General features: G+C 47.9%; 17 protein-coding genes across 17 annotated transcripts; 7 read left to right on the plus strand and 10 right to left on the minus strand.

Annotated features, from left to right (window-relative positions):
- Positions 1-3,195: 3,195 nt before the first annotated feature.
- POJ06DRAFT_292728 (OPT oligopeptide transporter protein-domain-containing protein) lies at positions 3,196-5,855 on the plus strand (the record flags this gene model as incomplete). The annotated part of the gene is made up of 1 exon (XM_056190405.1): positions 3,196-5,855. One exon carries the CDS (start codon positions 3,196-3,198, stop codon positions 5,800-5,802), a length of 2,607 nt encoding a protein of 868 aa, XP_056041553.1. The 3' UTR covers positions 5,803-5,855.
- Positions 5,856-5,898: 43 nt separating this feature from the next.
- On the plus strand, positions 5,899-6,490 carry POJ06DRAFT_258552 (uncharacterized protein). The gene has a single exon (XM_056188276.1). The coding sequence runs from the start codon at positions 6,006-6,008 to the stop codon at positions 6,363-6,365; it is 360 nt and encodes a 119-aa protein (XP_056041554.1). The 5' UTR covers positions 5,899-6,005; the 3' UTR covers positions 6,366-6,490.
- Positions 6,491-8,918: 2,428 nt separating this feature from the next.
- On the minus strand, positions 8,919-10,687 carry POJ06DRAFT_292730 (major facilitator superfamily domain-containing protein; the record flags this gene model as incomplete). Its single annotated transcript, XM_056190406.1, has 5 exons — positions 8,919-9,160; positions 9,217-10,216; positions 10,275-10,332; positions 10,394-10,468; positions 10,525-10,687. 5 exons carry the CDS (start codon positions 10,685-10,687, stop codon positions 8,951-8,953), a joined length of 1,506 nt encoding a protein of 501 aa, XP_056041555.1. The 3' UTR covers positions 8,919-8,950.
- Positions 10,688-12,513: 1,826 nt separating this feature from the next.
- POJ06DRAFT_258554 (general substrate transporter) lies at positions 12,514-13,276 on the plus strand. The gene has a single exon (XM_056188277.1). The coding sequence runs from the start codon at positions 12,637-12,639 to the stop codon at positions 13,267-13,269; it is 633 nt and encodes a 210-aa protein (XP_056041556.1). The 5' UTR covers positions 12,514-12,636; the 3' UTR covers positions 13,270-13,276.
- Positions 13,277-15,776: 2,500 nt separating this feature from the next.
- On the minus strand, positions 15,777-17,353 carry POJ06DRAFT_258557 (uncharacterized protein). Its single transcript, XM_056188278.1, has 5 exons — positions 17,156-17,353; positions 16,847-17,123; positions 16,534-16,814; positions 16,450-16,513; positions 15,777-16,410 (listed from the first exon to the last, which is right to left on the minus strand). Exons 1-5 carry the CDS (start codon positions 17,260-17,262, stop codon positions 16,024-16,026), a joined length of 1,116 nt encoding a protein of 371 aa, XP_056041557.1. The 5' UTR covers positions 17,263-17,353; the 3' UTR covers positions 15,777-16,023.
- Positions 17,354-18,380: 1,027 nt separating this feature from the next.
- Positions 18,381-20,009, minus strand: POJ06DRAFT_282836 (uncharacterized protein; the record flags this gene model as incomplete). The annotated part of the gene is made up of 7 exons (XM_056190064.1): positions 18,381-18,424; positions 18,562-18,715; positions 18,780-19,131; positions 19,205-19,224; positions 19,246-19,356; positions 19,449-19,754; positions 19,893-20,009. The coding sequence occupies 7 exons, from the start codon at positions 20,007-20,009 to the stop codon at positions 18,381-18,383; spliced, it is 1,104 nt and encodes a 367-aa protein (XP_056041558.1).
- A 1,967-nt stretch (positions 20,010-21,976) lies between these two features.
- Positions 21,977-23,657, minus strand: POJ06DRAFT_277382 (major facilitator superfamily domain-containing protein; the record flags this gene model as incomplete). Its single annotated transcript, XM_056189714.1, has 3 exons — positions 21,977-22,808; positions 22,875-23,331; positions 23,392-23,657. The coding sequence occupies 3 exons, from the start codon at positions 23,655-23,657 to the stop codon at positions 21,984-21,986; spliced, it is 1,548 nt and encodes a 515-aa protein (XP_056041559.1). The 3' UTR covers positions 21,977-21,983.
- A 1,767-nt stretch (positions 23,658-25,424) lies between these two features.
- On the minus strand, positions 25,425-26,005 carry POJ06DRAFT_302841 (uncharacterized protein; the record flags this gene model as incomplete). Its single annotated transcript, XM_056190784.1, has 3 exons — positions 25,425-25,633; positions 25,827-25,864; positions 25,893-26,005. The coding sequence occupies 3 exons, from the start codon at positions 26,003-26,005 to the stop codon at positions 25,425-25,427; spliced, it is 360 nt and encodes a 119-aa protein (XP_056041560.1).
- A 1,617-nt stretch (positions 26,006-27,622) lies between these two features.
- POJ06DRAFT_145516 (RTA-like protein) lies at positions 27,623-28,891 on the minus strand. The gene is made up of 3 exons (XM_056184586.1): positions 28,530-28,891; positions 28,209-28,457; positions 27,623-28,153 (listed from the first exon to the last, which is right to left on the minus strand). Exons 1-3 carry the CDS (start codon positions 28,678-28,680, stop codon positions 27,711-27,713), a joined length of 843 nt encoding a protein of 280 aa, XP_056041561.1. The 5' UTR covers positions 28,681-28,891; the 3' UTR covers positions 27,623-27,710.
- A 6-nt stretch (positions 28,892-28,897) lies between these two features.
- On the minus strand, positions 28,898-31,268 carry POJ06DRAFT_296691 (uncharacterized protein; the record flags this gene model as incomplete). The annotated part of the gene is made up of 6 exons (XM_056190563.1): positions 31,016-31,268; positions 30,878-30,949; positions 30,094-30,819; positions 29,749-30,041; positions 29,152-29,688; positions 28,898-29,115 (listed from the first exon to the last, which is right to left on the minus strand). The coding sequence occupies exons 1-6, from the start codon at positions 31,132-31,134 to the stop codon at positions 28,898-28,900; spliced, it is 1,965 nt and encodes a 654-aa protein (XP_056041562.1). The 5' UTR covers positions 31,135-31,268.
- A 1,510-nt stretch (positions 31,269-32,778) lies between these two features.
- POJ06DRAFT_239852 (fungal-specific transcription factor domain-containing protein) lies at positions 32,779-34,368 on the plus strand (the record flags this gene model as incomplete). Its single annotated transcript, XM_056186058.1, has 1 exon — positions 32,779-34,368. The coding sequence occupies one exon, from the start codon at positions 32,779-32,781 to the stop codon at positions 34,366-34,368; it is 1,590 nt and encodes a 529-aa protein (XP_056041563.1).
- Positions 34,369-34,516: 148 nt separating this feature from the next.
- Positions 34,517-35,273, minus strand: POJ06DRAFT_200426 (uncharacterized protein; the record flags this gene model as incomplete). The annotated part of the gene is made up of 2 exons (XM_056185189.1): positions 34,517-34,679; positions 34,738-35,273. The coding sequence occupies 2 exons, from the start codon at positions 35,271-35,273 to the stop codon at positions 34,517-34,519; spliced, it is 699 nt and encodes a 232-aa protein (XP_056041564.1).
- Positions 35,274-35,919: 646 nt separating this feature from the next.
- POJ06DRAFT_292759 (Extradiol ring-cleavage dioxygenase, class III enzyme, subunit B) lies at positions 35,920-37,066 on the plus strand (the record flags this gene model as incomplete). The annotated part of the gene is made up of 3 exons (XM_056190407.1): positions 35,920-36,469; positions 36,537-36,738; positions 36,796-37,066. The coding sequence occupies 3 exons, from the start codon at positions 35,920-35,922 to the stop codon at positions 37,064-37,066; spliced, it is 1,023 nt and encodes a 340-aa protein (XP_056041565.1).
- Positions 37,067-40,011: 2,945 nt separating this feature from the next.
- Positions 40,012-41,350, plus strand: POJ06DRAFT_258568 (thioredoxin-like protein). The gene is given in 2 exon segments (XM_056188279.1): positions 40,012-41,037; positions 41,053-41,350. 1 exon segment carries the CDS (start codon positions 40,280-40,282, stop codon positions 40,928-40,930), a length of 651 nt encoding a protein of 216 aa, XP_056041566.1. The 5' UTR covers positions 40,012-40,279; the 3' UTR covers positions 40,931-41,037; positions 41,053-41,350.
- A 1,293-nt stretch (positions 41,351-42,643) lies between these two features.
- Positions 42,644-43,761, plus strand: POJ06DRAFT_258572 (uncharacterized protein). Its single transcript, XM_056188280.1, has 2 exons — positions 42,644-43,318; positions 43,372-43,761. Exons 1-2 carry the CDS (start codon positions 42,806-42,808, stop codon positions 43,495-43,497), a joined length of 639 nt encoding a protein of 212 aa, XP_056041567.1. The 5' UTR covers positions 42,644-42,805; the 3' UTR covers positions 43,498-43,761.
- Positions 43,762-44,092: 331 nt separating this feature from the next.
- POJ06DRAFT_226081 (general substrate transporter) lies at positions 44,093-45,886 on the minus strand. The gene is made up of 2 exons (XM_056185718.1): positions 45,356-45,886; positions 44,093-45,303 (listed from the first exon to the last, which is right to left on the minus strand). The coding sequence occupies exons 1-2, from the start codon at positions 45,874-45,876 to the stop codon at positions 44,151-44,153; spliced, it is 1,674 nt and encodes a 557-aa protein (XP_056041568.1). The 5' UTR covers positions 45,877-45,886; the 3' UTR covers positions 44,093-44,150.
- Positions 45,887-49,738: 3,852 nt separating this feature from the next.
- POJ06DRAFT_258576 (uncharacterized protein) lies at positions 49,739-50,735 on the minus strand. The gene has a single exon (XM_056188281.1). It carries the CDS (start codon positions 50,261-50,263, stop codon positions 49,790-49,792), a length of 474 nt encoding a protein of 157 aa, XP_056041569.1. The 5' UTR covers positions 50,264-50,735; the 3' UTR covers positions 49,739-49,789.
- Between the last annotated feature and the right edge of the window lie 1,481 nt (positions 50,736-52,216).

Here is a 52,216-nt window from a genome sequence, read left to right on the forward strand (position 1 = left end):
TATGGAGAGGATGGAAGTGTAAAGCAACAGAGTGCCGAGCAGATGATTGAAGTTCGACAGGCATTAAGCGCGTATAGTCTTAAGGATCAGTTTAATTGCGACGAGACAGCTCTTTATTGGAAACGAGTGCCTGATAAAAGTCTTTCAACACCAAGCCTTCCTGGGAGGAAAAAGAAGAAAGCAAGAATTACGGCTCATTTCTGCTGCAATGCAGATGGATCGGAGCGAATGCCAACTTGGTATATTGGAACTGCTAAAACTCCTCGTGCTTTTCAGGCTGCGGGCATCAATATTCATAATTTAAACATGATCTGGCGGCATAATCGCAATGCGTGGATGACAACAGTTATTATGGAGGAATGGCTTCGCTGGTTCGATTCGAGAATGGTCGGACGAAAGGTGGTGCTTCTCATGGATAATTTCTCTGCTCATGAGGCCGCGGTTCACAACATCAACACGAGCGCATATCCTTTACGCAACACCTTGATTATCTGGCTTCCGCCAAATGCAACCAGCAGATATCAACCTCTTGATCAAGGGATAATCCGCACATGGAAAGCTTACTGGAAGCGACAATGGATACACTATATGCTGAGTGAGTATGAGGCAGGAAGAGATCCAGTTAAAACCATGAATGTTCTAAAAGCACTCCGCTGGGGCATTCAGGCTTGGGAAATGGACGTGTCACCAGCTACTATTAGCAGTTGCTTCCGAAAAGGGTTGTGCAATGTAGAAGAAGTTGCAGATTTTTCGGAGCCGCCTGTTACAGATATATCAAACGGTCTTGTGCAACTTCAGGAGTCTAACTACATACGAGATGTCATGGATATTAATAACTTTCTAAATCCTGCCGATGAGACTGTTCAGGATGATGTTGAACATATTGACGAGCAAATTCTTGCTCAATATGGACCCGAAATTGAGAAGGAATCAGATGAAGAGCTTGAGATCCTTCCGAAAATTTCGGTCGGCGAGGCAATCGAGGCGTTACATAAGCTTCGTCTTCATGAAGAGCAGCAGGACGATGGAAATCAGGCTTTTATTAATGAACTTCTTAAACATGAGCGAGATTTAAATACCAGAAAGCTTAGTGGACGGCAGCAGAAGGACATTAGAGCATTTTTTTGTAGTTAAAGCAATGAATAGCAGTATCCTTGATATAACGAAAACCTCGATATAACGAACTGAAAGTCTCGGCTGAATTAATTCGTTATAACGAGGGTTTACTGTAGCTTCAAATAAGAAACGCGAGTTAAGATTCGTGGGCGTGGGTTGGGGATCAGTACGCAGTCGATCAATTACCCTACCGTTGCTTACCGGCTTTACAATGGAGCAGAGCAGCGCTTTCGGGAAACTGGCCAGTGTCCAAACTCTAATTGTATGGTGTTACCCCTGAAATCCCCAACTGCCCTAACCGCTGCAGCCCATGCAGCGCCGGTATTTGTAAAGGCTCTGTGCCATTTCCTTGATCCTATGAAAAGATGTGCTATGAAGCTTGCCTAGACTGTCTCGATCTATAAGGTCTGAGCGACTGGGCTTCAGAATATCAAATACCCTAGCGAACGCCAGGCTCGGGGGGCGTGTAGTACAGACTTGCCTCCGCTGGCCGGAGGAATCGAAATATGTGTCCTCGGCGTAGTTGAGCTTGTGGACGGTAGCAGAGATTCATCTTCTGGCAATCTAGGATAACTTTTCATCACTCATAGTGAGAGCTATCCTGTGAAGGTCAAGGACAGACACAGATGTGCAGAAAAGACGGCCCTGACTTTATAATTTGATATCTCGCGTTTCGCTTCCTCTGAATTAGACAAATCAAGGCATTCGTTTAGAGCGCACTCGGCAAAATCGTTCGCCTAACCAATTGTCAGCAAACGCCGAGGTGCAGGCGAGAAGATTAGGGTAAGGGTCCAGGCTCGCACGATCCCTCCGGCGCACGGACCCACCGATGTGGGCAAAGCTGACGGCGACTGATGGGCCTCTTGGCGTCCGTGCATGGGCCATTTCTTGTTGCGCCGTGCCAGCTCTGTCGCAGAGATTACGGATATTGGAAGCGCTAAAGTTTCTTCGGATGGCATTATTTGCCCTTTGAAATTGTATACAATAAGATTGGACTCGGGTGAAGTCGCGATGGCACTTGAAGACGAAAAAGATAGTGACTTGCCACACAGCTGAAGTGGACAAATTCGCCTGTCGGTCGAGCTTGTCTTCGAAGAATTTGTCACCATATTCCATTGGTTCCTTGAAAGCGTATTGCCCATCGTCCGAGGCAGATACAGGGTTTAATATGCGACGGCGCAATTCCTTATCGCTCGCGCCAATCCAATGCCGACAGATATACTCTCAATAATTCCTTATCGCTCACTCCGGGGATATACAGATAATCTGCGATGCGATAACATCCGTGGCGTTGCATAGCGCACGGATCACTGATTTCCAATATAAGGTTATCAGTCTCACTTAGTGCAAGATGGCACTTGCCGTTCTACCAATCCTAACGCGCTATTTGCAAATATTCGCCGCATACGCGCTTGTCTCATTGCAATCAAAGAGAGCATGCTAAAGATATCAGAAGTCAAAGATGAAGTTGCGAGCTGGATTGTCAGCTAGACGCAAGCCTTGCTACACATGGGTCCGAGTACAGAAGGTAGATAACAGACACTCTACAGGGAAATATGGTAACTCGTGCGCTGAGATGTGGCTAAGAAAATGGATAATCATTTCACGCTATGTTTCAGTCTCAAAAGAAAGCTAGAACTTTCCCAGATAGATACGGATACGGACCGAGGCTTGTCAGCCCGTGCGGAAGCCAAGAGTTGAGATGTTGCTGCGTGTCGGCTAGCAAGAAGAGGTTGATTGCCTGCTGCTTTCTACTAAGGTCTCTATCAGCGGATACAGTGTCTCGATACGAAATGCAGAAGGTGTAAACCTTGGCATGATGACACCAATGTGATTTTTCCTTGTCTTTGGTCGGAGATAGACGAAGGATGGTATGACGGCTTCCTTCGACTGATATATATATGAGGCAGTCTCCTCTTCAGTTCTCCTTGCCTATCACCTTCAGTCAAGCTTACGTCTTGTCCAAGCGTTGTGCAGCCAATCTGCTATCTTAACTAGACTTCAACGGTAAGTATTTTACTCAGAGTATTGGTCGTAATATTCACATCCAACTGATCGTATAGACTATCACGACGCACAATGAACAATAGAACCTCTGACGACTACTTAGAGGACCGAAAGGCGCCTCATGTCAGTGTTGCCAATTCATTCGAAGAATCCGAGGAACTGAAGAAAGGAGTTCATATTGTCGAAAAGGCTATTGACGACAACGACAAGTCGAAAGTAATCTATCGCATCAGGAACCAGAATCAGTTTCGTGAAGAAGATGTTTCTAACCTTGTCGACCCCGTCTCCGAGTTCATGTACGAGAAGGTCTCGACGATGACTCTTGAGGAAGGGCTGCAAATACTGGCGGACGCAGTTGAATATCATGATGACGATGTCAACTTTCCTGCAAAGACAATGACTAAGATTACGGGACTGCTTGCAGGAGAAGGTCGCGACCAAGATCCCGATGGCCATGATCTTGACGTCAAGATTGAGGCAGCCTTGATCAAATACCACTCTCCGTACCCTGAAGTTCGAGCCATCTGTGATCCATTCGATGACCCTACCATTCCTGTTGAAACCATCCGCGCCTACGTTCTTGGAACAATTTGGGTCTGCATCGGGTCCTTTGTCAATACTTTTTTCAATCAGAGACAGCCTAGTCTGCGCATTCAGTCCACGGTTATCCAGCTGCTACTCTACCCATGTGGCAAGGTTGCGGAACGTCTTCCAAACTGGTCTTTCACTTTCCGTGGAAACATCTACTGCACGAACCCAGGACCTTGGACGCACAAGGAGCAAATGCTCGTGACAACCATGGTTAATATTGCTGCAGGCAGCTCGAATTTCATGGCCTACGTACTGACGATGACGCTGGACACATTCTTTGGCATGAAGTATCTCAACTTCGGATTCATTTTCCTGATGAACTTTTCGACGTTGTTCTTCGGGTTCGGTCTAGCTGGATTGTTGCGCAAGTGGGTCATTTATCCAGTTAAGGCGGTGTGGCCAACAATCCTGCCAACCCTGGCGTTGAATCGTGCCTTACTTTTGCCGGAGGTGAAGTCCTCGGTCAATGGATGGACTATTACCAGGTACAAGTTCTTCTTCGTAATGCTCATCGCCTCGTTTTTCTACTTTTTCTTTCCGAATTACATTTTCAAGGTTCTCAGCACGTTCAACTGGATGACTTGGATTGCGCCGCAAGACACAACCCTGGCTATTATTACCGGATCCTATCTCGGGCTTGGTTACAATCCGATCACGACCTTCGACTGGGCGGTCATCAACTATTCCAGCCCTCTCGTCGTGCCATTTTTCGCTCTGCTGAATCGATATCTTGGAATGTTTCTCAGCGGCATCCTCCTCATAGCCTTGAATTGGACGAACTATAAATGGACTGGCTATCTGCCTATTAATTCGAACGGCGTCTTCGACAGCATCGGTGAGGATTACAATATTTCGCGCGTCACGATTCCTGGTGGCAATCTGATAGACTTGGAGGGTTACCGGAACTATTCCCCACCATATATGTCAATCGGTAATCTGATTTCGACCGGTGGCGGCTTCTCCGTTTATACACTCTGCTTCACATACATTATCCTAACTGAACGTCGCATCATGTGGCAAGCGCTCAAGGGATTTTGGCAGCAAATCCGAAACCCCAGGCAGCACAATTTGACAAGTTATGAGGACCCTATCTCAAAGATTATGGCCAACTATCCCGAAGTCCCGGACTGGTGGTACGCTATCGTGTTTGTGACCGCGCTGGCGTTCGGCATCGTTGGTATCACCGTCTACCCCACCGACACCCCGGTCTGGAGTATCCTTGTGATAGTTGCGCTCAGCGTCGCAATGTTGGTGCCGACCGCTTTGATCTTTGCTGTGACGGGTTACCAACTAGGTATGGCTAATCTCGCGGTTATTGTCGTCGGATACATGGTTCCCGGTAATGCCATGGCAAACATGATAGGTCGTGTCTATGGCTATAGTATTGATGACCAGGCTGAGGACTTCATCAGCGATCTAAAAATGGGACACTACTCTAAGCTCCCGCCGCGCGCTGTGTTCCGGGCGCAGATGCTGGCGACCTTCCTCCAAACGCTGGTGACCATCGGCACGACCCAGTTCCTCATCGCGTCGGTTTCGGACTTGTGCAGCGTGACGCAGATAGATCGATTCGTTTGTTCATTCCCAAGGTCACTTTACGCGGACACGATCATGTTTGGGCTTGTCGGTCCTGAACGGATGTTCAATTCTCTGTACCCCGCGCTCAAGTACTGTTTTCTTATTGGCTTCGTCGCAGCAATCGCCTGTTGGCTCTTACGCATGTACTTTCCCCGATATTTGAAATACGTGCATCCAGTCCTCATCATCAGTGGAGTGAACAGGTGGGGCGGGTCATACAATCTCTCGTACTACACACCCGGACTTTTCGCTGGATTCGCTTTCAGTTGGCACATCAAGCGACATTACCTTGCCTGGTGGGTGAAGTACAATTACCTTCTGACGTCGGGTTTGTCAGCGGGAATAGCATTTAGTGGCGTCGTTATCTTCTTGACTTTGCAGTATACGAAAGTGAGATTCAATTGGTGGGGCAATACCATCATATCATCCGGCGTGGATTTTAAACGAGCTGCTGCTTTGTATGAGGTGCCGGAAGGTGGATTTGGCGTGAAAATCGGAGACTTTCAATAAGGGGAGGATGACACATGGGTGACAGTGGATTATAGGGCTTCACTCGCGGATGTAGTAACTATCAATATGTGTCAAGAATTTGAAATACTCGTATCTTATGAACACAAATGGCGATAAAGTGCTATTAACATGTGTGGACCAGTATAGAAGACATGATGGACCTGCGCACCCGCACCCGGCCATCATCATTTCTTCAGGAGTGAATGATGGGGCGCGACATAAAATCAGGCGCACTACACTCCGCGCCATGTTGCGAGCCTCATTTTCTTCTGGTAGGTGGCACCATCCAAAGGCATCGGAATGCTTTTGATTATGGCCTCAGCGCCGTCAATATATTCGCGAAGCAGATGATTGAACGAATGCGCATGCTCCCCGCTCGTCTCATGGGTTCATTCTTCTTCTGCCTTTTCTCTTGTTGTTCCTGCTATCAATTTAGGCGAACATTGGTTCTCCGTAGCACTGTCGTCATCATCGGTGTTGCTGTGGCCGTTCGTCCAGTCGGGCAAAACAAAAGTCTTTGCACTATTAGCCAACACTACTCTTCAGACTCAGCGGAAACGTAAATACCCTCAATTGAATATCCTTGGTAGTCATCAAACCCTCCTTGATATTGGCGGAGCAGGTCGTCCTGACGTAGCTTCGGTTGTCTTCGTTGTCTTTGTTGCCATTTTGTTGTTGATCCGCAAGATGCGCGTGTTGGGAGTTGTCGCGCCGATTGCTAGTGCGCAGCGTACCTTGACTGTTTCGCATGCGCCGCACCACTCAGGCTTCGTTGCCTTCCCGCTTCACCCCCTTTGGTTACCTTAACACTTGAGCTTCATGCTGGCCTCTCCAGGATCCGTCGTGTTTTTGATTAAGTTCCTTGTGGTTCTTACTCCCAAGCTGTCCAAGTTGGCATCTCGTCTACTCTGACAACTAAATTTCCAAATTGTGGAGCCTCGGTAATAAGTTATTTGCCGGTCGTGCCATGATACCTCCTTTCTCGAAATTGGAATCCGTTAATATTTGCGGTAATTATGTTGCACTTTTGCCATAATTGACGATGCCGTGTCTAATGTTGAACTCGAGAAGCTGACATTGACGTTTGTTACGTTCGGGCGAATTACAGGGTACACAAAGAGGAACAAAGCGAGCTTTCAGGGTATCGGTGTTCACGAAACCAGCTTGTTGCATTTGTGCCATTCGAGTCTTCAGGTTTTAACCTTCCTTCGCTAACAAGTCTTTATATCCACTATCTAATTTCTTTCCCAACTTCGCTTTTGTCCCATCCTGTATTTCGGATTGGATCAGGACACCTTGACAAATCGCATAATCATCGTCCTCATCCATGGTGTCCTCATAGTGAGTCAGATGTCTTTTAGACCTTTCTGCTCATCTTTATTCGTCTTGTCTCCGCGGAGCCAGTGCATGCGCTTAGGAATCTATTTCGTTAACTCCTCGAAAAATATCCTTTGGTAAGGTCTTGATAAAGTTGTTCGCACGGTCAAATGAGGCGAGTAACTCATATTCCACCAAATCATTGACCGTTCGAAATATTCGCGAACGAACATCGAGAGCAGAACTTCTTTGCCGATTACTGGTCCTTGCAGCGCTAGTCGTAATATGCTGATGCGACGAACACGACAGTCTTGTTCGTAGCATCACCATAAAACAAGCGTTTGAAATCTCCTTTGAGTCTTGGCCAGTCGGATTTCGTGACATTTCTCTTTATCTAAGCCAGACCTGACATATTGCAGTTGTTCGCATCCTCTCGTCCCGAACGAATGGAAGCGGTTCGTCATCATTTTCATCGTCCTTCCATGGAATGTCCGGAAGGTTCGACATGATGATCACACTTTCGTCTCAACTATTGTCTTCTGATCTTGTCCGTGACAAGCCAGACCTTGTCCTGATGTTTTATTCGTTTGTCTTACCCCATTGACCCGTTTGGTATTCTATGTATTTTCCCTTCATGCCATAGCAATCCTCCGGTCTATTTATTTTTCTTGTTTTTGACGGATTTCCACCGATCTGTGCGACATAAAAATAAACCTTAAGCAACTGCGCCGTTGAGCGACATAGACATTACTGGGTGGTCGCGACTATGATATACTTACTAGCAAGAATTTCCAAAATAACAAGATTTAGTTTTGTATACATAAACGACAGGGGAGTTGGCACAGTCGTAGCATTAATTCCCACCAAAGTGCCTAAGGTTAGGGCTCTGTTTCTACGAACCCGGCCCTGGCGCTGTGAGTTAGAGTTTATCTCAGTAACCTTTTGGTTCTCACCACGCTCGCCAACACATCGTCCACTAACACAATGCTAAACCTCTTGCGGTAGGGCTACAATTCAATAACGCACCTCACAGGCTTACACCGACCCATATTATCAATCCAAATGGTCCGGTATCCTGAATGCTTACAGGAAATGCACCGGTTCTTCAACTCATCGCGCATAACATCATAAGTGATTCAGTGGCATCGTACAAGTCGGACTCAAATTACTATCAATATTGCTGGTGAAGAGCTCGCTTCACGGAATGAGTAATCACTAAATTCGACCGTCTCTAGGTCGTTTACAAACGCATTTAAGTCGGCGTAGTCCATCTGCACATATTGGTGAGCTAGTGCCGAGGCGGAATATGGTAGATAGCCTCGCGCACTGGGATACTGATACTTCTTTGCCTCCCGCCTTCAGCGGCCGAGATGAGTTTGCCACGAAAATTTAAACTGAGTGCTAAGACACTCTGCATGGTCCCATTGTTCTTGCGCTTGATAGACAATCATCTCCTTTAGGAGCCGGACTTACCCTAACCCTACGTTTTATTATGGCGTAGCTCACTCGCTTGGGTGGCTCACTCGCATATGAAGTACATTACCAGTTTTATTTTTTTAGGGTATAATTTCCCCAAGTTTGTGAAAATAAATTGGTGTGTTGAGAGTGTGGGGCGGGTACGGAAATTTACAAATAAAATTGGCGTCAGGTAACCTGTTACCTGTGTCTTGAGCATATGGAGGAAATAAGCCAGCCCCCGCCATCCTGTTTCAGCCCTCTGAAAGTCCACGATCGACTGTATTTCCAAAATGTCCTTATAATTCTAGGTATAATAAATACAGTATCGTAATTGAATACCTCAATGTGTAAGTATAGAAAACTGTTAGCTGTTCTAAACTTCGGTGACGACAACGACTCCATTATGTTTCTCAGCGTCTTTCTCAGAAGGCGAATTTTGATCATAAACCTCAGAAAGGTCGTCAAGTCCAGTGGAAATAACAGTTGCCTTTTCAATCTGGTGAAGACCCAGTCTCTTGTCTCTGCGCTCCAGGTAGATCGGGAGTGGGATCAAAACCACTTCTAAAGCACTGATAACAACGGCCTAAACATAACCAGTTAGTAATATAACTTACTGTCGACATTATAAAAATACCATACAAAAATATATCCAGTCCAATATCTGGGTGCATCAACAGTTTGCCATACCGTCAACGGCAGAACCAAAGCCAAGACGGCCCATCCCATATTAATAACGGCGATGGCAATCGTCCTAACCTCTAAGTCATACGCTAGAGATTCGGCGACCCATGCAATGACCAGGTTAATGGGACCATTACAGAATCCAAGAGCAATAAATGCAAAAAATTTCGCGCTGTTCGAAACATTCCAAACTAGGAGAATAACATTGCAGGCAAGGACCACGATGCCAGCCATAAACATTGAATCCCACCTGTTTCCACGCCAATCGCTATAAAATGCGAAGAACAAGGCAGACACTATGGATATAGCCATACCGGCAGTGCTGAGATTGTTCACCATATTTATGTCCGCAGTAGTTTGCGCAGGATACAAAACGTCATTAAGCCAAAGCAAATACGGTGTGCCCGCCGCATAGGGAGTCTGCCAGAAGAGATTCGCAAGAACCAAGAAAACCCAAGTCTGCCAAGCCGTGAAGACACGCTTCATGACTTTCCAGTTAAGTCCAACGCTGGGAGCAAAACCTTCTTCTAGTAGTCTAGTTTGCGCCAACTCTTTCTCGCGCGGAGTTAACCATCGTGAATTGCAACGAGACGGAACGTTGGGAAAGAAAAAAATGCCGATAAATGAAATAGGAAGAGTGATGATAGTGCACATGATGAACAACCATCGCCAACCCTGTAGTCCACCCACGCCGTCCAACGTAAGACAAGCGTTCTGGAGATAACCGGAAAACATAGATCCAAGGGGCCAAGTACAATAGTATACGGCGTTGCGCTTTCCAAGCTCCTGTTTTCTATACCAAGAGTTCAAGATAGCGACGTTGCAAACCCAACAAGGAGTTGAAGTCACGCCAACAAAGAATCTCATAACCATCAGTTGGTTATAATTCTTCACAAACGCCGTACCCAATGTGAAGAGTCCCCACAGAATTTCACAAGTAGGAATATAGTACTCAGCGCTGTTAAGATGGCATTAGCTGTATGATACTTAGAATTGTTTTCCAGAAAGAGACTCACGGAAGCACCGTAAGAAGTGCATTACTGGGGATCTGGAAGACAATAGTACCAATAAAGTCTAGTTACGAAGTAATTAGGTAACTAGACTTTAACAAGATAACAATTACGATCAAACATACACACAGCATTAAGGTAATTGAGCTTATTGCCTTCCAGTTGAAGGTCGTCAAGCATACCAGACACGTATGCATTATCTCCACACACTATGTTAGTGGAAAGTGTCAAGACAGTAGAATTGCAAGAAGCGTACAGATGGCATTCACGTCCAAAGTATTAGCCCAAGTCGAGAAGCATGCGAATACCAAGATGAGGAAGTCAAGCTTATGGACAAGAACACGTTCTTCTCTGGGCATATGCTTAGGAAACCATCCGATCTTTTCCGCGACGGGATTCATGAAGTAATCAAAACCCATCTTTAAGGCTGCACTAAATAACCGAAGTCAAAGAAAGATGCCAATATCTGGAAACCGTGGTGGAAATCGAATATGACTCTAGCACAGATGATATTGCAACCGGATTTCGTTTGGTGAGGACCTACGGACCATCACCCTAATAAGTGCGCGCCGTCGAGACGTGGCGGGTGAGAATACCAACGATAAGCGATATAACCATCCGAGGCGATGGGCTGGAAAGACTGCGCTATTTTCTTATCGGAAGTGGGAAAATGCATTGGCAGGCGTATAAGTTTGCACGATAAGCTCTGCGGCGCACGCATAATGCTGCTCATGTGAAGTGCAGTTTGGTCAGTGCGTTTTGTGCAATCAGCGGCGCTTCATCTACATTGGCCCGAGCCATTCACTGTCTATATGCGCTCTATGCTGCACAAGAGGTGATGCAGCACTGAGAGTTCCGTCATCATCATTTGTACGATCTTGGAGGTGACCATCCACCTCTGATAACCACCTTCACCCATCTTACCTCGGGCGCAGTCAACGTGACAACCGGTCCTGATGTTAGCTAGTACAGAGGTTTGTGTCTAGACTTTAATGTTTCGCTTCTGCGTGCGTTGTTCCACCCCAGCGGTCTATAAATACCGCAAATGCCTCGTTCTCCTTTCTGTCATTGACCTGTCGTGTCTCCACGATCACTTTCGCTGGCGTGTGCGAGCAAATAGATTTGACATGTCAACATGACTCCTGATGTTTAAGAGACAGTCTACGGCGAATAGTTCCACCAAAACTCTTCTTGCTGGTACCGAGGCCGTCCCACAACGATGTGGGGCTTTAAGAAGATAGATTCGATTGTAGCGATACCGAATGGTTAAGTAACGAAGGTGTCTATCGAAGTTGTAAATGACAAAATAAGTTTGTCGCGATATTTGTGGTTCTCTGAGCCCGGGCCCTTATCGCACGTCGAACACGATACTAAGACTTGCCGCGACAAGAATATGGAGTGGCGCATGATAAGCCTTGCGGCAGAGGCATAATCTCGCATAGTTTTTCTCATTCGGCCAAGCTGCTGCCCACACCTCACGGCCATTAGCTTGAGGTTTGTAAGCTTTAGCTTAATGCAAGGAATTCCAGTTTGAACACAAAAGCTGCAGCTCAGATGTGTCCCGAATAGGACTGGCGGTACCACTTCCAGCGAATCCTCAGCTAGTGATATCTCCACATTCCCGGGTCGGCCTGTCCCGCGAACCTGGCGCTGGATGTCAGTCCCGCTCTGAGCATTAGATCATAAACTCATAGCGGCCGAGCCAGAAGAAATTAAAGGCCAAACATCGTATATTATATCCGTAAACTAATGCAGTATTTCAGGCTAGCATTAAGTCGAAAGCACCTTCGGCACTGCCTCCCATTTCATAAATAGCTCCGGCACGGCCGCGAGTCAAGAGCACCGGGTCAGCATCGACGGTGTGGACCCGCCCGGCAATGGCCCGCCGCGAGCACATTGGATGGGAAGGGTTAGGGTCAGCTTGGCACCTTGGCGCTAGCGTGAGCTAAGAGCCGCTCATGCAGAACTGAGATTGAACTCAGTAACTTCGTTTATCGTCTCTCGGGGCTTTGCTCGGTGGCATCATTGCTGGCACTCTCGCTGATATCTGGGGCCGGAAGTGGGTCACTTTCGGCGCAAACACTCTCTTTATCGTCGGGTGCCGGCATTCAGGCTGGCGCACTCACCGAATTCACGGTTTGGACAATGATAGTCGGCCGTTTTTTCATGGGCTGGGGTGTGGGTATCGCATCTCTTATAGCGCAACTGTACGGCTCCCTCTCGCTTCCGCGGCCGTCTGGTAATACTTAATGTGCTTGCCATCACCGGTGGCCAGGTCGTTGCTTACGCTATTGGTGCTGGTCTCGAGAGTACGCGAAACGGCTGGCGTGTGCTTGTTGGGCTTGGTATTATCCCTGCCGGCGTTCAGATGGTCATGTTCATTTATATGCCGGAGACTCCGCGATATCTTGTCCGCCGAGGTCAGATCAAAAGGGCGCGCCGTGTAGTCAGAAAGTGGATCTATCGTACGAGTAATGGTGAAGTCGACAAAGACGTAGTCGTCAGGAAGGTCAAGTTGCTGGAGTTATACAACAGCGAGGAGCATCCTAATTGGTCTACTTATCGTCGGTTCAGGAAGACCCTCAAGGAGCTCTATCTAGTTCCCGGGCATTTCCGTGCATGGATTGTTGCTTGTGGGTTACAGGGTATCCAGCAGCTCTGTGGGTTTAATTCCCTTATGTACTTCTCCGCCATCATTTTCCAAGTTATTGGCTTCAATAAGCCCACCGCCGTCTTGCTCATTGTCGCTGAAACGAATATGGCCTTCACAATTCTCGCGTTTGTGCTCATCGACATCGTTGGTCGTCGTCGCATTCTCCTCTGCACTATATGGGGCATGGCTGCCGCGCTCGTTCTCAACATCGCATTCCACTTCCTCCCCCCTGAGGCCACTCAATCAAACTCATGGGCCATCATCATCCTCATCGCGATGATGGTCTACGTCGCTTTTTACGTCTCCGGTATCGATGATATTTCAGAGGAGAAAAGTTTCCTGTTATAACCCTACCTTCCTAATGAGGAATACGATTACTATACGATTTTATAGCACACTATACGATCACTTTACGATTAGAACTTCATTTTTGCGATTAACGCTACGATAACCTCACGACCGCCGACGCCTAAGACAGGATTGCCGTGGTCTCTGCGTGTCGCCTACACGCAGTCCTGACAGTGGCCGATTTTTAGACTTCTTGCATAACTCTGACTCAAGTACTTTCCGTAACCATTCATAACCGTGGCTATTAGATGTCCAGCCGCTAGTACTTGTTGAGAATCGCCATTCGGGAGGCGTATTCTGCGGAATCCATGCTGAATGGGTAATCTGGGCCTTAAAAATAACCGTTGGTGGTAGGGCGCCGACGGCTACCGTCGATTTCTGAGTAGAATCGACAATTATACGCGTATGTTGAGTGTCGCCAACTGCAAATCCTGTCTCATCCGTATTATATATATCGCCGGGTTCGTACGTCTGTTCTTGGAGTCGTACTTGAAACACGTCAAACCAGGCTGTAATCTTGTCGGAGGTTGCTACTTTCTCTTCAGCCATTCCTTTCAACAACGTCGGTGTTGCAGGGTAACCTGTCGCTGTAAGACGCGTAATCCATCGTACTAGTATCTTTTCTTCCGCGTTTCGAGAGGATCTGATAGGTTTCGTGAGACTGTGTACGCGATTTGCTCCAACCATTCTATCGATGAGAGTTGACTTAGGAACTTCAAAGTGGTTGGCAGCACTTCTAATAGACTAATAGATGGGAATTCGTTCTTTTCTAAAGCCGGAATTACTTTACGGCATCTAGCTTACTTGTTGTAAGTAACGGAATCGGTAGAACTTGTCTGGCAGAATTCCGTCGTTGGGTATCAAACAAACTGGGAGTGGGCTAGGGTTATACCAGTTCCCTCCGTCAGGGGCATGAATGGAAAAAAGCCAACTGCTTACGTTTCTTGTACTCGTTTGGCCAGCCGAACACAATAATTATTGTCCACAGGGACTACTGCCCCGACTTCGAGACTCGGTACTGCTAGTTTTGCCCCCACAGCCGTCGGAACCGCCAACCGATCTGGATTTGGCCACCGCGAGGACATATTTTGCGTGTGTGCGGACTCTGAGAGAAGGTAGTCGGGCTGATCGGATAAGCTCGCAATTTTACAAGGCTAACTTTAATGGCAGATGCTGGGCTGGATGATGATCGACGTCCGTCTCAACTAGAAGAGGCTGATTCTCTCCGTTATTTAAATGACGTGAGAGAAAGAATAAGAATTACGCGTATGCTTGCTTCCATGGATTTCAACAATAAGAGCTGCCTACGGCCATTAACTATTCGTCATTAAGGGAATACTGTACTGGGTACGGATCCCGCTGGCAATCTGGGCGAAATGAGAGTCAGAATTAAAACAACAATCGGGGAAAGGCGCTCAATATCGGCAACTGTGATTAAAGATGGCAGCCCCTAAAAAAGAAGCACAAGAAATTAGTTGACACATGTCCTCTACATACTCTAGTCGAAGGGATCGTGTTGTACTGTTTGTTTTGCCACCGCGCGATTGCTGGCCTGGAAATCATGATCAACACCATCACGATGATACAAATTTTGATGGGACGAAAGTGGCCAGCAACTATCAGCGAATGCTCGTCGGTCTGACGGTGTCGGATTGTTCAAGGGTATTGTGATATATAAGCCATGAGCCGCAAAATATACATGCCATCCCATACCTATAGCCTGCGTAATGCGCGACTCTCAGACGTTGTGGCAAAGGCCGTCGTTCTGGCGATACTGCGGCTCAGCAGTTAGGCGATTAAACCCATTTAGCTTTGGAGGAAATCACGCTCTCGTGATTGCGAAACTTGGCTACAGAATTATGCTTCGAATCGCGACCAACAAATGTTAGTGATTTTTCCAGGTTTAAAACAGACAATATTTTCGTTATATGACTATTGTCATAGCCCTCCCTGAGATGCTCTCGTTCAGTGTATGACTCAACAGGGTGGTGGTGGGTCATATTGTACAACAGTACTCGCGGGAAGAGAAGCCTAAAAAGAATCACCCCTTCTAATGGTACTCCCATTATACCCAAAAAGAATCACCCCTTCTAATAGTATTCCCATTATACCCAAAAAGAATCAGGTAACGTTAAATGGAGCTCCCATTTTACTAGCGTAAATGGAGTTGAAATGGAGGTCAGCCTTTTCCTATACAAAAAGCTACTGGAGGTCAGACCTCCATTTCAACTCCATTTACGCTAGTGAAACCTACCGAAACACCACCATCCTGAGCTCCATTTTAAAAATGGAGCTCCCTTTTTAAAGCGCTCTCTGACCCGGATCTAAATGGGACCTCCATTAGAAGAAAAAATGGCGCCACCCTAAATGGAGCTCCCATTTAAAAAAGAAAATGGAGGGCCCATTTAAAAAAAGAATCAGGCCCTGAGCTAGAATTACGCTGATCTGGTGGCTTAGACCAAGGTACCATACTAGTATACTCTTGGGATATATATTTAGACGGCTGTTCGCCCTCGGCTTCAGGATAACTGAAACACAAGTCTTAGGCGACTGTTATTGAGCTCCTACTTTAACTAACATGTCTCCTCGTCGCGTTACACGCTCGACAACTTCCATCTCTTCGCTCGAATTGACGGCGCCAACAATATCGAGTGCAAATGGCGACCAGTTTTCCCATTATCTGGACAACATTCGTCGAATCGCAATCTTCTCCTTCGGCAGGAGAGTACTGGAAATGGTGGTGCCATTCGCCTTTCAGACAAGGGATGCGTCTCTGATTGCTCTGTCAAAGGCATCGCGAATATTCGTTACTGTCGACTTTCCCACTTGAATGTTGTCGGTAGCATTGATGAGCAGTGTCTTCAATCCGCCAATGATGATCCGATTGGGGAAGAACATTTCATGTCGCCTGAGGTCAGGGTTCAGCGCCTTGTCCGGCCTTCCCTCCTGAGAAAGACTTGTTCCCGGCATAGGAACATCATCTTTGAGAAGAGCTTGAAGATCGCGTCGGAACTTTTGTAATTTCAAAATTTCGTGGTTGGTGGTGAAATTGCACTGCGCGCACGTCGTCGTAAATGATCTATCCACGTAGCCTCTGCCATGCTCGAAGGGTCTCTTTGGGTCGTCAAGGAAAGCATCAGTCTAGGGGCAATCGATCGGATGGCCTCTCGGGCAAGATACCTTCGCAGTTGATGGGTCGTGAAGATTGTCCAAAGCGAAGCCCGTCATTTGTTCAAAATTGGACCTTGATTCGTCGGTGGCAACATAGTCGAAGAGCTGTTGTCGATGCAAGTATTAATCAGCGCCCACGGTAGACCTGTAGCCCACACGTCCATCTTTTCCTGGCGAATGCAATCTTCAAAGAAGGCGCGAGGGTTCTGCATGGAAGAATGCAAGACCATCAGGACATTTGGTATTTCGTTAATACTTGAACGGCCGTCGCAGGAGCAGATAGTACCTAATGGAGGGGCTCGATCAGGGCCCCAGTTGATAACTTTTCCTTTCTCCGTGATCAAATCAAAGTGCCCGTGCGAGCTCAGGTCCTCCTGTCAGAGCATCCAGCTTGATGATGGCAGACCCTCTCCCACAAAACCCTGCATCTCTCCACTGCTCTAAAGACATATACTTGCCATCGCTTCTCGCGAATCTTCGGCAACACCTCTTGTTTGTTTCGATCTGACAGCCTCTCCGTAAGGGAATCCGAGAGTCCAAACAGAGATTCTGATGTACTGATGTCCTCCTGGAGATTTGCGCGGGCCGTCAGCAGCTTCAGGTGACAAATACATTGATCAACAGACGGAAGCTGTTGCGCAGAGGGCTGATCTAGATCAGGTTTGTAAGAGGGGTGATGAGGTCTTCAGGATTATATGACGGGTGGGGAGACTACGGGTTAGTCGGCGTGCGAGAAGCATCTTTGTCCGTGGAAAGACTTTGCCTGGTGTACAGTCCGTTGCCGGGTGGCAAAGGCCCAAGGAGATTGTCTTTGAAACCCATGTTGGTAATGTCATGTAGTTTGGTAGAGTTGATGATTCATGAACAGCTGTTTAGTCGTGGCGGGCACGGCAGTTATATAGCTGGATAGAAATGATTTGGCGAACGAGTTTTGCAGAGCAGATGCAAATCAGTGTTGCGGCACTGAGTGCCACTAGTGAATCCAAATCATTGACTGATTTCTCAGTGCCAAAGGTATTCTTGAAGAAAAGGCCAGCTGCCAAGTTGTTTCCACTCGTAATTTCCTCAGCACTGCGCCCTCCAGTGAACAAAGTGGCGACGACCAAGATGTAAAGGACAAAAATCAAAACCATGGTCCCGGGAACGAAGTAGCGGTATAGATCTTCAGTTGTTTTTTGTATTCACCCACGACGTTGAACACGTATTGAGCCCTCCGTAACTGAAGGATGCTTTGATAATAGCATTCGCGATAGCCTGAGCGTCGCCGGTAGTTCCTTCCCACGAGTTCTTAAAGTTAGCCAGAGGATCCTTAACGCGAGTATGGCCACCCAAGACAACAAGGCCGGAAATGGAAACGAACAGAAGTGTCACGACTTTAAAAAACCAAAGGACGTTGGACACCTTGAACGACCACTTCGTACTTAGAGCGGCTGTGACAGCCACGGCTGTTAGAACACCAACACCGATGGCTCTTTCTCTCCCAGTTGTGGGAATAACCTGAGCGGCGTTCAAGACGAACTGGCAAAATGCCAATGCCGAACTATTAACGTAGGAATTGTCGGTAATTGCTGCGAATAGTATAGGGATAAGAAACTGGGGTCTCGGGTAAGCCTGTTCGAGGTATTAGACCTCCCCTCCGGACCTCTTCTTGAAGTACGTAACATACTCAATGTAGACGAAATTGTATCCCAGCGGATTTTCGTGTTCGACAGGAGATCGATCGGCGGGACCAGTATCCGAGTCTTGATTATCCGCTGCTTTTGACTGGATCTAGAAACCTGCGCTGCAATTCATTTTTACCACCGAAAACAGTATATTACAAACAAAAATCATTACTCCCTGCCTCCCAAGTCTCCCTTTCCTGTCGTCTTTCATAAAGCCATTCGGGACACTATTCTGCGGCCATAAGATTGTTCATCTTCACCTTAGATGCCTCCATCTCATCGTCCGTTGGGAGATTCACAATCATGAGGTACAAGATATCCTAAAATAAATATAAGTCAAAATGGCCTGGAGCTACGCAATCATTCCGGTGCCTCACCTGCTTCAACATCCGCTTGATCGGGCCCTCCCGGGGAGCGACCGGCAGAGTAGACGGATCTTGCCCCCTTCGGCGGGCACGTCGCTCCCGTCTCCATCTCCTGGGATCGCCCTTGCCTCCTGTCACAAGCGCGATCAGAGAACCGCTATTGGCAGGGTGGTTAGGATCGCTGTAGCGAGACGCAAACTGCGAATCGATGGGCACGGCCAGGGATGAGCCGGGGTTTTGCGCAGCCTGGACGACTTAATCATGTCAGTTTCGATGTTGGAGAACATGAATCAGATTTCATACAACGTACATAAGTTGCTTGCGCGCGTCTGTCAAAATAGTCTGCAATAAACTTTTGACTCCGCTTGAGCTTGTTATGGCCTTGCCCATTGTCGCTGGCAAGACTGTCAAGGGCGGGGAAGATGAGGGGTGCAGACTCAGGCAATTCGACCTCGCCGTAAGTTTTACCGCTCGACAGACGAATGTGCTTGAGATGTTCTTTGGCCGTGGACGAAGCAGGCGCAAGAGTCTGCCGAACTGTTTGAGAGATGTCAACAATTTCATGCGGCGTAGATTGGTCAGGCTTGTACGTCATGATCAGACAGAAGAGACCGCGTGGCTTAAAGAACTCGTTGTTCGTCTTGTCCAGGAAAGAGTTGGTCCTGTGAAGCGTGTGAGTGTATGAACGGAACCCCTTATATCATCAACAAGGGACGGACTACAAACAACACTAACCTTTGTCTCGTTTGGATCTCCTAGGCAAAACCAATGGCAACCTGCACAGCAATGGAGGCACCCTTGGCCGCCGCCGATGGGGCGAAGCCTGCAGCGAAAGCTGCAAGGTTGATCACGTCGAGAGAAGGGGAGGACTGCAGAGTTTGTATTAGCTGATGAGGACTTGAACATAGAAATAAGAATATCTGTAGACACGAAGAACTAGCATTACACAACTCATGTGAAACTAAATTCTAGAACTTACCTTGCTTGCCTTATGAAAACTCTTGAGAAAGTTCATGAACATCGCTTGGTCTATGCCGCAGCCCTCGAGGACCGGAGCATAGGCGCGAATGAAACCACGAGACTTGTTACGCGGTCTTCGCTGCGGAATAATGACGGGACATGGCAACTTTGTGAGGGCGGCTGATTCCATAAGTGGCGGGATCGCGGCCATGAATGTTCGAAATATCTCATCGGTGTCGACCTGCGGTTCCTGATCCTCCGAGGCCCGCGACTCTGTGTACTCTTCGACGGCATCGTCCAGGTCCCAATCATCCTCGTCGCGGGCCTCCTCGTGTTCTTCCGAGTCCTGAGTGTCGTCGTGGTCGTCGCGGTCGTCGCGGTCGTCGCGGTCGTCGCCTGGCAGGTCTGCGGAGTATGTTGGCAGGTCCACGGACTGTGTACGATCATCGCTGTACTGTGGCACGTTGTCGGAGGCACTTCTGCTGGTGGCGGTCACTGGCGAGGCCTGAGACTGGCGCGATTTGATAGCCTCTGTCGTCAGGCCTATGCCTGTTCCGATAAGTTTCACCAAGCGACCCATTGGGTGAGATCAAAAATTAGTAGGCAGAAAGCGAGCGGACCTTGTGTCATTCAAAGCAATGTAGAGCATTTATTTGCCCTTGACTGAACATATTGCTGACTGATCGGATCGGAGCGGCATTAATTTGCACCCGCATTGCTGGAGAAACTGCCCCTGAATACTGCTTATCCCAGGGTTTTGTACTCACGCGGTCGCTTTTCCTCAAACCAACCTCAAGAATGTATTTCTGGCAAGATATTAAATAGGAATAGGCACAAATAATATCCACGCCAATTTTTCTTATTCATATCCGTATCCGTATCCGCAGTATACCCAGATACGACTCTCGTGACCTTGAAGGGGCTTTTGCTCAGTCGTTTTTGGTTTGGAGCCCAGGACTAAGGAAAGAGGACGATCCTACGATACTACTGACTATATTGACCACTCAATTGGGCTTCAAACGGCTATGTATCCACCTTCTGAGAAGCCTATCGCAAAATTATAAAATTATTAGCACCTTGATCGAGACTGCTGGGTTTGCTTAGTTGCGAAACTCTAAATCTAACCACTCGATCTAAAGGATCCATACTCGGTATCATACTACTAGACAGTCAAATTGTTCGAATGCCACAATTATCCGCTGTTCCATTCTGATAGTCGGCTCTAGGGATGCGCGTGACAGCCCTACATACATCCGGACAAGGTCTGGACGCTTAGGACTGGGCCGCAGCTCGCTGGCTCGTTCCGAGAAGTTTACGACGACCCCAGCCCGAGTGGCGGACGAAACGTTTCTATCTATCCCCGTTTTTTTATCTGACCGAGTAAACAGGAATAGCTTCGTGGGCAATGAGAAACTGAGGAAGTGTCAGGACTTCCATAAGTCGTCGTCAGGCAAACCATATGGGTGTAAGCAACGCACTCCGCGACATTCAGGCCCTGTACTCAATTTCAATTGCTATGACTGAAGATTAGCATCGCCTGCGGAAATAAGCGACTGTGGATTTGATGCGATCTCTTATCGAACGGGTCCGTGGCCACGGAAGCTTAGCGCGTAAGCAGGTTGCAGTAGCGCTAGCATGCTTAGGGTGTAGGGTTTGGCAAGAGGGTTCAGCAGAGTATATTAAATATGATCTCTGTACCCCACAAAATATCTCTACAGGAGACTTTGGCTTGCACTTAATTGACTAATTACTTAGTCTTTCCCTCTCAAGGCGCTTTATTTACCGTCATGATAATCACGTGGAATCTCGGCTATACGATACGATATTCAAGGTCAATATCATATATCGTATCGCCTATATTATCGCCAGGAATTTTGCTCTGGCGATATCGCCGTGTAGGCGATATCGTGTCCAGGATTATGACCAACCAGTGAGTGTCATCTAGTGGTCTCGGTTATATCTTGCTTCTCCTCGGCTCTTTGTCCCTCTATCGGAGTCATTCATTCGTCCTCCACTCCCCAGCCTGTGAGTTTGCCCTTCGCTTCTTGGAGAGGGCAGTTGTCTATAAACCGCTGTACTCCTTTGTTGTAATCTCCGAAAAAATCGGACTTTGTTTTTGGGTGTTGAAGTTCCTCTCCAGATACAGTACTCCGTCTTCGTAAGACCGTGCTTGGCAAACTTAATTATAAATCCAGCCAAGGTAGAATTCATTGCGAGTTTCCCATCCGGTTATGAAATAGTTGGACTTGCCGTGAGCGTCGATTGGTCATATCAGAGGAGACGATATGTTCCCCAACTCTAAAGCGCTAGTGCTGCACTGTCGTTGGGAGTATTCGCCGATAGCTTGTTCGGAGATGCCGTTTAGTCGACCTCCAGTCTCAGTCGGTTTCGCTTCTACCAATTTGGCTGTTATGCTTCTCACATTCTCCATAGTATCAGACTCGAAATCTAACATCTCACGACTTTGTCTGGTGAGTAATATCCTTCTATCCTCCATCCTAATGCATAGCATTCTAGCTGATCTATACATGAAGATTGATCCGTTATCGCTATACTAAAGGTCCAGCCGGAATCTAGGATGTGTTCTAATCTTTTCCCCATACCTAAGAAAAATCCAAATCACGGGAATCAACCCAAGTGCTATAAACGCAAGCAAAGTATTACCCCAACCCAGTCCTAAAGCATCATACATCCTCGTTCCACACAGTGGAAGAAAAGCCCCGCCAAGGCTCCTCAAAACGGTATTTGCAGCCGTCGCGCTTGCCGCATAGGCAGTGAACGCGTCGACTAGATACGTACCCACGGGCACAAAGATGGTTATCATACCCATGCCGACGAACACCGTGCCTAAGATCGGCACAATCCAGTGAGCTTTGTACTCGGCTGTCCAGCCATACAATAGTAAACCAATGGGTACCAAGAAACCACCTACGAGAAGAGGTATAAGGCGATATTCTGGTTTCAGATCGCCATCCTTAGCCTTTCTTTTCAGCATCAAGTCTGAGACCGCGCCGAAAGCGATGAGCCCGCTGAATTGGCCAACGCCGATCCCTAAATACGTTAGACCGACGTTGCTTGCGCTGATGCCATACTGGTCCTCGAAAACTTCTGTCATGGTTGTAAATAGCAGGTATAGAAAGCCATAATTTACGGCGGTGTATATGGAGAGGCATAGTATGATCGGTGAGAAAAGTAGCATTTTTGTCGGCCGCACGATAGACGTTAGGAATAATTCTTTTGGAGATTTTCCAGATTGTAGGGCTGATCGTAGAGCCTGATTGTCTGTTAATTTGCGTAGACGGCGGACCCTCCGCTTTAGGATGATTGGCGGATATGTCTCTCGTTGGAAAATGAGGGTTAAAATGAAGATGACGCTGGTCTATATAATGGTTAATTTCTCGTTAAGTCCTCAAATAACTAGGCATGAAATCATCGTTTTACTCACTACTATTATTAGGAACCAAAAGTCCCATCGCCAGCCTAGAGATTCAGATAAATAGCCTCCTGCCACCGGTCCGATTGTTGGTCCAAGCAAGACCGGCAATGTCCAAATAGCCATGACCTTTCCACGCTCCTCCTGCTTGAAACAATCCGCTATACTTCCTGGACCAACCGTTAGGGGACATGAGCCTGCAAGCCCTGCCAGGAAGCGGAACACAATGAGCATCGAGAGATTGACTGATCTCGCACAAGCGACATTGAAAACAATAAATAAGATGGTTGCGATATGGTATACGGGCAGTCTTCCATACAACTCACTTAATGGCGCGATTATGAGTGGGCCAAATGCATAACCTAGGAGATAAACAGAGACAACGAAGGACGCGAGATCCACGTTCGTAGAGTGGAATTCCTCCATGACCAGGAATATACCCGGGGCAAACATGGACGAGGCAAACGGGCTAATAACATGGTCAATCGAAGAACTACATTCGTGGAGGGAGAAATCAGAGGCAACGTACGTAAGAAGCGTTAACGTAGAGAGCAGAAGGATGATTACCCATTTCCTTTTTGCGGGCCAATTCACGGCCATTTCGGGATCATCTGGGCCAGACCAGTCTATGATATTCACATCCTTTTCTTGTTGAGACGATTGCTTTTTGTCATCGGTACTTGCCACTGCGATTTCGACATCACAATCCTTGGCTTTCCACTGGAAGCTGGCTCGGTCAGCTTCCTTCGTAAAAGGAGATTGTGGGATCGTTTCTAGCATTTCTTTCTCATCCATGGCGAGTTGAAACAAGAGCCTATGATAATTACTCGGTGCTCTTCTATTGGGGTTAAGATAAGCGTGGATGTGGGTCAGCGAATCAGACGTGGAAGAACAAGCTGGATATTCTTGAAATAGGCACTGCGTACTATTGTGAGCAGCTTTTAGCAGAAATGGACTTGAGTGTAGAACGAGATGCAAGGTCTTATAGCACTGTGGCGGACTTAAGCGGGGTTATCGCGCTGTAATGACAGTTAGTCGATCGATTGACAATTTTTAACGGATTATGGTTAGAGATGCACTCCGGCACCGCGGTACTATGCCAACTATGGATTTCAAGTGACTAATAATAAAAATATGGAGAACAACCAGTAACTGGAGCGGTGATATAACTCTAGAAAGAATGTCTTCGGCCAGATCTGCCACCTCATGGGGTTGTGCCCGGTCCAAGCGCTTCTGACTTTCCGTACCCCTGATCGCGATATGCTTGCTCGAAGGTTTCTTACACTGCAGCTACGACCAATCTCCAGGTTAGGGACTACATGTTACACCTACGATATCTATAGTCGAATAGTCAGAACAGGAAACAGTTACAGAATTTGGATATTTCACGAGCGAATTAGTCATGTGATGGTCCTTTCGGAACTCGGACTGATCCTCTTCTTTCTAAATGAAGTGGGGAATTCATTCTAAATGTTATCTGTATGGTCTGTATGGTAGCAAGGTGCGGTAGGAATCTATTGTCTGCTCAATAACTTCGTGGTCGTCGAATTGTACACCGCGATTCGCTAATGGAATGTCCAGAGCCTATTTCAGGCAAACTGCATGTCGTGAAGCTAGCACATAAATTTGAAGGGGAGGAAAGAAATCGTTGTATACCGCTTGTACTGGCAAACAAATGTATGTAAGGTTCAAAGTCGAGCTTATTATGGCGTCACCAGCGTCATAAGGTTGAGAATAAGGTTTACAGGCGTGTGCTATTCCTTAATAGCTAAAGCGATAATAGCTGCCGTCACCTGGACAAGGTTCTAGCGTTGCAGATATATTCAGCCACCGGCGGAGATAGCGTTTGCTCGGGTTTAGTCCTCGGTCGGCTTAGGTTTAGTGCGTAAGCAAGATGCATTGGTGTATGAAACCAGCAACCGTGAATGATGAGGGGCGCTCCAATTGTAATCCTGTATCATACCACCGAATGGGTTAGATCGATTTTCCTAGACCGGTTACAAGCTTCCGGTCCATCCAGTGATGCTGTGTTCCATGCCCCTTGCTATGTAGTCGGGGAGGAAAATGGTTTCGGCACAATGGGCAATGCGAGAAATCACGACCTGTTTGACTATGCACTGCTTTAGCAGCGATAGACATTTAACTTGTACATGCTCTTTCATATCAATAACTACGGTAGGCGTAATGGATATCCCAGCTTCTGAAATGCCAGGACCCTTCAAATCTCATAAGCTGGCCGACCACCGACTATTAACACATCTCCTCTTAATTGGTGGTCTACTCGCCTGGCAGATTGTCCAGGAAAGATCTTCCTGGGATTAGTAAAGACCATAAGAATCTCGCTCAAACATCATTAGATAGATCAGCTACTCCAAGCATTTGACCTTGCGAAGTCCCTTACAATACAAAGCGTGTGCCGAGCCATTATTGCCAAGAAAGAAACTTCCCAGACCTCACGATTTCGACATATCAGACTTTTCAAGGCCGAAGAAGGGGGACTGGATTAAGTGTCAGAAGTAAATTCAGCCGTCAAACCTTTTCATTCCTGTAGTATAAAATTGATCATGGGAAGTCGAAGAACGACTGTTGTTCACCGCGCTGAGCTAGCCAGTAGTTCGTCGATTCGAGTATCTCATGGCAGCCCTTGACGACCCAGTCCCAATTCTTCACGCACCCTTCCATGACTTCCCAGCCATAAGGATCCCACGGTGGGCCCCATACAATAAGACCGCCCTCCAGGAGGCACGGCACAGAATTCCACGATATCGATGCTGAGTTGCACATCGTCAAACGAGTCGCCCGCGCTCACAAGATTATCCCGCATCGTAGGTAAAGATATCCAGCCAAGGATGATTGGGAATCGTGCGCTCAAGCACAGTTGGGTGAAGGCTCGGCAGTAGGCAGTGGTCAAGGCATCCAGGATTCATGGTACTGAAGTAAATCGTCATGGACAGTGAAACTTACGCGAACGTACCATTGGCTGAATTAGCATATCGTATCGCCTATTTTAAATTACATGGGAGTACTCACTTTGCCGTTGCAGGCTGCTTTGGATTATCGCAACAGTAGGCTTTATCGCCGAAGCATCCATCGCAAGCGACGGCTGAGGCGGTGAATAAGGCGAAGACGACGAGAAGCTTCATTTTGTTATGTGAGGAATAGAGGAAGTATTTAGATTTTCTTAAAGTTGAGCGTTGATTGAGGAAGTGCCAGTGACTATCTCCTGGAGACTTTGCCTTGTATTTATAGTTGCATGTCCAGAATCAGAAGAGGGCTGCACGTTGTTGCCAAGAGCACTGTTTACGAGTTATCAATGTCTTTCCAACAGATTCAACTGCTGATGCCTGGTCATCAACCAATATAGAACGAAGCCGCAACGTATCCACCCTCGCTGCAATTACGCGACCGATTCCAGTGTCCTACAAGCTGACTTCTCATGGAGTGGTTGAGGGAAATAGACATAAATTCAACAGCGAGCCTCAGGCTCCATAAAATATATCCCTCTTCTTTTTTTTCTTTAAGCAGCAGCATACACAGACATCATATAACCTCTAGATACCAGAATTTGTCACTGCTATAGCCAAATATTCGGATTCATCGACTCAACATTGGTTTCAGGCAAAATTCTTATTTTATTCTGCAAGCGCGAACAATTGTACAATTATCCGTTGGTGATGGCGAGAGTGTTTGGCAGTGCCCGTCCAGTAGCTAGAGCCGGGTTCCAAGGCCCCCTGCAACGGGTGACGCGTGTTATATGTACAGGACCATAATGTCAGGACGACAAACTGTCTGCCGAAAACCTGATACGAATTCTACTTTAACGTTGAACTTTATTTTATTCTATTCTATTTTGTTTTATACAAAATTTGATTCCCAGTCGTGGGGAACGACTTGGCCACTGGGACCCTTGCCGGCAACGAGCCCTTTAAACTTAGTTGTTATTCTCGTCGGCGGAATAAGAACGTGGCTTCGTCACCCACGGGTCCACCTGCGTCGCGGTCTCTGGTTTGGCTACCCAGTTACCCCTTCGCTTCTGCATCTTTCGCGCCTGGGTGCTAACTCTCCCGGTTTGCTCCCCCGGGTGGGTTGCCCCACCATTCTCTTCTCTCGGCTGGCGGGCTGGCTGGTTTGGTGTCCTTGCCTACGGGCCTTGGCCGGCTGCTGGTTGCGTCGTCTTTGTTTTCCTTTTCCGTTCTTTCCTTCCTTTCCTTTCTTTGCTTTCCATTTATATATATATTTATCCCGTTTCGTTTTCCGCTCGCTCCTTTGTTTTCGCCAGAACTTGCGTGTAAATAGCTTGTATAATACACTGGCTTTTCAAACAAAAAAAAAGAACCTAAACTTTGTCAGTCCGCGACCAGTCCCAATAGCGTCTTAGCGCGTTATGGTCGGGCGACTGAGCGGTCGATGGTACGCTACCCTTATGGCTACGCTCCTGAGTGGTCACCCACGCCTCCCTCGTGATTTTATCAAAGCCCTAACCCCACACATCCACGCAATAGCTGTAGTCGTTCACTGTGTCCCTTCCACGCCATAACAAATAGAAATAAGTATATCATTCGATCCGCCTAACTTCTCAATGAGGACAATGACGAGTTGACCGTCCCTGGAAGTATACCAGGCCGCCCAACGCGCGCGATTAGAGCAAGATGAGATACCGAAAGACGTTCAAGGCGGTTTTTACATTCAGATGACTATTCAGCCCATGTCGTCTTCAACAATCAAATCAAGTGATGCGCGAGGCGGGAAATTATTATTGTTGATATTGTTATTGTTGCTACAGCTCAACTTTTAATACATAAGTTATTCTAAATAGCAGAGCTACCAATCTGGGGTAGATGAGTAATATCACTCCATGGTTTGGAGCTCGACGCTGGACCCCACGCTCGGTTCATCCTCTTTAACTCTTTCTGTCTGATTGAAAAACTTTGCCGGATACCAGATGTTGAACGTGACAATCACCGCTGCCATCGGCACTGCATCAAAGACATACAGAAAGACCTCATGCAGGATTATATATCCCTCGAACCCTTCGATAAATTCTGCTACACGCACGATGTTCCGGATCAAGATCAACGCGCAGGTGGCGTACAAGATAGACATGCACTTCCTCCAAGATGACGAGGCATCTTGGGATTTCCGGGTGGGCATGGCGCGTAGTCGACGATCGAATAGCAGTGCCACGACTATAAAGAAAGCGAAAATCGCAATTTGGACCCACAGACCTACCAAGACAATATCAGAGCCTGTCTCGGATGTCGATGCCTGTGAACTAGCCATCAGTCCGGCTCCTACACAAGATCAATAAGGGTCTTGTTAATAATTGAGCCTAGTCTTCATACGTACCGGCAAGTTGAATAAAGAAACAGACAACATCGCTGGTGACGAAAATCTTGGTCAACCATCTCCTTTTGATCAGACTGTATGATTCCCCATCCACATCGAGTATGATGCGACCCAAGATCATGTAAATGCTAGCTGCGAATAGCGGCGGTGCGACAAGTAGAAGAAGGGTTTGTATAACGTATGGACCGAGAGTTAGATGTGGTGCTTCTGCGTTCGATACTGCGCGGGCCACATATCCAATGATTTCAACTGCGACAATAGATGTTAGCAGCTAATTTAATGCACAGCTGTAGTCGAGGTCAAATTTCTAGCAGCACATACAGACCCCGCCAATAACCACAGGAATGAGATACCAAGTCCTGTGTATAAAAATTTGGGCTATATGCCAAGCGGTCGATAATCCGAATAAAACTGCAAAAATGCAGGCACCGGCCAGGGAGGGGTCGTAATGATAATATTTGTAGTATGTCATTTTGATTTTGGTGCTTTCTGGTTGTGTTGAAAGGCTTCCAAGGTCTTGTTATAGCCATTCGTCCAAGAGACACCACCTACTCTTATAAGTAGAGGAGCTAAGGGGCACTGAAAATTCCGCGGAAAGTTGGGATGTACCCTGAAATTCCGGATGACTCAGCTGGTAGCTGTCCACGGAGTAGTTACTAGAAATAAATAAGTCGCGGGTCCGCATTTCCTCATATACCTCTAAAGGAAGTATCACTAGTGCCAACGGACTCGTCGACAAGTCCTCCTTGGTTCTGATAAATGAATAAGTCGGAGGGATCGCCCGCCCAGAGCCAGCTTTCCTGGTAATCATCGTCAAGCAAAAAATCATCGAGCTGTTCAAATAACCACCCTCCAGTATCTTTCCCAGCTTCGACGTTCCCTCTTTGGCCTTCGATGGAGCTAGGCTCTATGCCATCTTTCCGCGGCTGGAACGCCTCGTCACCACATGTCCCACTACCTGTTGTAACGAGAATCCTACTCCATCTCTCAATTCGGGTCTTCTTTCCCCTGAGCGTCTTTGCAACAAGGTCCAAAAAGTCGTTTTCCCAAACTTTTCCATAAGCGGCCCCCATCTCTCCCCTCGCAGCCCCAAACCGCGCGGCAAGAGACTCTAGAGCATCAAGCACCAGTCTCTCGGATGTTTCTGTGCCAAGACCAATACTTGCAGTGTTAACAGTAACTCCGGGCACATCAGAGATAGAGCTGGCACGGTTGGGATGAGCTCGGGAAAGCAGTGATAGCCTTGCCTGACGGACAAGCATCGTTATGGCGTAGATGAGATGGCCGTAGCCCGGCTGCGGCATATGGAAGTAGTAGCAAACGGGTATAGCGAGCCAGGTATTGAGCCAGGAATTGAGTACAGAGGTGGCAGGGTGGTGGTGATTGAACATCTCCGTGTTGGCGAGCGAGGGCGAGATATCGCTTAGCAACGGCTCGAAGAGCCGTAGCTGAGCGGTACTATAGTGGCTTGACAATAAATCTTGCAGTTTGCATTAGCGATAAGTTCATGGGATTAGGTAACAAAACGGTGTTGTCTAACAGTTGCTTTTTAGCCTCTCGGGAAGTGAGTATTCGAGCCTATCCAGTTCAGCCTGCAAAGCAGAAAAACGCATGTGGACTGTTGTCTCTGGCAAAGCCAATACAGGCAACTCGTCAACCATTTGGTCTCTATGAGTAAATTGAAAGATCCTGTCTGTCAGATGCTGGATGCGAACTAGTTGTACAAGGAGTCCATCTGTCTCGTATTCCGCAGCGTCCTCCAATTCATTTAGGCACTGTTCATGATGTCTCGTGTACTTTGGAGACTCTACTTTGTTGAAAGCGAGAGCAGCACTGTTAAACAGTCGTTAGTTTTGACATTTGGTGCGGTAACAGGTGTACCAACTTTGAGCACATATACCAAACACCAAGAAGAACCCTCCTCTCCTCGTTAGTCCTCGCTCTAGGCTCCTCGGGATCCATCGCCAAATACCGAGTCTTTTCCCGTGGCTTGACGCGCCTATCTAGACCCATATCACCGATCATGCTGATTGCCAGGTGTGCGAGGTTGTTGAACTGCCCATGAGCCAGACAAAAGTAGTGGTAATAGCCCAAAAAGGCAATAATGCCTTGAAGGAGATCTAACGAACGCTCAGATCTCATGAACACGGCATCAGAAATATGCTGCATCACGGCACGACTCTGTCCCCACATTGATCGTCTATTTCGAATGGAAGTCACCATCCCGATCACTTTCGTGAGAAAAGGCCGAGTTCGTTGAAGTTGCGCCATGGTTACGCCAGGAGGAATGACAACAAAGGGAAATTGGGTGCCAAGCTGATTACTGTATATCGACAACACGGTTTCATCTGACTCAGCTGGGTTGATATCTTCATTGTCTACTGCCGCGTCGCAGGTGCATGCTGGGCGTGCAAACGTATTGAAACCAGGCAGCGGAGCACTTGCTAAAGTGTCACTCTGACGCCGGGCCGGGAATTCGACGGTACCTAGTGGTGATCTTTGTCCCGTGGGCTCAGGCGAGGCGTCTCGGAGTGATGGAATTCTCTCTGACTGATTCAGTGAGTCGACCACGCCACTCAGTCTTTCTTCTAATCGAGATCTTTGGCTTTTCCTGGCAATTCTCGTTAGCCGACCCTAGGAGATGGATGGTAACAAAAGCTGCAACTCACAGATGTTTGATCTGCCTCTTCTTTCTCGGCTTATAAGCCCGCTCTGTGCAGCTCTTCTCCAAACTTCGACACCTAATAGCACAAAGCCTACGTTGGCAAACTATTGAGGACAACAAGCTCCAAGATGAACGAACTCACCTATCGCATCCGGCTTCGGGGGTCTTGTTAGAACGTATGCACCGAGCCTTTGCCTTGGCGCAAGAGTCGCACGCCGCTCCCCATGCAGAACTTCGAGTAATCGAGGCCGGCTTGTCCATGGTCGTTTAAAAACCAGACAACCCAGCCACTGGCAGGCTAGGTGGTGAAGCGGACTCAGAATAGAGTTCTAGGCTACTCAAACAGCTGCGCTAGATCCACAGATAGTGGGAATTGAAGTGCTCATTGAGTATACCTGGGAAGGAGGAGGTCACAAAACACGAAGTTGGCAGCCGCCGATACGCTGGCCAAGTGGCACGTGACAGTAACGGAGAACACACCCGATTTAGCGATCCCAAGCCACCTGTAGTTTACAAAATGCAAACTTTATGGCATAAATCTAATTAAAACTAAGCCATATATACACAACTCTACAAGAATACAGTCTGGTGCCGCCGGCATAGCTAATTTCCTTATTTGGCTAGGGTTAGCCGCACCTCATAGCTTCGATCATCTCTTCTGCATCTTGTCAAATGCAGTGTAATTCACTAAAAACAGTCATTGTTTTGTGGAATTAGAGGAATCCTTAGGGTCTTCAAACCAGGAAGATATTTCATTAGGCAACCACGATTTGTTGGCGGCTGACTTCATCTGGAGTTTTCGACACGCTCCGAAAATTCCGCGGAATTTTCCGATGGTCCACGAAAACGCCGATATGGACATAGGCGCGACAAGTCCAGAGAGGTCGCCCAGAAAGAACTAAAATACAGGCTTATAGCTAATTCTAATTGGATGGGTGTTTATGCTATCAACTGGTGAGATTTTTGAAGGTCTAGGCTTTTCTCTAATACCAGTACGCGTTTGTATATGATGGCTGTGAAATATGGAAGCATGTACGATAGAAGTTGCAATCTTGTACAAATGCTGGCGCCTGCATGACAGAGATTGACTGCCCAAGACAAAATACATCACTAAATCTGATGGTTGGCGTGCGTATCCTATCCTTTCCTAGGCACTATAATACATGTATCGTGGGCGGGCATTGGTCCGCCAACTGTGCATAGAACTCGCCATGTGCGGTGCCGTCGAGCGCCATCCCCTTGAACTTGCTATCTGCGTGGCGCTCATCGGCATAAAAGAATCTAGCGACCCAGGAATGTCAGAAACAGTCTACACAGGGCTTTTCTTGGAAAATACTCACCGAAACCCCTGGGCCGAGTACGACGCGTTGGCAAGGCCGATCTTACAGATTTTTGCCCTCCTGCACATAGTAATGAGCCGCAGAGATGTTAGGGTTAATTATTAGTATGTATGCAGAATTTAATTTCTATTCTAGTAACTTACCCCGAGGCTTCTCACTCACGTGCTTGCTTATAAATCTTAGGGTAGACGCGACTTGGGCTACGTCTGTACATTCTGCACACCTGGAAAGGCTTACAGGATTAGACGATTCACCTTGGGCAACTCTAGAGACTCTAATTTATTTATTTAGTTTTCTGTGTGTGCAGTCGGGTCGAAAATTTACTAGAACACCGCGTGAGCCGAAGGAAATCTGTGCGTGCGGGACTATGCATATGGACTCGCTTTATGGTCCTCGTCACAGCAGCACAATAAGGACCTCCGATGGTTGTTGGACTTGCCGACTCCGGCGCAAAAAATGCGATGGAAGGCACCCTGTGTGTGACGCCTGCACTGCACTCCATATCACCTGCCACCACGACCAGGACAAACCGGAGTGGATGGATGGCGGCGTGAGGCAGGAAGAGATGGCCGAGCGGATCAAGCGCGAGGTTAAAGAAAAGGCCCATCGCCGCCGTGGGGAGCGTGCGGTCCATATCCCTGGCAACCGCGTCTCTGGCGAATTTATAGTGCTACCCCAAAGACTACCCAGGGACCTGGCCACTCCCCCAGACGTTCCCAATGATGGGACGGTGCCGTGCCCCGAGGCATCCACTATCTGGCTCCAACGTGGGGCTGACTGCACGCTTACTAGCAAGGATGCTCGCAAAGGTATAGCCTTCGGACGGTCTGACACTATTCTCCTCATGTTTTACCTCGAACACCTGCTTCCTTTCCTGTTCCCCTTCTACCGCCCCTCTCTCCTTCAAGGCGGTAGAGCATGGATCTTGGAAATGATGATAAGCAGCCCGGTACTTCGACAAGCCACCCTATGCCAAAGCTCATATTTCTTCTCTCTCGCGCAGGGAGCGGCCAATCGCGATGTAGATTGGGAGACGGTGCTCGCGCAGACCAGGGATGCCTTTGTGGTGCTGAGACAGTCGCTGCAGGTTATCGATGGCTCAGGCGTCACAGAACATCTGCACGGCGCTGTACGGATCATGGCAAGCATCATGCAGGTGCAGCGTTTCGAGATTGCTGTCTTGAGCTTTAACAACTGCCAGGCACACCTCAATGCCGCTCTGGCTCTGTTTAGACAGCTCCTCGACAGCCCTGGCGCCGTCGAACCGGCGGGGCCCAGTTCAAGCTTCAACGCCGTCATAAGCCGCCTGGGGCCGTCGTCATGGATTTTACCTGCCCAGCGTGTCCAGGTTCCGAGTGCTGAACAGGCCGCCTTTGTCTTCTCATCCACCCTTTTGATATTGGATGACATCATTGCCAGCACGGTGCTTCAGGAGCAACCTAGACTCTACGAGTACCACCGCAGCCTTCTTAGTAATATCGATGGCACCGAGCCTCCTATTGATCTTGAGGCTGCTGTAGGGTGTCAAAATTGGGCGTTGCTACAAATAAGCGAGATTGCCGTGCTTGACGCATGGAAACAGCGATCCAAGAGAGCCGGAAATCTCGATGTCATGGAGCTGGTCCACCGCGCCACAGCCATCAAGGACTCGTTGGAAGCTCATCTCACGCGGCTCGAAACCGATCCAGTAATTATTCCAAAAGAGGGCACCAGCCTGCTGGATGTCTTCACAGCAGATTACGGCCAGCAGTCAAAAACACCCGCCAGCCAGAGCTCCTTGGTTACCCTCGTCTGGGCTCATGCAGCGCTCGTTTATCTATTTGTCGTTGTGTCCGGATGGCAGCCCGCTAGCGTCGACGTGCGTTATCACGTTGGTCGAATCGTCGAGCTGCTGGCGCGTCAAATATCGCCGCCGGCGTTGCTGCGCACAATGGTGTGGCCGTTCTGCGTGGCAGGCTGCCTCGCAGAGCCGACGCAGGAAGCTCATTTGCGCGGAATGGTGGAGGCGTTGCAACCGCCAAGCGTCTTCGGCACGGTACGCAAGGCACTTGAGATCATGGAGAATGTATGGCGCAACAGGGACGCAGGAGATCCTGCGAGCCACGACCTCGCTACGTGCTTTAGAAGCCAAGGTGATCTGGTGTTACTTGTTTAGAAGAGCAGTTGTGCAAGACATGGGGAAACACCTCTGCTGCGTTTAGGGTACCTTTAATCCAGTCCTTGTCAATGACAATGATTTGATTGAATATATAACTTGGAAGTTTCTCTAGACTAGCCTAGATCCTCATTCCAGCTTGAACTTGTTACTTGAATTGGACATAACCCTTGTCCTTCACGAATGTGGCGTGCCATGGCACATTCTCCCCATGGTCCGCCAACTGTGCATAGAACTCGCCATGTGCGGCGCCGTCGAGCGCCATCCCCTTGAACTTGCCGTCTGCGTGGCGCTCACTGGCATAAAAGAATCTAGCGAGCCAGGCACGTCAGAAACAGTCTACACAGAGCTTTTCTTTGAAATACTCACCGAAACCCCTGGGCCGAGTACGACGCGTCGGCAAGGCCGATCCAGAATGCCGAAGCCGACTTGCCTATGCCTAGATTCAAAAACAGTGGCATAGGCACGACGGAGACGTTCATGATGTTGCCGGTGTATATAAACGTCTTCTTGGTCTCCTGGGACAGCGTCTCCCATCCACGGAGAGCCTGCTGCGCTGCGACGTAAGGGCTAACAGTGTTGACATTCAAATCCGACGCGACACTCTCCGCTGAAACCGACAAAACAGAGTCCTTATCGGGAGGGGGGGTGAGTGTCGCTGCGTTGTAGACGACGACACTGGGAGCGGCGTGGAACTCGGTCTTGACTGCATCGAACAGTGCTGGGATCGAGTCGGGCATGGTAAAGTCGGCCTTGAGGGAGAGAAAGCCTTTGGCTGTCTTGGTGCCAGTCCCACTCCTAGACGCAACAGCGACCTCGTAGCCGTTGCTGGCGAATTTCTCAGCGACGGAGGCACCGACCCTGGGCCCGGCTCCGAGAATAAGTACAACAGGGTTGGCTGCCATTGTGCTTGCTTTTATAGAGTCGATGGTAAAGATGGATGGAGTTATAAATTATCTTGGAGCTGAGATGCCTTCTATTTATACCAAGCAGAAGAGTCTATGGTCCAACCCACCTTCTTTCCCAGGATTTGCAATCACACCTCTTGGTTTACGCCCTTCTGAGGTCGGACAGGAACAATGGCATCATCACATCAATCCATATGCAGTACTCGAGTAACTCAGTTGTGTAGTCTAATCTAGGACCCACAAGCCGCGCGCGCGCGACGATCCGCCAAGCCGAACAAGCACAGGCCAAGGCGCGCGCGCGCGCGCGATGAGCCCTGCTAGTTAAGTTATGCAGGCCAGGCCGCGCGCGGCGAGTCTGGCTCCCAATCCACTGGCCCGGATGTCTTCCGAGAGCACTGTAATTGGATACTGTTACCATTAACGTTAGTCATCCATCACACCGACATCATGGGCTGAGAAACCGGTTCATGAAGCTGAACTCCGTCGCGCGCGCGCGGGAATGCCTCTCGACAACTTTCTGCATTTGACAATGGATTTGTCAATGATTGCAGTCATTGATAATGCTTACATCTCCAAGACGTTGATTGATTCTTCTCTTTCCCAAGACACACGAAAATCAAAGAAAAGCTGGACATAGCACGTCATGTCCTTTATCCGTTCAAAGTACATATACTTTGCTCCTCTCCTTGCGAGCTTGTCCATCCCGCTCATCTACTACCGCACTGCCCAGTCGTACACGAGCAGCATCTGGCAATCCGCCACCACACAATCAACCACGCAAGCCTCAAGTATTATGTCTGATTCCTCACATCTGAATAGTCCTTCACGGATACCCGTCTACTTCCTCGGCATTGGCGGGCCCAACTTCATGGAAAACACGGACCACCCTGCCTATGCCAAGCTGGCTGCAGTCGGGCGGGAGATCACGACAAAAGTCAAACCCAAGGCCGTGGTCGTCTTTTCTGCCCACTGGCAAGCCGGCCCACGCAAGATTCAGATCAATGTCGCCGAGACGACGGATATAATTTATGATTTCTACGGCTTTCCGCCGCACTACTACGAATATGAGTATCCGAACAAGGGAAGCCCCAAGGTTGCCGAAAAGGTCATTGAGAAGCTAGCGGTTGCCGGTATTGAGGTTGAGAGAGTCAAACGAGGCCTTGACCATGGCGTCTGGGCGGGTTTTATAGTTGGTAGGTTATGATTTTCTTGTGTCTTAGACATTCTCGGCATCTTGTTGCTGATGCACTGCCCGGACAGCTTTTGATCCGAAGAAGAACCCATTGAATGTACCAATCGTGCAAGTTTCACTGTACAATAACGATGACTCGGATCAACATTACCGCATGGGGCAGGCACTGGAAAGTCTGCGAGACGAAGGCATTCTAATCGTCGGCGCGGGAATGGCTGTTCACAATCTTCGTGATTTCCGGGCCACAAGGGGAACCGGCCAGACCATGCCGTAAGCAAATCCTGCTGGAAATATCAGGTCGATTGTGTTCCTGCTAATGCTGTTCAGTTACGCCATCAGCTTTGACGAGGCACTGAAAGAGGCTGCCACCGCAAAGCCAGAGGAACGTCAGGCAAAGATGTCAGCTTTGATGACGCGCAGTGACGCCAGAAAGGCGCATCCAACCTTGGAGCATATTCTTCCAATTCATGTAATTGCAGGCGCTGCAGGCTCGGATCTTGGCGAACAATTGTGGACTTTTCCTGAAGGAAGTTTAAGTTGGGGTCAGTATCGGTTTGGTAAAGTTGCAGCGGCCCATTCAAGCGTCAATCCTAGCTGAACAAGGCTCAGCTATTTCGATTGGTGCTACACATAATGTCTGCAGCCATGAGTCAGGCCACAATGTATCTTACCACAATTTTTAAACACAAACCATGCATAAATAAAAAAGAAGCTTCTGTTCAGACACATGTCATCCCTTCACAACAGGAGCTTGAATCGATTGTGCGTACGTTGCATCGTTGGTCCATCATCCTCAAATTCCGAACTTCCTAAAAGTCATAGAGTCTGCCCGCAAGCGAGAAGTCACTCGCATTGCTCGATCTATAATTCGCTTCACGTACCCCAACAGATGGCATCGATCTATTTTTGATCTGTTGGTAGAGAAGAAAGTTAGCTGCGAGACTCCTAGTGGAGTGAAATAAGGGCAATTGAAGATGGAGGCAGTAAGAAGTTTGCTGTAGATAAAGGTCTATTTGATGCCATCCTCCCTACATGATGTAGGAATCCGAATAGACCATTCCAATACAGGTTAATCCGAATAGGGGTGTAAACGAATAAAAATCTTCCTTATTCGTATTTTTTATTCGTATTCGTAGAATTCCGCTTATTCGCAACGAGTAAGGATGGGAGCGTCGAATACGACTACCGAATATTTCGCGTCTACCAATATACAATCCCTTGCAGAGTAATCCAATATCATATCTTACAAGACGTCTGACAGCGATTGTGAGATCTCTACCGTCAGCGGGATGCAAGAGTTATCCGTTGCCATGTCCGACCGTCTTCGGCACTCTAGCAGAATCGCCTATCACCTGCTCAATGACGTCGACGGCATTGACGAGGAGGCAGGTCCTGAAGACCGGATCGCGAAGAAGTCGCGATTTTTATCACTTGACGGCGGTGAGCCAATCACACGGCAGCCGCAGCAAGTGATTATTTCTTTCCTGCGTCTGAGGTGGCTGTCGACAGACTGTTCAGCACAACGAGAGATCTTCTAGGCTTGCGGAGCACACGCTTTGAGTGCCACGACGATGAGAAACTTGATGTTGATGATGGCAGTTTATAAGTAAGTGGGGGGAAGTCAGTGATTTCATATTGTAGATGTCGTGTTTACGAATATCGCATTAGTAAGCAAGAAATCGTCAGTTATTCGTGAACACCCCTAGTTATTTTCATGGTGCAATTAATACTAATATCTATTTTATCCAAGGACTTGTTGCCACAATAATATGGGTCGGCGTTAGATTGCTACTATGAAGAACGTACTACCGGCCTTTAACACGCCGCTACGAGACCCGCCTTCCTTGTTTTTGTGGGCGTGCGCTACATACGAGATCCGTCGCTTTTGTGTGGTGGCCTGGTGGGCTCCCTGGGTCATCCCCGGGTAACACATCCCCATCTTGCGTTGTGCTGTCACGGCGCACGGCAGGGTAACCCCAGCCAGGCCACTCGGTCCATACCCTTGAAATAAAATTATTAAGCGGCTGCTTCGGCAGTGGGTAATTAACCGGGGTAAACGCCTAGAGACTCCATGGTTAGGCGTTAACAAATTTCAGCCAAATATACCGTGTGATTTGTTTTGAAAGACGATATCGATGGGGTGGCGTGGAGTTGGAGACGCTGTAAAAATGTCGTCGATTCTTACTTGTCCCCCGACCAATGTACAAGACAGCCAAGGCTCCTTAAAAAACAAATCCGGTTTCTTCTGATTACGTACAACTGAGCGTAAACTCCAAAATGGCGCGTGCAAGTTGCGACAAAAAGAGTTTCAGCGTGGGCTTCAATTTTGAGATCGAGAATGAGCCGGAGCGAAGGCTTGATATCTCACTTACAACAGCTTTCTAGCCTTGGAAGAGGAGACGAGCAACGAATGGTGCACGATCAACAAATGCGACTGCATGACTAACTAACTAGTATCATAGCATTTATCCCCGTGAAGTACTCCGTGGACTCAGCAGTGACACCGTTGTATGCGAAAGCAGCAGACGTCCTGCAATGATGTATTGAATAGTGGGGACGCGCAGAACTCGCAAACTGCGGCAAGCTCGAACGGTGAACGGTTTAGGGGTGTTCGTGACCGGACTATGACTACTGTGAATTATGAGTTAAGGGATCGATTAAAATGCCTGATGGAGGACTCATCCATTGTAAATCTGGGGATGAAGGCTTGACTGTCGTCACCGCAGTAGGCGTTTTCATCTGGATCCGCTGACGGAAAACTCAGATCTACTTCATAATTTGACTATGCATTCTTCATCAAGCGGGGCTTGTTCACGCTAAGTTCCACAAGGAGAGGGACGAGGTTGGACTGTATGGTGACTAATGGTTAGTCGCGACAATCGTACCCGCCCATTGCCACCGTGTAATAGCATCACCATCCTTGCAGTTATAAGGCTGAAAAATACATTAAAATGTCGACCTGATTGCATAATACAGATTACGGTAAGTTTCTGTTCCTCACTAGAGATTTGATAATGTGGTAGTTCAGTAAACTTCTGGGGTACATTGGACCTTAACTATGGGAAAATGAAATTTATGGCCGCAGAATATTACCCTACCTTACCAGTAAGTTACCCTGCCTTACTAATTAGGCTTAGTAAATTTCCTTTTAAGGCATTTTAGATGTTTTGCGCTAAGAAACTTTAAGTCTCATCGCAGACTTCCCAAGCGGCGACCGCTCCTGTGGTGATGGCTGTATCGTCCGTCTCGGTTGCGTGCCCGATATGTATTAGCTTAGTGTTGTGGTTAGTGTTCTATTCGATTGGCGTTCGCGCTGCGTTTATTCATTGGATTGATTTCGTGTTTGCGCTTCGTTTGTCTCTGCTCTATATTCAAGATTTAATGTAATTGTATACTTTATGACATCATTCGCACCTAATAATTTAAGGTTGCAGGGTTAGTTTGCCTGACAGGGTTAGGGTTAACCCCGATTGTCGGAACTAACCGTTAGTCATCATAACAGGGCGAACTCGGACGGCTCGGAAGAGATGTGCGAGTTGCCGTCCGAGTTCGTCCGAGCTTGGTGCGAATTGGTGCGAATTGGTACGAGTTTGGACGGCCTCAGCCATTAATAAGCTGATTGCTCATATTCACATCTCCGATGGCAAAAAGTGGACATATAAATAGGACGAAAGATGTAGTGGAATGAATTTAACATGCAACAATTCAATAAGCATTTAAGAATTCAGATCGATCAAAACAGAATTCCGATATCTTCTTTCAAACAAGTTCAAATAGTTAAGGCCTAACAATATCGATACCAACATTAACAATGGCCCAACAAGCTCAACTTTCTGCCATTCTTGAGAACTTCGACAAGAACGGCCCCGAGCCCGTGAAGGCAATTATCAACAAGGCGAGGAGCGACTTCATAGAATCATTCGATGCCGATGCTGCCATCCAAGTCGGCGACGCTCTCCCCGAATTCCGTCTCAGCGACGCCGTCGGCACCGAACGCAGTAGCACAGAGCTCCTCTCTAACGGACCACTGCTGATCGCTTTCTATCGTGGCGAATGGTGTCCCTTCTGCAACATCGCTCTTGTCGGGTTTCAAAAGATCTTGGACGAGATCAAAGCCAAGGGCGTTACTTTCGTGGCAATTAGCCCTGAGCTGCCCAATCAGTCACTGAGCACTGCTGAGAAGCATGATCTCGAGTTTCCCGTTCTTTCGGACGTGGGGAACAAATATGCCAAGCAGCTTGGGATTCTCTTTCAGCAGCCAGATTCCTTGAGATCGGTTTTCGAGAAGTTCGGTAACCGTCTGGTGGAGCGCAATGGGGATGATTCATTCACCGTACCTGTACCAGCGACTATCTTGGTTGATAAGAACGGAGTGGTGAGGAATACTTTCATCGATCCGGATTACACGAAGAGAGTCGAGCCAGCGACGGTGCTGGAATGGATCAACAGTTTGAAGAATTGAGGTTGTGAACTTTGAAAGATGCTGAATATCAGATGTATCTTAACGATGCTGTAATATGGAGGCTGTGCATATTTTTGTTTAGATGTAACTGTCTTCACCTCATTTCCAAGACTTGAGATTTTATGCACTAGAAAATAACCATAATCCATATTGTTCACTGGATGCCAACAATTTTTAGTTTTAGATCGATTCTTCCTTCTCTTAATAACTCTACCGTATCGTCCTAGAAGCATCTCCGAAATCCAGAGAATCCCTATTTAAAGCGCATAACCCTGCGAATCATAATATAAACATATGCCTGACCACTCTGTGGCTCGAGCAACCAGGGTTGCAGGGTAACTCAACGGAGTGAAGGCATGTGTCAAGTGTTGAGAACATGGCTTCGTGCTGTTATTACCAATGACCTAATCTTTTGTTCCTTTCAATCATGGAGGAGAAAAGACAGCTTGAGAGCATGCACCTCAATGATGACGAGTTCAGAAGACAGGAGCTATCATGGCTTATTGGTAAGGCGCAGGAACTGGCTGCTGAAGAGATAATTTAAATGGTCAGGGGAAAACGGCAGAGAGGCTGCTTACATGGTAGTACGGTATTTTTACTCAAGAAGACTTCAAAATTGGCGGAGCATCTTAGATGGGCTTCTTCTGAGGGGACGGTGACAGTCATAGTGGGTCACCCCATACACTGAAGTCAACTACACTTACACCATCTACATTCGTTGATACACTACATTCAAGTCTCGCTTATTAATATACACTTACTTTACACAGACAAAAAATATGTAGTTGATGTAGTTGATTGGATCTCTGAATCATCAGCAACATTGCGGACGAGGACATGCCAGACATCAAGCGACTTCTTGCCGAATATAAGCTTGGTAACCTGCAATTCTCATTCTGTGGCCTCCGATTGTCCTCTTCATCGTGCGTTGCGTTCCCCACGTGTGGTGTCGCTAGCGAGCGACATCTTCCGATATTTATTTCAAAGCCCGAATCCAATCTCGAAGAACTTGGCCTTCGTCACGACTCTGTCGTTATGCGTATGACCGGTTGCCCGATTTGCTGCGTGCGCCCATGGCTGGCAGAGGTCGCTGTGGTTGGCAAAGCGTATGGCGTTTACAACCTTATGTCGGGCGGTGGTTACGTCGGCCAGCGACTATGGCCGCCAGGGTTAGGGTTACCCTTTTTTGTCCGGACTAACAGTCACCATAGCAGACCTTACCCTACAAACGAGGTTTAGCCCGGTGGTGTGATTCGATGTTGCGATAAGACTCCTTGGAACAAAGATGCCATCCAAAATATTCGTAAATATTTGTACATTATAAAAATGTCGTTTTCATTACAATACATGCACCTCAACAACTTCAGCCTCCTCATTATCTCTGCGCTCAAGAAGCACCTGCGCCAGCCAAGCAAGTTTATTAAACAGTATTCTGGCATCTCCTGCTGCTGCACCTATGCATGCACGGGAACTCACTATGATGCACTTACTTTCCACAGTTCGAAGGGCTACTCCCTTTTCCAATGGTCGGCCATCGTCGCAAACCCGATTTAGAAATAATAGTCAAATGTCCGACATTGCAATTCTCTAGATCGGTTGGTGTCCTGAAACTCTAGATTCAGGGGCAGGGTGACGCCTTATCAGCCAGCAGGGTAACCTGCTGTTCTCCTCTTTTTGCGACAACCGCGTGAGACTTCCAAGCGTGCACGTAAGCAGGCCACCGAGAGACTAATCTCGAATCTCCGTCTAAGCTACAGCCCATATAACTACACAGGGAGGTTTGCAGACCCAGTTGGACTTCCTCCCCCGGCAAAAGCAAGATCCTGCACGTGTCTTTCCATTCTACAACAACCGCATCTCACATCAGTTTGGACGATGAGCAGCTCGACGTCGTCTTTATTGGGGGACAGGCGAGTGAAGGCGCGGCCTGGCTACTCGATCGTTGACTTTCAACAGCGGCTTAAGAAGCGTCTCCGGCATTTTCTCGATTCTCGTGCAGCACACATCACCATTATCACCCTCGTCGCGGTGGAAACGCTGCTCGTGATAGCAGAATTGTACATCGAGTTGTTCGCGTGCGAGGAGCCTGAGATGTATGGCTTCCTAGAAGAGGCTTTGCCAGTCATTAGCAGCCTGTCCCTAGCGATATCGACCATGTTCATGGTCGAGTTGATCTCTTGCGTGTATGCGTTTGGGTTGCTCTATTTTGCTGGCAAAGGGCGCTGGCTGCGTATGCTGGATGCCGTGGTCATCATCGCAAGCTTCGTCATCGACATCCTAGAGCAGGGGACTGCGCTGGAAGGTGCAGAGCTGATTGTCGTCCTGCGGTTCTGGCGGATAGCCAAGATTGCCGAGCACATCGGCTCCGAGACAAAGGAGGAGATGGAGGTAAGTATAACACGCGTATTCAGTCTTGGACCCATTGGCTGACTTGCCTCGAGGAGCTGAAGGAGGACAACCACATGCTTCGCCTTCGAGTGATGGAGCTCGACCGCATGCTCGGCACGAAAAATTCCGACGACTACCTGGTAGACCAAGGAAGGACTTTTGATCCGCAAGACGTGTGAAAAATAAGTTAATATCAAAATGCAGGTAGTAAACTTGTCAAAGAATGAGTACTGCGCTGCTGCAGAAACGTTTTTGTGCAAATACGTTTTTGTTGCCGCTGGTTTTCTGTCCGTGTAGTCAGGGGCCCAGCGTCGTCAAAGGTTCCGCTGTGGTGCATACAGAACAAGGGATGGGTGTCAATGTTTTTTCATAGCATAAGTACTTCTAGTTTGAGCTTAAACTGCGCGAGAAATTCAACTGTGGACGTCAAGTCTCAAGTAGAGCCGCCTGCCAGCGTCGGAGTATCTGAAAGTATACTCCAGGAACTTTTTAAGATCCTGTAACCTTGCTAAACTGCAATCCGACATCGTGGATCATGGAGCCCTAATGAAAATATGTGCCCTACGTGCCCACGAAGGCCATATACACTGAAAGAATAACCAGACGACTCCCCACCAAGACGAGTCTTCGTTCTGCTGTTGAGGCTCTCATGTGGAAAGTTATCGCTGTGCAAATTGGCATGCGCGGTCACTCTTCAATCTGCTCCACCTCGTAAGAAATGCACTTTTCCTCAGTTGGATGCATTTAAGATAGATAAAATATGTTTCAACATTTGTCATAACAATGCTAGCAGTACAAATTAACTTTATCATAACTCTATAACTCTACTAATCTATCGTTTGTTGTCTACCCTATCACCATACGTGCTTCCTGAGCTCTCACTAGCACTTGCACTGTCAGGCAGATTCTGATCCCTGTAGTTGACGCTAGGCTTCTCGTTGTCTTCGTCAAATGGGCTTCTCCGCCTTCCATTTGTTTCTCGGGCTTCTTCATCTCTCTTCTCAATGTACTCCGTATGATGCTTTGGCATGTGTTTCGCAATCCCAACAACATCCCACGGGGTCCAGGAGTTGCTATGCGCGAAGATTTCGTCGATCTCTTCAAGCGAGCGACCGGAGGTTTCCGGGTAGAAGAAGTACACGGTGGGCACCATCACGGCATTGATGGCTGCGAAGATGAGGTAAGTGTAGGCGCCGATGCTATTAAAGGCAACGGGAGTAATCATAACGACCAGAAAATTGGAGACCCAGTTTCCGGCGGTCGAGAGACCATTGGCCGGGGCGCGAACCTGCAGCGACACGATTTCGGCGGGATACAGCCACGTCATGCCAAGCCAGCCGATGCCGAAGAAGGTGTTAAAGACGAAGAGGAAGACGGCGGCCGCAATGCCGGCTTTGCTGTTTCCTTGGTCGGCCAAGTATGCCGTGCCGGTGAGGATTGCCATGGAGACCGCTTGCCCTGCAGCGCCTCCGATCATCAGCTTGCGGCGGCCGAGACGCTCGATCGTAAAAAAGGCGACCCATGAGGCCAGGAAGTATTCAGTACCGTTGCAAGCTGCAACAATCTTTGCGTTTAGCGGCGAGAGGCCTATGGAATTCTCATAGATGCTTCCCGCATAGTAGATAATAAGGTTGGCACCCGTGATCTGCTGCATTACCTGGTTCCAAAACGCGAGCATAGTCCGGTGGAAGTGTTTCTCCTTCGTGAAAGTGAAGATTTCCCGGAATGACGAGCGGGACTCGGACGTGAGAGTTGCCTTGATCTCGTCGACTTGTTCGACGATGACCGAGCTGTCCGCAGGCACGTCAGCGAGTGAAGCGAAGACGAGGGCAGCTTCTTCCTTGTGACCCTTTTTCAAGAGCCACCGTGGAGACTCTGGGAGTTCCAGGACAGTGCACATGACGATAATTGCGAAGACTGCCTGGAAAGCGATCGGGAATCGCCAATCGGCTTGACCGGGGACGAAGTAGAATGCAAAGTCGATCCTAAAACACGTCAATATCAAGCTTAAGAGAGAATGACTGAGACAAGACTTACCAATAGGACAATGCGATACCGCCAGTAATAAGCGCGCCCTCGACCATAACTAACTGGCCACGTGCCTCGGCTTTGGCACACTCAGACTGCCACATCGGAACCGTCGCAGTTATGAATCCATTTCCAAAGCCAGTCACAATACGACCAACTATAAACTGACTTAGCGAAAACGACGAGCATTGGATGGCAGTGCCGATTATCATGAGTATCGAGCCAATGAATATCGTTTTGCGGCGACCGATCTTGTCGCCGATAACCATCGTCGCAATGGCGCCGAACATGCAGCCAACTTCGTAAAGTGAGACAGCGACGCCCTGGATAGTAGAGTTGTGTGCACGATCGGCTGCGGGCACACGGTTACTAACGTCCATGGACGGGAAGGTAGAGGTGAAGGTGTCGAGGGTGAGCAGACTTCCCATGACGCCCTGATCGTAGCCGAACAACAAGAACCCAAGACCGGCAATAGTCGCTACGGCGAGGTTCAAGGCCCTACCGCGAAGTCCGAGGTATTTTCTTGCCATCCCGGTTTTATTGTTGGAGAAGGAGTAAAGGAGAGATGCAAAAGATCTCCAAGGCGGCTCTCCCGCGCACTTATAGATCCGTTCGCGATTGCCACCTCAGCTTCCATTACCTGTTGCAGTCCATGAACAGGAACCGACCTAGTGAAGGGCCCGACCCGCACGTGCGAAAGGTTCAAGAACAAAAGCAAGCAAAGCTGAAGTAGAAGGCGACGACGATATGACATCACAGTTGCGAGAATAAATGAACTGTGACGTAGCAGAACTCCCGATCGTGGCCGCCACGGGCTATAGTTAAACCTAAAAGAACCCAATGGCCGCGACGAACGAGCCGGAAAAACTTCTTCCCGATCGACAGAGCTAAAGCTTGTTCCAAATCACTGAACTCTGTCGAAAAAAGAAATGTCCTTTGGGAATGCGAAAAGCATTCCGCACTGTATGCGACGTGCACTTCGACCTCGGAGGTGTCCCGCCGTAAACCAAATGCCGGGTATAATTCCTTGGGTAAGCGCAGAGCGTATGAACGCAACCTCTGTAATTCTGCCAGAAACGGTATATTACTAGAGTCTACACATTAGAAACACGGTGACGTAGGGTGCTGGCCTTTGAAGTACACTCGAAGCTTGTTCCCGGGAATTAGAACCGTGTGGTCTCCTTATATTTCATTTATTTCTCTTGAAACCTGCGCTATTCCTCTTTCGCAATGAGGAGTGCGGCGCATAAGTATGAGTAGAAGTTTGTTCATAGACCAGCGGTGCGGCTTACATGTAACAAGCGCCACTCCAGCCACCGCCGCGCGCCCGGACGAGAATCGCAGCCAATTTCCGACGAGATCACGCTAACCCGAGTTGAAAATGATATTCACACAAATCCCGTGAGAACGCGGCCACCGACGTCGCGCAGAATGTTGACGGGTGTGGACCGTGTGGTGCCCGGGCCCGCTTTGGCAGTCCAGAATTCGGTCTGGATTGCCATCGACGCTACCTGTTGGTGTGTCATAAGGGTTAGGGGTGTACGAACACCGATCCTGTCTCATACCTGTCAACTCATCCTTACCGATTTGCCGTTGTGTTGCTAAAGTGGCTATGTGTTACGACTTATTTGCAGTTATTACTGGGTCTATTTACATTGATATCCATTTTGCTTAATGCCAAGTGCTTAAAAGTGCAAATTTATTATCATGGATGGCTGTCTTCAGGTTTAAAACAACAACAATGAAGAGTCTAGAACTTGTTTTATATTCATGAGTAACGTGATCGGCAAGCCAACCGATCGCCCAAGCGTGCCGATCGGTCGAAATTCCATACAAAGTAGCGATTTTTAAACCTCTAAAACTCGACGAAATCTTTCTTAATTACGCTCAATTTAAAGAATAGAGTAGCTAGATATCGACGACTTACATCCTCGCTTTACAAACGATTGATGTTTATATTTACTGAAATCCTGTAAAACCCTGAAACCCTTTAGCCGTAATTTAAGATACCTGGGTAATTAATAAGATTATCTCTAAAAAAAGACGCTTGATAATGATTTATAGTCCATTATTTATAAAATTTAAAATTTTAGGTAAGAACTGCTAGCGTGGCTAAGTTTTAGAGGTTTAAAAATCGCTACTTTGTATGGAATTTCGACCGATCGGCACGCTTGGGCGATCGGTTGGCTTGCCGATCACGTTACTTGCTAATTCTTAGTCATCGAAGCCTGGTTACAGAAGATGCGGACAGTCAGATGATGAATCATTTGGAGTGGGCAGCTCACAAAGCAGAAAGGAAGGACTAACTGTAAACAACAAATTAATGGGACAGGCAGGCGAAAAACAAAATGTGACATTATTTGCAACAAAACAAAATTAAAAGACGAAATTATTTACAAAACGAAATATAATAACCACATTACTGGGGCGGCTGCTCTGCGACAGCTCCCCTCAGCTCTCGCAGCAGTACCACAACGAGCGCCGATTGTACCCGCCATCACAGCCAATGTCCGTACACCCTGGCGTCTTGCACCGTTTCCGCTCTCGGGCGTGCCGGGGTGGGTGGTGCGCAGTACATCTTGCCCCTGAATCGTCCACTCTTGACCCGCGGTTCATGTTCGACTGGTCGCTGATGGGACTAGGACTGATCCGCGTGGTTGTTAGATCTAGCTCTCAGCGACCAAGATCGGCGAGAGTTCGTTTGTGCAAACACCTCGGGAAATAACTGTCATGTAGCATGCAGCGGACTCTTGTCATTTATGATGATTGGATCTATCACAGTGAAGCCGTGGGACTTTAAATTGGACATATTTAGCCGCACCATATGCATTTACATGGGATGCAGCGGTAGATGCTGTCAGTGCTCGCCACAGTTAAGCGCCGCGTTACCCTGTTTTGCCCGGCTCGGTGCCCTTACCCTTCCACCTCTAATATTCGTGGTGTCTTCCTCCGAGGTCTCTTGTTTTACCAACAGCCAACTAGGGGTGTCAAAAATCAAGCTTCCATGGCATTCTTCTTCATATAAACTGCCCTCTACAACATCAATTTTGTCATAGCTTCAGCCCCAACCCCCCCCCCCTCCCCCCTTTTCCTTTTTTATTTCCGCCTCCTCTCTTACAAAACCCAAATCTACTTATCTACAACATAATTCTCAAAATGGCAACACTATGGCGGCGAGAGACTACTTAGCTATTCCGGTCTCCGAAGTCTCCGTTGAGAGGATGTTCAATACGGGAAGGACATCCTGGGAGTACGAAGATATTCCATGAAGGGATAAACGATGAGAATGCTGATGTTGATGGACAGCATGCAGAAATAGTGACGTTAGAAATATTTAGAATTCTTCCGCCAGACATCACATAATATTGTAATATTTGTTATCTTTGACTAATATATTCACATTGCAGTGATTTATCGTAAAGTACTGGTATGGCACGACAGATATCGAACCATCTTCCCACATCTTTTGTTTGAGCCATTCGTAACTTTCATTCTCCGCCATATCACCATATCCGCCGATCTGGGGTATGGCGGATTTGTATCTCCATCCGCGAACATATCTGCCAAATCCGCTAATCCACCAATCCACTTACAGACCTGATTATTGTTTTTCTGCGAAATAAATTGTATAGAACGGATCTAGCAGTTTTGGCAAATAAACAAATAGATTTTTTGTGACTTTTTGAAACGGCGCAGAGTGTCGCCCGCAGGTCCGGCACTCCTGAGCCGCACACTGGGCTGAGTTTTTCTGAATGCGAGCCCGACCCAGAACACCACGATATTGTTTTTACGATTTTTAACTCTGTTTCAGGAAACTTTGCACCCCCTTGCGGGCTTTGTTTGCAAGTTTAGGTTGATTCCAGCCAACCCTGAGGTGTCAAACAAGCTCCTCTCTTTGCGTACGGCCACTCACATTCACTGGTCACGCATGATCCGGCTGTAACAAACATCTCTACATCGCCCACTGTTAAAAACGAACTAAATGGCTTATTTACCAATTCGAGTTGACGGGTCAGAGAGCTCTCTTTGTTAGCGCGTAAGACAATTCCAGTCTGTACAGCCAGTCACCACCAGCTCTGTGAAGGCTACGATGATTGTATCCCTAACTGAATATTCTTGTAGGAGGGGGGTGGGTGTCGTAATGGGATGGGTATTGGGTACGATTTGGTAGGCGTATAACTCTGGTCAGATTTCAATTTGACTGAGCTCAATATGTCCCTGGGCTTGATGCCTAATCGCGACTGCTTGGAGGATTTCTAAATAGATTCATTCCAAAGAATGGAACACGGGCTCAGGTCAGGGCTAGTTGAAGATACGGAATAAACATACCGCGATCTCTCGTTGAAGCCTTGGGCTTTCTCGTTCTGTGAAAGATGTGAAAAATAGGGTCAGTGTTATTTGATTAAAAATAAATCATCTCATAAAATACTTATGTTGGCCATGTCAACGGTCCTGCTCTCTAAGCAGATCTCTACTTTGTAGTGCCTGGAGCTTCAATACCTCTATCTTCTCTCCAGTATATTGCACCTTCTCCATCCACTCCGTCACACTTCTCAAACGGCCCGGCACAATCTTATCCAAGAAACCATAGTCCCTCTGAATAAGCCCCTCATTCTTCCCGCTCGCTCGGTACAGATTCCACCAGTTGCCGAAGTTTTCTCCGTACGTCATCAACAAGGCGTTATCGTCGTTGATGGTTTGAAACCCGATCTTTGTGTCTTTTCCCTTCAGCAGGTTGTTCCAGGCCACGGTATTCCAATTTTCGACAGGAATGTCAACGAACTTTGCGGGCTTCCCACTATAGGCAGAGTAGGCTGCGGCGAGTTCGTTACCGGAGACGTGAGCGGGTTGCAATGCCAAAGTCAAGGTGGTTTGACTGATCCTGGTTGGAGAGCGCCCAGTGTACATATTCGTCATCTTCGAATCAGCTGCGCTGATTCACACCTTTTCCGTCGAAAACTTCAGATTAGCGCCTTCCTGAGCTGGCTCTAGAATCGCTATATCAACACTTAAAGAATCTCTACCACTCTATCTAAGCCCTCAATAGTGGCACGGCTTGGTTATCAACCGTGCATTAATATCAGACATCCCATCTGTATCACCATAAGCGTCGAGGTACGATGCCACGGCTGTAAGTCCCGTCCGCTCCTCACCTCATTTCACATATTGAGAATGAATTTGACATCTTGAAGCGCAGTGGAGAAGGTGAGGACGTGCCAACGAAGATGGACAAGGCTCCAGATGCGAATGACACTCCAGAAGACACCCGACTCGCCTAGCTTATCTCTTCCAGGCGATACAACCTGGCGAGGAGACCCCTGGGCGGGCAAGTTTAAAAGGAAATTATAGACTTCTTGCGCGGGCGAGCCACCCTGACCCTAACGAGCTTATTCAACATCTTTGACACAAAGGATAAGATAGTAGTAGCCCGGCTATTGGTATTTGGAAGAATTTGGGTACCCTGACCCTGAGCCTAACCCTGGATGAATTTGGGCCCAGAGCTCGGTATAAGAGACCGAGGATTTTGCGGGGCTTCGAGACATGCTTCCCTAGGTAAGACAAGGCTCGCAGAAGGTTGAATATCTGTTAACCTGTATTTGCCACCCAGTCCATCGTCATTATAGGCGAGTACTGGTTAGTGGTTACAGTCATTCGTAATGTTAACATCTCCTAACGGTATGTGCGTTTTGGTCTCACCGATTGGCTATACACACCATGCGGGAAAGCATATTTCTAATAATAGACTCGGAAGCGAAGTTTGAATCTGCAGGGCCAGAAGACAGAGAAAAAAAGATCCTTTACCGGTATGATCCTGAATGTTCGTTTGGAAATGCCGCCAAAAGCATCCCAGCGACTTCAAGGGAGTTCGGTATGTATGGAATGCCCCAAAGTCAGCTAGTAACCGGAGCTTATCAGTCTTACTGCCCGCCTGAAGTCATTCCTCGCGAGCTCAGCTAGTTTGCCACAGATGATTTAATTATCAGCTCTGACTGATTCATGGTAGATTTACTTCGTAATGTTCTTAAATCCATGTTGCTTTGGCCTTATTAAGCTAGGTTAAAGGACCCCAGTCCATAAGTTAGGCATTTGAAGATAGTTTAGCGAACAGGTCACATCACTTACCATACTAGTTCATTAATCGAACATCAGGAATGACATCGTTGACCGAGGTTTGAACAGCTCTCAGATATATAATGTGCGCTTAATGCACGAACAACAACCTATCCACCTTTGTCGCGGCAGAGCTCAAATAGAATCACCATCCTGCTCCACGTCAGACGAGAACGTTCCAGCAAAGCAGCACCCGACTCGACTAACGCCTGAGAAAGTAATGGAGATCCTTGGTCGGCAAGAGGTCAAAACAAAAATTCTTCCAACGGCATACGACAAAACCGGAAGTTGATCAAGAGCCGCCGCGGAGAGCACTGCCGCTTCCTCGGTATTGAGACAGGCTTTAGCTGTTTGTCTCAAGAGGAGAGGGATCGGTACGAGCCGACTCTCGACCACCTCCACGAAGCCGAGAATTCTCCGTCTGGAGGACCAGCTAGATATGGTGTGTCAGAATTTTCGGTTGCGTCCGGACCGCTGCAATAAATAGAGAGCGTGTACTTTGCCTCTCCGAGCGCGCAACCGCTTGTGGAGTATGACTACAACCGAATGCGGAATGTCGTTCAAGACGACCGCAATATGTTTTACCGGTGGAATTTTCTCCTCCATTCTCGCCATTCGTTTTGTACGTCCCTACAGCACCTGAACTGAGATTGCGCTGACACTTTCAAGTCCCGGGTGACGAGAACAGTCCTCTCTCGACCAAACCGTGTCGATCAGCTGGTTCCGAGCTCCGCGACGCCCCTGTTGCTGTTATGCAGA

Source organism: Lipomyces tetrasporus (assembly GCF_029532465.1).
Source record: "Lipomyces tetrasporus strain NRRL Y-64009 chromosome Unknown POJ06scaffold_9, whole genome shotgun sequence".
In the NCBI taxonomy this organism is placed as follows: Eukaryota; Fungi; Ascomycota; class Lipomycetes; order Lipomycetales; family Lipomycetaceae; genus Lipomyces; species Lipomyces tetrasporus.

Excerpts from the sequence above, each read along its gene's own strand:
- POJ06DRAFT_258557 (XM_056188278.1), bottom strand. The coding sequence starts at position 17,262 with ATGGGTTTCAAAGACAATCTCCTTGGGCCTTTGCCACCCGGCAACGGA. Across the intron at positions 17,124-17,155 it reads TCTCGCACGCCGACTAACCC|ACCTCATCACCCCTCTTACA; the intron begins GTAGTCTCCCCA and ends ATAATCCTGAAG. Across the intron at positions 16,815-16,846 it reads GCAGGGTTTTGTGGGAGAGG|GAGGACCTGAGCTCGCACGG; the intron begins GTCTGCCATCAT and ends ATGCTCTGACAG.
- POJ06DRAFT_258554 (XM_056188277.1), top strand. The coding sequence starts at position 12,637 with ATGGTCATGTTCATTTATATGCCGGAGACTCCGCGATATCTTGTCCGC.
- POJ06DRAFT_258576 (XM_056188281.1), bottom strand. The coding sequence starts at position 50,263 with ATGACGAATATGTACACTGGGCGCTCTCCAACCAGGATCAGTCAAACC.
- POJ06DRAFT_258568 (XM_056188279.1), top strand. The coding sequence starts at position 40,280 with ATGGCCCAACAAGCTCAACTTTCTGCCATTCTTGAGAACTTCGACAAG.
- POJ06DRAFT_258572 (XM_056188280.1), top strand. The coding sequence starts at position 42,806 with ATGAGCAGCTCGACGTCGTCTTTATTGGGGGACAGGCGAGTGAAGGCG. Across the intron at positions 43,319-43,371 it reads AGACAAAGGAGGAGATGGAG|GAGCTGAAGGAGGACAACCA; the intron begins GTAAGTATAACA and ends ACTTGCCTCGAG.
- POJ06DRAFT_226081 (XM_056185718.1), bottom strand. The coding sequence starts at position 45,876 with ATGGCAAGAAAATACCTCGGACTTCGCGGTAGGGCCTTGAACCTCGCC. Across the intron at positions 45,304-45,355 it reads GGTATCGCATTGTCCTATTG|GATCGACTTTGCATTCTACT; the intron begins GTAAGTCTTGTC and ends GACGTGTTTTAG.
- POJ06DRAFT_145516 (XM_056184586.1), bottom strand. The coding sequence starts at position 28,680 with ATGACATACTACAAATATTATCATTACGACCCCTCCCTGGCCGGTGCC. Across the intron at positions 28,458-28,529 it reads TGTGGTTATTGGCGGGGTCT|TTGAAATCATTGGATATGTG; the intron begins GTATGTGCTGCT and ends CTATTGTCGCAG. Across the intron at positions 28,154-28,208 it reads TTTCTTTATTCAACTTGCCG|GAGCCGGACTGATGGCTAGT; the intron begins GTACGTATGAAG and ends GATCTTGTGTAG.
- POJ06DRAFT_258552 (XM_056188276.1), top strand. The coding sequence starts at position 6,006 with ATGATGGGGCGCGACATAAAATCAGGCGCACTACACTCCGCGCCATGT.